Source organism: Varanus komodoensis, unplaced genomic scaffold, assembly GCF_004798865.1.
Source record: "Varanus komodoensis strain SLA01 unplaced genomic scaffold, ASM479886v1 scaffold28, whole genome shotgun sequence".
Lineage (NCBI taxonomy): Eukaryota > Metazoa > Chordata > Lepidosauria > Squamata > Varanidae > Varanus > Varanus komodoensis.
Window position 1 is genome coordinate 8,553,883 of NW_025335727.1, and position 72,089 is coordinate 8,625,971.

Genomic DNA, 72,089 nt, shown 5'->3' on the forward strand with positions numbered 1-72,089 from the left:
TACAAGAAATAGCCTGGAGTGCTCGAGTGTGGCCAGATCCTTTTTCAGCTTTCCACTGGTCACTCTCACGGGACAAATACTGCTGGTATCTGTGAGTAGGTCTGACCAGTACTCTAAATCCCAATGATCATGGGGAAAAGCCACTTTTGGGGGGGTGGGGGGGATGTCCCAAATGCTTTTTCCACCATTAACATGGTTTATATTGCGATTTATATTGCGATTGCGATTTATATCCTGCCTTTTTCCTACAAAGGGCTCAAGGCAGCTTACATCATTCTCCTCCTCCATCTTATCCCCACAACAACAACCCTGTGAGGTAGGTTGGGCTGAGAATCTGTGACTGGCCCAGAGTCCCCCAGTTGGCTCCATGGCTGAGCGGGGACTCGAACCCAGATCGCCTGAGTCCCAGTCCCAGGCTGTTAACCACTACGCCACACTGGCTCTCACTGGGTTTAGATAGCCCAAGATGTTGGCTGAAAAATCCATATAGTCCATATAGTGAAATCCATATCACTAAGTGACATGGGACACTATCCACTTTGAAGTGCTCCCAGGGAAGCCCTGTTGAAGCAAATGAGAGCACACTGGTGCAGACATCTCTGTTGGAAACAGCCATGTAGATTGGCGACTGCTCTGGGGGAAGGAAAAAGAAGCTTTCACATTGTGCTTGTATCAGATCTTGTAAAAAGTACAAGCAGGCTACCTGGGCAGGATTTCAATTGACAGAATGCCCCCCTGAGAGTCAACAGATCTCTGTTAGACAAATAAAAACAAAATTTTTAGTCTGTTTTTACATGAAGGTAGGTATTTCTTGCCTTAGACAAGGTTACACAGAAGCAGTTGGTTCCTGCTGGTCCATTAAAAATGATAAATAGCATTAGAAGAGAATAGATTTGTCGTTTGATCGCTACCGTGCACCGATGGATAAACTGAGCATCATTGCTCTTCTTCCCCTCCCACCTCCTGCTGTAGATCAGCATCCAGAACCAGAGTTGAGGCCTGCTAGCTTTGTTTCTCACAGTCCTAAAACTGCAGCTCTTAAACTCAGCTCATCCACAGGACATGCATGTGGAGAAATAGAACATCCTCCTACGAAGCATTTTTCCTGGATGAGCGAATTGCATTTTTAAGAGGGTAGAGTATCTCTAAGAAAGCTTTGGGATATATATGATGCAGTTTGTTGTTGAGATATCACTTGAGCACAAGCAGGAAATTAAAAATCAGTTTGAGCACATTGTCAAAAGAAAGGACCTGTGACTAGCATGGGATTTTTATGCACATGGCGCTGGCTGAGCATCAAAACCGAGTTCATGATACAACTTTAAGAATTATGCTCAGTGTTGTAGTGGAACCAGTGCTTGTGGGCCAGGATATCAGGCTGTTTTGATGAGCAAGGACAATGAAATAATGTGCCAGCAGCTTTCCTGTTCCCTGTGAGCTTAGCTGCAATTCTCATAATAGATGGGGAGAAAGGTATTTTCCCAGCATCAATATAGTATGGGGTGTGTTTGCATGACACAACAACCCACCCTGCACACAATGCGCGTTGTTCACAGGACAACCCACCTTGCACTTGGCAGAGTCACTGTGGGTTGTTCTCCCTTGCCTTCTCCCTCAGTCCTCCAGTTAGTATATCTGTGTCCTTCAGAGAAGAACCCATCTTGTCTTCTCTTTCCTCACTCTGACTGTAACAGCTTTTCATCCCCTTCAATTTCTCCTCTTTTTTCAGCACTTCAAAAAAGTACAGTTAGAGTCACGCTTTGATTTTGATTTTTTGGAATCGTGTTTTGATTTTTTCAGCCTCAACAGTGTGTTCAAATTTCAACTTCTTCTTGAGAGGTCTTTCACAGGTGAAAGGTGCAGCTTTTGAATATATGCAATCTTGCCTGAGTAATGCTTATGTTAGTTTCAGATGCTAATATATTGATGAGGCAAGACTCTCAGGCTAAATTTAAAACAGTTGACAGCTGTCCGTTGCCTAGCTATCAATTAGAAAGCACCAGAAAAGGGGTAAAAATGCAGAGCTGTTGCACCAAAAGGGGCCAGGGCCAAAAATCTTCCCTTTGGCATTGTAATCTTCTCAATTTCTAGTACTGAACATACACTTCTCGGGTCCTGTCCACCTTTCGCTCATTTTCCTGTGTCTTCAGCTAGTTCAGAAAGGGGAACTCTTAAGGCCACCTCCTTTGCACGGTCCCTTTTCAGAGCTATTACTGTTGTTTCTGGATAGCTCTCAAAAAAGCCTGAGAAGGCAGCTGAATAAAACAGTGAATGAGGCCACACTGAGGAAGCTGCCCAATTTGATCTGTCCCATTTATTTTTTAAATTCTCTGGGAAATTCGCACATTTTTATGGGAGGGGGCAGATAAATATATAGAGCTAGACTTCTAAAGCACTGTATTTGGTTGGCCTTGGTTTTCAATGGGAAATTAGACCCATTTGCTTTACCAAAGCCTATTTCTGATAGAGATGAAAACTGTTAGAACTGGTTTATTGCTAAGGATCTATATTTTTGGACTTCTCTCATGCACCTTGCTAGGAAGACTGTGAAGATGAGTACCTGCACTTCTCAATTTACCACTCAACCACAGGTTGGCAAGCATCTCCCATGGCTGTCTGTCAAATCTCTTTCTGTATTGCAGCTCTCAAGGCAAGGGTGCAGAACTGCAGGCCAAATTCGGTCACCCTGGGGCTACAGCCCAGTCCTCCAGCGGCCTCCAGATCCCCACGCACTTTGTCCACTCTCTTTCCCTTGGTTTCCAGTCATTTGCTGGCTTTCCAGCTTTTATGAATTTTTCGCCATTCTAAATAGCTGAAATTCCCCTCCTAAGGTGTAAAAGCTTTAAGGTAAGATGCTGGTATTCTTTGCATTTTGGCCACGCCCTCTTTGCTTTTGGCCCCACCCACTGCTGGCATATGCCCCTCCCCCGAGTTTCTCCAAAATTGAATTTGAGCCTTTGGCTGACAGAGGTTCAACACCCTTGTAATTAAAAGGACTGAAACACCTTCTGAGGCCAGGACCTCAGGTGCAACTGGTATTGCAGCTACATCTTGACGCATCTATGCTGCTTTTTCTGAAAGAAACCATGAAAGCGATCTATTGCTGAAAAATACCTCAACTAATTTTGATGACGTAGATAGAAGCAGACAAGTTCACACAGGCAAGATGATGATCAGTGGCTGCAGCCTCAAGGGGCAGCCGGCACGTGTGAATGCACCGTCACAGATCAAACACGGAGACGGCCCATCCCCGTTGCCATGCATCCTCCCAGAGAAAACACTCTGCGAGAGAATCAGGACACACGTGCTGAGGAATGTAGTGATGAGAATTCACGAGATGCATCCATGCATGTGTGGACTGGCCCTGGGGAACCTGTAGGGCCCCAGGAGTTTTTGGTGTTCTTGTTCTACCCCATCAAGAAATACAGCGTGTACCGGGTTCCACATCCTCCACCAAGTGAAGGATCCATTGATGCATGCAGCCTTTCGCACACTCCAAGCTGTCCCCTCTAGGAAGGTGAATGCATGACCCCTTCACGAAACACAGCAAGGTTTTGTGAAGTCCCTGGACATGCAATTGATCCCCGAAGTGAAGGAGGGAGGGCACAAGAATTATTTAACTGCAAGTCTCTGCACTCAAGCTTTGTCGCTGCAAAAATCTGTCTGTCACTGTGTGTCTAACAATAGTGTTTGTGTTTGACATTCAATTTGTAAATGATCTTCCCTGCTTTGATTTCATTTGGTCTCTCGATTGTTCAATGTGGAATTTGTTTGTTTGTTTGTTTAATTTTTTTGCAGATGGCATTTCCTGCTGTAACAGTTTTCTGCGGTTCTGGTATGAAATCGTTGTATTTGTTTAAAAGGAAAACAAGAAGTTTGTTCTCTCATTTATTTATTTTTGTGATTTCTGAACCCCATTGGTGCACTATGCAATGGGCTTTTGTGGTGTGTCATCATGAAAGTTTATGCTGATATCTTAATGGAGTGATCTTTATTTGAGAATGATTGTGTTGTTGACTATTATATAAAATATCTAAATATACCAATTTATCAAGACACTCAGAAAAGAAATCTAAATTTACCAGATGTGTATATTTTAATAGATGCATAAAGCTTCATTGTGTGCCTTTATATTTACAAATAAAAATAAAACGTGGGAGTTTATATAGAAAGCAAGAAAGATAAAACAACTCAACTGAACTGTCCACAGCTTTTAAATGAAATACTAAACCAAAAAAGAGGGGTCAGGGGAAATCCCACAGTCTCTATATTGATCTATACAAATATTTGTTAAACTCAGCAGTATCTGAAGGTCTGATATTTTTCAATGCTAAAGTGAATTAAATATAAAGAAAATTTGCCTTAAGAGCTTGGAAAAATTTTCTTTGCAGACAACAGCTGAATGGGCTGGTTTTGGTATTTATGTGCATTGTTTGTGGGGTAAAGTATTGCTAGGTTATGACACAATAAAACCTGGGGAAAATGGCAGTGGACTGAGTTGAAGTATCTGAAGGTTTATCATCCTCTGTCTTTTTTTCCTTCCTTCCTTCTATTTAACTGAAACTCAGTTCAGACAAGATGGAGACGCTGCCAATGGGTGATTCCTTTGACCAGATGGCATTTTCTAGGTGGGGTGACACTCCCCCTGAAGGAGCAGGTTCACAGCTTGGGGGTGCTCCTTGACCCATCTTTGTCGCTTGAGGCTCAGGCGGCCTCAGAGTGCCTCCTACTGGTTTCCGCTGGTGGCCCAGCTGTGCCCCTATGTGGCTTCAGAAATCTGTGCTCTGGTAATCTCTAAACTAGATTACTGCCAATGGGGCTGTCCTTGAAGAGGGTCCAAGCTGCAGCTGGTGAAGAATGCAGCAGCCAGAGTAACAACTGGGACCTGCAGGTCCAAACATGTAAGACCAGTTCTGGCCCACTTGCATTGGCTGCCTGTATGTTTCCAGTCCCAATTCAAGGTGCTGGTTTTAACCTGTAAAGCCCTACATGGCTTAGGATCAGAAGACCTGTTGGAGAACGAGCTTTTCTGAGGAAAATGTCAAGATCCTTCTTTTTAATAATACCCCTTAGAAAATTAAAGCAACTTTGCAGCATCTACTATGATGTTATCTTCCAGAAGCAGAAAAATAATTTTAGGTTCTCTCATCATCATATGCCTCTATATCTGAATTCTAAAACTTTCGGTTGTGGAAAAAAAGGAGGGGGAAGAAAACCTACAACTATTTTCCTCTGTCCTGCTCATCTGAAACAGAGACTCCAAGTCCAAGGGTTCGGGGAAATAGTCAGTTAAAAATCTATGGGATTTGATTTGATTAGTTATGCTTTCTCACCAATCTCTACCTAGAAAAAGCAAACTATGCTCCTTTGGACAAAATCCAGGCTCATGAGCCTTAAGGAACAAGATCGCTAGAAAACCTTTGTTGTATGTATAAGAGCAGTTCTCCAAGTCCTTTTGTCCTCTTCTGGGGAAATATATTTCCTCTTTATGGTCATGGCCACCCTAGCAGGGCAGGCTGCTGGGCCTATGGAGCTCAGTCCTTTTAACATTTCACCACAGCTCCCCTCCTGAGCATCTGCCATCTGAGGCAGCTGCCTCACTCTGTCTAATGGTAGGGCTAGCCCCACTGGCTAAGGACAACGTGATGTTTTAACTTTGAGTCATCTCCATTGAGCAATAGGCTGGACCAACTGGCACCATTGTCTCCTTCCAACTGTACCATTCAGTGATTCTCTGGTTCTGTGATTCCAATGCATTGGATAGCCTCTGACAAAATATCCCGGTTTAACCTGCTGAACTGAATTATTGTGCAATAATAGCAAAACTGCAATAGCAATTTCCATGAGCATGTATGTGAATGTGAGAGCAATGAGATTTCCCCAGATTTGTATCCACCACTTTGCCCCGTCAGCAGAGGTGACCGGAGATCCATGTGAACCAGAGAAAGGTTTGGTAGAAGACAAATGGATCTCTCTGTGGCATTTCTACTAGCTTTTGGTAAACTTGTATGTATTAGCCTGCTAGGAAGCTACTAGTTGGCACTTCTAGGTACTTACCTGCCAAGAGGGGTTTCATAAGAGAGTAAAAAAAAAAGGAAGTGCAGGGTAGTTACTTCTATGAACTGATAAAGCTGGATTTGTCCATCTCCTTCTCCTGACCTGCTGTAGCAGACCATGTGGAAGAGATGCTAAGAGGAAAGAGGTTCTAATAAAGTGTATTTAGGCAACATTTCCTCAGTTGGAGAGGCCCAACCCTCCAAGGAAAAGGGTCTCTCTATGCAGAATTAAGGATGGTTAGAAGGTTGGCAGCCAATAAATCAATCATTTCCATCTTTCTTTCTTTTCATTTCTTTACCAGTCAAAACATTCTAAACCCTTCCAGGGCAAGCTGGACAATTCTACGCATTTCAAAACTTCCTCCCTTTGATGGCCACCTTGTTGGTAAATAAGCAGGACTCCCAAAGGAAATATGAATCATTTAAACATTCTGCGAAGGAAATCATAGTTTTAATTGGTTCAGCTTTCATTAGTGTGCAACAACATGCAAGTTTTGAAGCCCCATCAGATTTTTACCCAATTTGATTGGCTCTGTCTGGATAAGCTTCCATTTTCACCAGTTCAGGCAGACCTCATCCCAAATCACCATGTCTGCTTCGTGTCTCATTGTCTCAGAGGCCAACCAACTCAATGGCATGTCTCCCTTCTCCTTTGCATTCACATCAGAAGACAAGCTGAAGCTACAGACAGTATGTAAGTGCCACTCCTGCCTAGCACCATTAGCTGTGTTCAGCAGCAGTAGGAGAGGGAACGTGAAGGTCCTGGAGCTGAAGAGAGCAACTGGCATTTGTCATTTTGCTCCTCCCTCATCGCCCCCTTGGAGAGCCAGGGAGCTTCTTGCCCAAGCACAATGCCCCTCAGTGATCCCAGCAGGCCGCGAAGCCTTGACACTGCTTTTGGGGAAGCCGCGTGACCCACTGCTAGCCACTATTTATAGCTTCTCACAGACAGTACCATCCTTGTCTTGCCAACTTTTGCTACAATGGAGAATTCTGTTGTCCTCACTCCCATGCCACCCCCTGTGCATACATCAGAGGCAGCTAATCCATGAACGATCATGAAATACAAGTGCCAGTAACTACTTCCAAGCAGTGCTGGCTCCAGTTTCTTCGGGGCCCTTGGACGAGAGAAGACACACTTAAGGATCCCTTCCCTTTGGGAATGTACCTTCTCTGCCCATTGCCATGGCTATCAGTGTGAAAATCGGTGTGGTGTCGTGGTTAAGAGAGCAGGACTGGGACCCAGGTGATCTGCGTTCGAGTCCCTGCTCGGCCATGGAGACAATTGGGTGACTCTGGGCCAGACACAGGCTCTCAGCCCAACTGCCTCACAGGGTTGTTGTTGTGGGGATAAGATTGAGAACAGGGGAAGGAAAATGGTCTAAGCTGCTTTGAGCGCTTTAAAATAGAAGTGGGATATAAATCTAAAAAAATTCAAGGTGCTGGTGATGACCTATAAAGCCCTAAATACCTTGGGTCCTGGATACCTGAAGGAGTGCCTTCTCCCCTATGTGTCCTCCCACCCCTTAAGATGCGAGGCAGAGGTCCTCCTCTGGGAGCCATCCTAGAAAGAGATCAGGTGGCTGATTACCTGGAGGAGGGCCTTCTCTGTGGTGGCGCCCCAGTTATGGAATACGCTCCCCAGAGAGCTTTGCCTGGCACCAACACTTCTTTCCTTTCTGCATCAGGCAAAACCCTTTTTATTCTCCAAATATTTTAATTGCTAATTTATTTTAATTGGTGGTTTTATACTTAATATTGGATGCTGTGCCACTCCTACTCTTGTTTCTATTTTATTCTATTTTATTAATGGTGTTGTAAAGCATCCCAAGATGATTGTTTCAAACTTTCAATACTGTCCCATTACAAACAAACAAACAAACAAATAAACAGCACATACTTGCTTCCTAGGCAGAGAAATGGTAAGCAAGAAGCAGTAGCACCTACTGTTCTACCCCCTCACCCCTAGGAGCAGTGCTGGGCCCCCAAAAGATCCGGGGATCAGGCCCCCAGGACCAGACCAAAAATGCCAAAATATTCATGTTTATTAGTCATGTGCTAGTCTATCCTCACTTCTGAGTATTTGCAAGAACCTGCATTCTTAGGGGAACAAACGGGGTGTACGGACAGGGGAGGGGAGGGCATCTGATTTTGAAAAGGAAACCTGAGGCAGAAAGATGCCAAGGTGGGGGAAGGAGGGGAAGCGGATGTGCACAGAAAGCCAGCTGATGCCGGCGGGTCAAATGCGACAGATACCCTGCGGGCAGTGGATTGGTGGGACTCACGGCCTCTCGGAGAGTCGGGGCTCCAGATGAAAGATGCGGGGCTTCAGCCGGAGTGCAGCATACCCTGTCACTGCCTCTGTCCACCACCACCATTGTCAGCCATTGCGTGCCACGGTGAGAAGCGAGGAAACAGGAGAGGCTCTTCCTAGTGGGCTGCCATGCAGTACGGCCCCTGACCAGGTGACCTTGGCAGTGGACCTGCTTCCAAGAACCAGGAGAAGCTTATCAAAATGCAGACGGGTCAAAGTCCCATATATGGAAAGGAGGGGCTATGGAGGGCCTCATTCTATAGAACAAGTGAATGCCCAGATGGATTTTTATCCAGGTGTACTAGAGTGTGCGTGCAACTTCTTGGGCAAGCCATCCGTCGGCCTCATCCTGCTAAATGGTTAGAAAAATGGTTGCTTCCACAGGTTTCTATTCAGGTATGGAAGATGATGAAGTGGCAGGATGCTACAGCCCCACGTGACAGCAGCAAGTGTGTTTCTCTAAGCAGGGTGCCTGCTCAGACACGCGTCCCGTTCAAAGAGCAAAGGGGGCACGTTCGCACTCAGTCCCCACCGAGAAGAGACCTCTGCTCATCCTCAAGAGGCATCTCTCTCAGGAGGGGCCAATACCAGAAGTGAACGGAGCCAGGGGAAAAATGGCTGACGGGAAGACCCATTCCTTTATTTTACTGATTTATTCAATTTCTCTACTGCCCAACAGCTGAAGACAAAGACCCATGAGAAAGTAAATGCAAGAAACCAAACAGAGTTTATAAAGACAACAATAAAAATAGGACAAACAAAAGTCACTTCATTGATCTGCTTTGGCAGAGAAATTGAGATGATTTTGTGTACTTCTCAATCTTGTTTTCATGTGATCATCTGGTAAATTGAACCCAGTTAGTATATGGTTTATTATTATTCATTGCTTTTTGAATTCACCCATCCCGCAAGGAGCCCTGAGTGGCCAGCAAAATCCTTCCCTCATTTTATCTTCACACCAACCTTGTGTGTTAGGACGGGCTGAGGGAGAGCAGTTAGCCAAAGATCAACCCTTCTGCTTCGGGGGTGAAAAGAGATTTGCATCTGGACCTCTGCAGTCTACCACTGGCATTCTGACTCTGGGATTTCCACCATTCTGAAAAGATACATTCTTGAAAGTAAAGACGGTTCTGGAGGGCAGCAGTTAACTTATTAATGTGCCCTGCTTCCCAATTAAATAGTTTAAATCACATTTTTAATTTGATTTTTAAAAGTGCGTCCAGGGGCATTTTTCTTGGCAACAGTCAGGCTCTGTGTCCCCACTGACTTTTGTCAAATTTAAATACAGATAGAAAAATAGATGATAGAGAATTACAAAGCAATTCAATGGGAGGTTGACATGCTATGAAATGAAGCAGTGTCTTTCTTTTCAAGAATGCATCTGTGTGGCTGCAGCCCACCACTCCGTTTGGAGGACTGCCCAGCCGCCTCTTTCTGCCCACCTAAAAGAAAATGTAAGCTGGCATGGAATGGAGTGTCTTGAAGAGGATTAGAGGGGGACTAAAAGGGACACTGGACAGGAGACCAGGAGGGGTGCTTGGCCGGTGCTACCAGTGCCTATATCTTGCCTTTGTGTTGACTGGTTGGTTTGTTTTGTGTGTAGTTTATCTCATGTGTTGTGCATGTGTGCTTGTGGTACGGGCACTGGGCCTAGTTTGTGTGCTGCCTTTGCTTGTGGCTTTCTTTCAGCATTATCCGCTTGCCTTCTGTGGTCCAAACCAAATGCTCTCATAATCACACAGAGTGAGCCTGCATGTGATTGATTTACTTTCTTTCCTGCAAGTGCCTGTGGCACCAATTCATATCAGGACTTTGGGGCATTGGGAAAGAAAGGGTTGAGTTTTCCCTCCCGTCTGTCTTTTTCCTCTGAGATTCCAACTGTTGGGAAAGCCTTGATGACAGCCATAACAAGGATAACCAGGGTTAGTCAGGAAAGACCCCTTTCGCCTTGAACCTTAGCAGTTTTATTGAAAGATCAGCCAGGACCCCTGCAGTTACTTAGGACAGCATGCTACTGGGCAGTGATTTTCACCACCAATTACAAGCTTTTAGAACATACACAGAGTGTTTTATAGATTCTGAGTCTCATGGGCCCACTGATGAGGAAATAAGGTAATCACAGTCAGAAGAAGGTGAGAGGTCTGCTGAGAGGGCTCAATACAATGGCATTTAATTTCAGGAGATTAACATAACCATCACTGAGACACAGGGATTACTGTGGGTCTTGACATGCAGATGAGGGTTGTTAACCCTGTTAACCTTAAGCATTATCACTTCTTACCGATCAGCAAAAACAATAGTCATGGCAGCTTCTTGGGGAAGACATCAGGTCCCAGTTATTAAATAACAGCAAATGCTAAGCAGCAACCTGGCCTGGAATTTTGGTGGTTCCTGAGAAAGCGGTGCAGGCATTTTATAACACAGAGGCACACAAGCAACAGGATCTACCTGAATTTTCCCAGCACAACCCTGCCACCTCTAAAGGAAGAGGTTAAAAAAAGAGAAAACTGTCCATTAATTCCAGAACTGAACCCAGCCAAGAAATTTGGGCAACTGAAAGCCCATGAAGAAATACATGTTGGATGTAAGAAACCTAACAGGAATTAGAAGGCTGAGTGCCTAAGAACTGAGGCCTTCGAATTGTGGTGCTGGAGAAGACTCCTGCGAGTCCCTTGGACTGCAAGGAGATCAAACCAGTCAGTCCTAGAGGAGATCAACCCTGACTGCCCTTTAGAAGGCCAGATACTGAAGATGAAACTCAAATACTTTGGCCACCTAATGAGAAGGAAGCCCTGGAGAAGAGCCTAATGCTGGGAACAATTGATGGCAAAAGAAGAAGAAGACGGCAGAGAATGAGGTGGCAAGATGGAGTCACTGAACCAGTTGGTGTGAGCATAAGTGGACTCCAGGGGATGATGGAGGACAGGAAGGCCAGGAGGAATGTTGTCCATGGGGTCGCAGTGGGTCGGACGCGACTTCGCAACTAACAACAACAAATTGAATTTTGGGGATAGAGGGGTTTTGCAGGGGAAGCAAAATGGGTGAGAGCTGAATCTTAAACCTTTCTCCCTCAAAGCACCACGGTGTTGATCCCAAATGGGCCATGCTTGCTTGCAGGAGAGTAAAGGACACAAGCATGTGCATAGCTCCATGGAAGAACATTTAGTTTGGCTGTGTAAAAAGGGTATTTTGTTGTGCTTTGGAGGGAAAATATGTGATCTGGAAAAGCTCAGACCCCACCTCTGTCTTGCAGTAAGTTTCTTGGCCAGGTTACTTGTCTCTGTGCCTCATCAGTCCAGCTTCTGTGCAAAGGATGAAGAAGAGGAAAACTGTGTGGTTTTGTACTTTGGAACTCAGGCCCCACCTCTGCTTGTTCTAGGGCAACTGAATTTGCTCCTTGTCTCATCAGTCTGGTTCATGAATTCCAGTATTCTAAACTTTCATTTCACTTGCCCTCTGAAATGACCACCAGAGGCAGAGTGACCATCCTTTCCCCAAACCTATGTGCAGAATGTGCGTCCCAGCAATGTTTGCTCTTAAGACAAGCTGATCGACTCCATTCCAGTTATCTGAATGGGGCCCTTTCAGCAGGAGGCAGCCTGCATAAAAACAACACAGTCCACAATCCTGGGCCAGTCTTCCCAAAGCTGCACATCTGTGTGTTACACATTCCTTGATGGCGCCCACTTCTCACAATGGCAGGGCTTATTGTTTTTCTTCGGGGTATACAACAAGTAACTATACCCAGAGCCTATGATGTAATGAGCACAAATGTTCTGCCAAGGATCTGTGGAATTACAGTTTTCATTGTGAACATTGTGTCAGTGAGAGAGGGAGAATGAAAAACAATATGAAATTAACACAAAAAATTACAGTCAGTGAGAAAACACACATTTTGTTCAAAATCTGGTTGACCCAACAACAATTCAGTAACAATATATTCAATGCCAATGTAGGAAATCTTTAACTCTGCACCCAGATATCTGGATGCTCTGGACTGGATGCACTGAAGCATATTAAAATCAGTGGGATTTTGTGCTCCTACTGTTTTGGGTCATTTCATCCCAGAATCCCCTTCAGGCATTCCATTTGAATTAGGGACTGGGGAGAAATTTGTTTCATTTGTGTTAATGTGAATATACCTACTTTCAAGCTTTTGCCAACCAAAACAGTTTTCCTTCAACATTCACATTTTTCCATATGAAGTTCTCTCATCAAAGACATGTACAAAGATGTGTGCATTAGAGAAAATGGCATTCAAAAATGTATTCTGTTAGGAAAATTGCTTGCAAAAATGTGCAGATTGAGTAAAAATGAATATCAAACATTTATTAGGAGGATATGCACAACAATTATTATGAATTTTCATGCAAATATTTGAAAATTATTGAGATTTGGAACAAACCAAACTTGAGACTGGAGAAATCAGAAACAGAGGAAAATTGAAATTAACACAATCCTCCACCCCTAGTTTGAACCAAGGGGCAAGACTACATGCAGTAGTCCCAGTTGTTGGCTAATGAAATCCATCTGAATGAACTAAACTACTGTGTGCATGAGGACTGCAGGTGGTGCAGTGGTTTAAACCGCTGTGCTGCTGGGCTGGTTGATCGAAAGTTCGCCGGTTCAAATCTGCACAATGGGGTGAGTTCCCATTGCTCCGTCCCAGCTCCTGCCAACCTTGCATTTCGAAAGCATGCAAATGCAAGTAGATAAAAAGGTACCACTTCGGTGGGCAGGTAACAGCGTTCCGTGCACTTCGGTGTTTAGCCATGCCAGCCACTTGACCATGGAGACTGTCTGCGGACAAATGCTGGCTCCCTCAGCCAGGAAATGGAGATGAGCACTGCCCCCTAGAGTCAGGCATGACTGGACTTCACGTCAAGGGGAAACCTTTACCTTTACCTTTAACCTTTACCTTTAACCTGGATAGAGGTTCCTCTGCAGGGCAGAAAGCCAGATTAACCAGAGTTCCTTTCCTGTCCTTCTGGTGGAGATCCATGCACAGAGAAAGCAGCCTATAGTTGCCCAAGAAGTGGGCTTCATCCTTATGCTCCTGAATTCTCTTCAGACTTTCAGTAGCCACAGGTATTGAACAACCTGTGCAATACCTGTGGAATACTAACTGCATAGGATTTCTGCTTCACTTTGTTTTCTAGTGACAAATTCCAGAGAAGTCCTGTTAGTTATTTGTTGCAAACCACTGACTGCGGTATACATTTTAATGGGCCAGAGAGCTAATTTTGTGACATGTTTGTGACAAGGTGAAAGCTGGAGATTCAAGATGTAGCTTCCATGTTGAAGCTAAGCAGGTGTGAGTCTGGGTGGGAGATCACCCAGGGACCCCACGAATGCTGCCTCAGGCTCCACGGATCAAAGGTTAGGTTAGACATGAAGTACCATTGTTGAGTACCAGAGTGCTTTCGTTAGGTCATCTAGGGTGGGGGAGACTAGCTATGTGTTTGTTGGATGGCCTTGGCCCTGCAAATCATTCTCAGCTCTCCCCATGAGTAAAATAGACATTGGAGCAACCTCTCCAAGGTTATTGTGAGAAGGCTCACAAGAATGTGAGGTTGTCCTGCATAAGAACATCAGAACCGTGCTGGGTCAGGCCAAGGGTCCATGCAGTCGGATATGCTGCCCACACGATCCCACAAGCACCCTCCTGCCCCAGTTCCCCAGCCACTGCTGCACATAGGCAAACTCTCTCTAACTCTCTCTCAAACTTCCAAATTACAATACACTTGAAGAACAATAACTATTACTAAACATATTCCTTGCCCAGTGGCAGATCACTGTATATTCTCCCTTATAAGGAACCAGTCCATTGGTCTATCTAACTGCCCAGTGTGTGTATGCAAGGCACAATCAGGAAGGAAGGAAGGAAGGAAGGAAGGAAGGAAGGAAGGAAGGAAGGAAGGAGCAAGCTCCAGTGACACCATTTCGTTTTTAGCTGCAGTGCAGAATAGATTCTCCACATGTGACAAAAAACAACCCACATCATGCAGAATCACTACAATGACTGAATGAAAACCAAAAGAGAAGATATCCATAGACAAAATGAGAAGAAAAGAAGCTAGTAATTTCAACATTTATTTCTGTATATTGTACAGTATTTCACTTAAAGATGAAAAGCATCATCAGTATTCACTGGATTTTACCCAATTTGCATCTGATTATAGTAAATTTTTAAAGATAAGTTTCACTTCAATAGTGCATGTCAGAATACAAATTAATTGGAACCAAGTAAAATATAAAACAAAATAAAGTACATTTATTTAGCAACAAACCTGTACAAAACAGGGGAGGGGAGGTTGTGGGGATCGGCCCCGTCACATAGATTTAAGGCTATGTACAAGGTTCTGTTATTTATCTTGTAATTAGAAAATGTTGGCTTTGTCTCCTTCATACTGATGCATTTAGACAAAAACAGTGTTACAGAAGTGATCAAATTCCTTACGGCTTTGTTTTTTAAAAAAACAGAGAAAACAAGGAGATACCTCCTGATCTTATGAAAAAGAAACATTTGTGCAGATGGAAAAGTACAGCGTCTTCTTCTCCCTATCCTCACAGTTCTGCCAACAAAGATGACCTTGAGGCAGCAGTGGAAGTAAATGGTAACTTGTTCTCAGAAAGGACTGATCATTTTCAAAAATTCGACTATGTATGTATTAAACTCTTCCTAAGGGAAGGGAAGGGAAGGGAAGGGAAGGGAAGGGAAGGGAAGGGAATAATGAAAAGAAAAGGAAAAAAAAAGGATTACAGTTTCAGTGGTACAAAAGCCTAGACTGTAGGACAAGTATAGAGTTTAACTTGATCTAGTTTTCTCTACAGGTTTCTATTAAGGCAAACCTGTGGTGTTTATGCTATCAAAATATGAAGCTGTTTCTTTTTATCTTCTGCAAGGGATGTGGTCAACTTGTGTGCAAAGATGCCAGCAAATGCAAGACTCAGAAGCACAAGGGAAACCAATCCACCCGTTTCAAAACCTTTGATGAGCTGGACTATTTATACATGAGCGCTCTTAGCGTGGGTGGGAGAGCTAGATCCTGAGGCGTAGTAGAAACGGTTCTCACCAAATGTTTGAGCATCGCCTGAGCAGCAAACGATGATGCACCCGCCAAAGAGGCAAAGGAAAGATCCGATCCAGCCTGTGTACAGGGAATATCCGAAGCTCATGATCATCGTTTCACGGTGAGCACTCACTGGGAACCAGATGGTAGCCACAACGCCACACAGAGCTGGGGAAAAATTGGTTTTGATTTTTTAAAAAAAATGTCAGCAGGTAGCATAGAATTCCCCAGGAAATTACAAATCCCAAATTCAACCCCGCCCCAGAAAAGCATAAGCTTGAAATGCGCATCTACAATGAAAGCCCAGGACATGATACAGTAGCACCCACGTGATTTATTAGCAACCAGGGCCGGCTCTGTCATTAGACTGAGTGGGGAAACTGCCCCAGGCAACCTCCTGGCTGTTTCCCTCTTTTGGAAGACAGAGCAGTGTATACCACAGAAACTGACCTGGGTGCTCCAACCCAGGGGTGGACCATGGATTAGTAGTAGAGGGGGTTGGGGAAAGCGCAGCTTGAAACGCTGGAGAGTGCCGAACATACAAAGCCAGATGGACCAATGGCCTAGCTCAGTCTAAAGAAACGTTCTATTTCCTAAACTAGCCTTTAGCTACAGGAGTGCTGGTGGGCACCCTTTCACTGCCAGTAATGGTGTGGCAGTGAGACCCCATGGATTCCCTCCCTCCAGCATTCACAGACTTCCTACCATGCTCAGCTTAGAAAGTGAGCTGAGCCAAGAGGAAGTCCATGGACACCCGCAGAATGATGGCTGCACCACCAACAAGTTTCTTCTGCATCATGTGCAGCGACAAGCAAAGACTGCAGCACATGACATGGACGAGGGGTGCTGCTTGTGCTGTGTTTGTGCGGGGCTGGATTCCTGGGAAGTGCTGTGTGGATGCTGGGAGCAACAGAGCAGACCAGAGTCAGAGGAGCCAAGGCCAGGGAATCTGGCAGATCCTAATACATTTCCTCACACATCCCTGCACAGGGGTAAAGTGAGATTCAACTGCCTGTCCAGCCATTTCTGCAAAGGGAGTGCCATCTTGTCCTTTGCTGCAGGTGGTGCCCTACCTTAGACTAGCAACATAATTGACAGTGAAACCAACTTATCAAATGCATCTGAATTGAACAGATTCTCCAATAGCAAGATATATAGAGTACTTCTCCAAAAGCAGGGAAACATAGGAACTTCCAGATGTTGCTAGTCTATAACTCTCATCAGCCCCAGCCAGCATGGCCAGTGCAGAGGGATAAAGGAGATGCAGTCCAGCCTCCATTCCTGAAGACTCAAAGCATTTGGATTTTGTCTCCTATGCACTGACCTATCATGCACAACCCCATAAGAGAGGTCATTCCCCTAATTAAAAAAACAATACAGCTGAGTGGTTTGTTTGAAGCTGTAGCTAAGTTGAAAGGGGAAGGAAGTCAGAAGAAGAAAACAAAGAACAAATGCAGGCTGGATCAATTCGATAAAGGAAGCTGCAGCCTTGGATTGACAGGACCTGAGCAGGGCTGCAAGGACAGAAGGCTTTCATTCATAGGGTCACCATAAGTCAGAAACACCTTGACAGCACAGGAGAGCAATATATTGTATGCATTAAATGCATGTATCAACAGAGCACTCCTATGGCCCCTGAAATGCAGTCTGGGAGGTCATAAGATGGGTCAGAGTTCCAGATCCAGGCTCAGGAAAGAGCTCCAACCTTTGAGCTTGGAACCAGTGCTGTGACCACCCTCTCCCCCCTCTCACGGGCAGCACAGGAAGAACCACATGGCTGCTTCTCTGAGGTCCTAAGACTGACATCAGAGCAGAGGGGAAGGGAACTTTCCAGGGGGCAGGTAGGAAAGAAGACTGGGGTCACCAGGAAACACCAGGATATAACGCACTCTATCAGCACTCCATCTTCCTTCCCTCTTGGTCAGAACTAGACAGCCAAAATCTAGATAAGCTGTCTAGTTGACTTGCACTGGGGAAGGAGCAGGAAGATGAAGGCCCCCTCTGCATGCCTGCCCTGCACAGAGTGCCCGCTATCTCCTGACTTGCAGGGCTTGCAGGCATCTTCATTTAGACTCGCATAAAATTAATTTCTCCAGACCTTTTTCAAAAATGATAAAATGTGAATAAAAGCAAAAAGCAGCAAAGCACAAAATCCAGTGCCACATTACAAGAACAAGGACCATAAAGTATATAAATTTAGACTAAATCAGTTAAGTACACAATATTACAATCTTTAAAAAGATAGTGTGTGATCCCATGCTGGCCTGAGATTCCTGTATCTCCTTCCATACCCCAGCCAGCTATGGGAAACTCTGGAGGACGTAAACATTTTTCCTCTCTCAACAGGCATAGGATTACACCCTAAAAGTCTTTTAAAAATTAAAAAGCTGGGAAGAACAGCAAATTCTGAGCAAGACATGAGAAAGATAGTCATGTGAGTGCCATGTTCTCACTGGGAGAGCATTCCAGGTGAGGAGGCATTATCCCAAAATGTCTTTCTTATTCCCACTTTTGGAGCCTCGGAAGGAAGCCCTTGACAAAGAGCTTCTGTAGACACCTCACCAAACTCCAGGGTTCTCCAGCAGAAGGAAATGCTGATTAAGCACATGTTGTATGAAGAAATGTTTCCCTTCTGACACAATTGAACCTGTTTGCCAATCATCTTGCACCAGTCGCTCCATGAGATAATAGTATGGGAGAGAGGTGTCCGCTCTATTTCCACTCTTCCTAAATCACTCATAGTTTCTTCTTCTGCTTCTGATCCTATTCTGAGTATAGGTAGCATCAGAGACCCAACAAATACTCTCTCCAAAGTATTTGTTTTCTCCGCACATGCATTTACTGGTTGCCTGTGGGCTACTTCAAGGAAAGGCACTTTCAGAGAAAGAGTAATAAACCGAACATTAAGATAAAGTTGAAACCCTAATTGTGCTTAGATGAAGGTCCAACAACATTGGTAGGACTCACAGTGGGGAAAATTGGTTTCGGATGGAAGAATTAATGAGAAACAGAGAATCAGAGTTGTCCTCTTAGGGGGTGGGAACAGGAGGTAGGCCTCTGCGTGATTTGCAGCAAACTAGCAAGGTTTATGCCTCCCAATCATTTAACAAGAGCAGTATCAAAATGACCCTAAATGACCCTCAGCTTTTGATGACTGCACATAAAAAATTGTTCAGAAGGGCTGCAAGTTCCATTCATATTATGGAACTCAGAATGGATTGCCAGGCTATGGTTAGTTTAATTCTAAGTACATGTCATTTGTACCAGGCAGGTCCATAGGATCTCAGGATTCTCATAAGCCCTGGATTTATGGCCATGTCTGAACTGACCCAACCCAGAAAATCCACCCTGCAGCATCCCTGGTCAATGGCCACCCAGACCTTATTTAAAGTGCACCACCATAGGAAAGCACCATTTGAGACAGCGTCTTTTTCTTAGCTCTATGGGACTTCTTCTGAGATGGGCTAATCAGAACAGAACACAGTATTCTAAATGCAACACCCTTCTCATGAATCCATTCAGAAAAAATCTTGCAGTGAAGGTGCCCCCCGCCCCCTCCCAAAACAATTCCCACCATCCCCTATTAAAGCAATGGGAATTGAAGGGCAAGAGACTCTCAGACAAAGAAGCTCTAAAACTCTACATTGTTTAAAGAGGAAAAGTGCTTCTCACATCTGAGAACCATCAAACTGGCCAATATTTTATTTCCTGCAGCCAGGGAGAAACATGGAGGATTCAGTCACTGAAGCTATTTGAAAATCAGTCAAACAATAACAAAAACTTTGGTAAAACCAACAGCATTCCAGAGACCACACTGAAAGATGTCTTGAGGCAGTTTGAAAGTGCTGAGGTTACAAGAGGAAGAAAAACACAGGAAAAAGAAAACAACAAGAAAATGTTTGGTTTAAAACCAATAAACACGCTACAGAGCCTCCAGCCAGTGAGGAACTGCCATACACAAGGACTGCAGCTATTATGCGATGAGGGAAACATAGTCTGCCCCGGAGCCTGCATTAAAACATAGGACACAATGTCTGATCCAACTTCATGGTGCATAGCGCATTTCTGTCCGTATTCAGTGGCACTTACTCTCAAGCAAGTGCAGCTGTGCAAGAAAGCATAGCAGTGTGCTGAATGGGCTCTTCTGATTTTTTCCCCCCTGTGTGGGTTTCTTTCTCTGGAGGAGGCAGCTGGCAAGATCTGAATTCCCCCTCCTTTCATTGGGATCATACCCAGCCTTACAGTGTTGGCACTGATGCACTCTCTCCCTCCAAAAGATAGTTGTAGCACCACTCTGGTTACCAGCTTGTGTTCAGGCTTCAACTGACTTGGAGTTTCTGATGTTCTGCCAGTTGAAGACCAATGATGCATACCATCATCTGCACTTATCATGCAAGAGGTTGTGTGTGTGTGTGTGTGTGTGTGTGTGTGTGTGTGTGTGTGTTTGCGGTGGGGAGGCAGTTGCCGAGCTATTCACAGCTTCCTAACAAGTGCTCACCTGATGAAACAGAGACATTTGTGATTTTTATCCATGATGGTATCCATGGTGTTTCTCCTCCAAGAAAATGCTCTGCAAGGTCACTCAGTGAGGACTTCTCATGGCATGCATGTCCCAAGATTACTCATGTGGAGGCCCATAGAGCTCCACATAGGATTGCAGCCTATGCATCTCTCCAGCAGAAATGATAGAACAAATTCATCATCTAGGAATCACAGAGTTCTAAGGGGTCTTGTGGGTCATCTACGCTATTCTTCTCAAGAGCTGTATTGAATAAGATCCTACTGCTAGCACCAAGGTTCCACCAGCTGTGGAAACCCTGTTTTCTTCTTTGTCTAAGTGTCAACAGCCAATAATTTGGCCAGGAGAAATGGTTACACAAGCCACTCCACAAGCATTTCTTCAAGGCACCCCAGCTTTGTTAGGCTACGGGTTGCTTGAGCATTGTGCTAGCAGAACACTGTTGTCTCTTGTACTTTTCCCACAAAATAGCACCTTCAATTCAGGATGCAACATCTGTGACAGATAGCCATTCAGCCTCTGCTTACATTCTTCCAACAAAGGACTCTCAAACAAATCTAACCATTAGGAAGTTTCTCCAAATACTAAGCTGAAACTCTTTCTCTCAATCTCCACCCAATGATTCTACTCCTGCCCTTTGGAGCAACACAGACGTCTTCTCAACCTTCTGTGAGCCTTTCTACAACCCTACTTTTGGTTTCACTGCAGCATTGAAGTCCACGTTCTGCATAGAGTGATTGCCCCTTGGTGCTATTGTACCCCACTAGATGGAGCTGAATAACTCAAATACACAAGGAGAAGCAGCACTGTTTTCCCTGTTCAAATATATTACCTCATTTACCCATTCTAAAATAAGCTGGGAGAGTGCTCTGAAAAAATAGACACTGGAGGATCACAATGTTGTCTAAATAGTCGACAACTGTGAGTCAGAAATCACGAGTGCACACTAAATGCCTTGCGCAGAAAAACTCTGGCTGGCTGGGAGTTGTAGGAGTTCCATCAATGCATGCAGAGAATCGCACCCTTGGCCACTCGTCCACAAGTCCCATTGATCACTGATGCCGAAACATTTTCATGAATGGAATTGACTTTCCCTCAGTTGTGATAACAGACTCCCAAATCTGAAGAACCTGTAAGAAGCCTTCTCTTAAAGCAGACAAACAGAGGGGAGAGTGGGAGGTGGTCGAGCGAGAGAGTAAGCACCCGCCAAAGAATGCACCCCCTCCGAGTGATGCTTGGTTTAAGTTGCTTGCACAAACTGGGGATTATTTTTAAAACCGAGACCTTCCTGTAACAATTTCAGGTTGAAAGCAAATAGCAACTGATGAGGCAAAATTGCTCTCAGCGTGCTGGCTGTACTACTCCTGGTGACTGGCTGATTATGGGGTATCAAAATACTGGATTCCTGCCCCCACTCTTGTGTCTAAGCAGAAACACACTTTGGATAAGTGAAATACAACCGTCCAAGTCAGATATACAGAAACACCTGTCATCTATTTGGCACAGTTTGCTACCAATTCTTTTACCCCCATGATTTGCTCATATTTCTGGAGCTGTGTCCAAACTAGAGATGGAGTTTTGCCTTACCTAAGCCAATAGTTTGACCTAGTTGATGTTTGCTTGCTCTGTTCCTAATTAAAATAGTTAGGAACTGGCTGGGGAATACTGGGAATTGCAGGACTTTTTTCCAGCTAACTGGGCATAGGACTGCACCCTGGGGCACAACCCTGCTTACTCCCCACCCTCCAGCCCTGGCTTGCTGTCTCAGCACCCACCTACTGCTGTTCTCCCCATGTTCTGCATCACAAACTCAGCTCACATTTCCAGGGTTGGTTCTCTTGTATTTCATCTCCTTTCTCCGCCGCAAAAAAGGAGAATTGTGCTTAAGAAGAAAATTGGCTGAACTCAAGGGGGATTTATGTGCCCACTTCAGAGTCTCTCTTAGGCTGGAAAAGGAAAACAGTTCTCAAGGGAATCGCTGGCAGCAGTTGAGAAGAGGCATCCCATGCTGCATAGCTATTCTATTGTAGTCTTTGCCTGAACAGATTTTGAAGGTGCGTTCCCCCCCCTACACGCACACACATTTCAGAGGCAAAAGTGGTACGGGTGTGTACATACCACAAATGCCAATCTCTGAAAAAGAGCTATCTTCACCGCTCTAAAACATGCTATTGTCTTCTCTCAGCCTTATCCTGCACATTAACATATATCCAATTTGCTGTTGGATGTGATGAGCAAACAAGGAGCTTGCCAAAAACATTCAAGCAGGATGGAAGGGTGGACACCTGCATTATGATTGTCAACATCTATTTTCAGCTGTCATTAAATCAGCTGGAAGATCTGAGCTCTCTATTTTCCTGGCAAGTTGTCAACAGCTATTTTGTATTCCATTTTACTTTCCACAGTGACCTGGACCAGATGTCATGCTTTCCAATCTCCTAACTGTAGTTAGGAGACTGATGTATATAAATATTGAAGATACTGCATGTCGTTACTGTTCACACACCTGATATGGCTAAAAAGGAAACTAAAAACATAAAAGCACAATAAAGCGATAATAACAGAGCCAGCATAGTTTACTGCTTAGCGTGTCAGAGTAGGATTGGGAAGACATTGGTTCAAATACCCACTCAGCCATTAAAGCGGAGGGTGGGCTAGGTCACTTGCTCTCTGAGCCTAGCCTAGCCTAGCTTGCAGGATTGCTGTGCAGATAAACTGAGAGGGGCTTGTATGACACTCTCAGCTCCTTTGAGAAAGGGTGGGATAGAAGAAAAGGAGGATGATCAACTATCCGCAAAATCTCAATCATTTAAAAGGAAACGATGTCACCCCTTTTGAAAGAGCCCAGTATTTGCCTGGGTATGAAAAATCAATAGAGAAGAAACCCTACACACCTTGCCCTGGTGGATGTCATTAAGGAGACAATGAGAGCTCTCGCTTGCAGATCAAAGGCATCACACATAAGAAGAGGTGGTCCTTAAGATATGCTGGATGCAGACAGGGCGAGGAACCTGTGCTTCTCCAGATGCTGTTCAACTCCAACCTTCATCAATCCCAGCCAGCAGGGCTAATGGGAAGGCAACTGGAGTTGTTCCCCAGCCCTGATCTAAGCATGAGAGCTTTGCTCAAGGGTTCAGAGAGAAACCTTATGGCCATCTATCAAGGATGCTGTAGCTACACCTTGCAACAGGGCACCTGCACAGAGCATCAGGTTGGATTAGAGGATCCACATGGTTTGCTCCAACTCTATGGTACTATGGAGCTTTGGTTACCATTGCTTCCCCTTCTCCCTTGAAACAAAATCCCTTCTGCCTTTCATTTTGGAGCTAACTGTGATGGGTGGGCACAATTATATCCAACCACTGTTTGCAAATCCAGTTGTCATAAATGCAAAGGGTGGCAGGAGTTAACCACCCTAGTTTGCAAGAAAGCCTGTATGAATGAAATGCCACTCTGTCATTACCCAGAAAGTGAGAAGGAAATCCATGCAAGTTGAGAGGGGAAAGAAGGTGGTGGTGGGCACAGGTTGCTCCCAGGCTTGTCCTAAGTACAGTGGGATGAGTGGGATGGTGTGACGTAGTGTCCTGCAACAGCAGGAGGTTGGACTCGATGGCCTTCATTGTCCCTTCCAACTCTACCATTCTATGATTCTATACGTATGCTAGGAAACAGAGCAGTATACAGTCTCCCCTGCACCAACCCTCCTTCCCTTTCTTCTTATGTCGCTAATTCACCACCAAACTCATATCTGTTTCCCCACAAATTAGGAAGATGTGAGTGCTACAGCAGGCTACTGATGAGATGTTTCAGGGAAGACCCATGGAGGATATTCTCAGGTGCATCATGGGGACCTGCAACAGTTTTGCTGGTTCTTGCAACTGTCCATGTGTCTTGGCCTTCCTTGTGAGAACTGTCTAGTTACTTGAATGCACTTTGCTCAGAAGATGGTGATTTTATTTATTTATTGTTATTTATTTATTTTATACTGATAATTTTAATTTTATATTTGTAAATCAATGTATTTTTTGTATTTTTGTATTTAATGGTAATTTATTATGTACTATTGTATTTCAACGTATTTTATCATGTTGTAAGCCGCCCCGAGGTTTCGGCAAGGGGTGGCATAGAAATGTTATAATAATAATAATAATAGTGTCAAAACCGATTCCCCGTTCTTAGGTTGGCTGAGATGTTTGACATTCCCCATATCGCCTGGCCAGCAGCTTAGAAATGCACAGCTCATGGCACTTTCTATTTCTCCTGGAGAAACAAGTCCTCACTTTTCATCCAACATCACCATCAGAAGGTACAACTCAGGGAGCTGTCCTGCACAGGTTTTAACAGAAAAAAGTCCCACAACTCCCATGATTCCCCAGCTGTTCATGGAAACCCTATTTTCATCCTTTGCCTAAGTGTCAATATCCTATCATTTGATCATGTTTGTGGAAGCGTTTACACAAGCCCTTCTACGAGCAGATCTTTGAGGCAACCCAGCTTTGTCAGGCTAGGGGTTGCTTGAGCATTGTGCTAGCAGAAATTGTGGTAGCATCGTCTTACCACTCATCTCTTGTGCTTTTTCCATAAGCCAGCATTTGCAATTCAGAATGCACCTATAATATTTGTGGCAGACATCCAGTTTCTGCTTACCTTCTTCCATCAGAGGAGAATGATTCTCAAACAAATCTCATCATGAGGAAGGTAATACTTAGCAAAAGCTTTCTTCCCTCATTTTCCACTGAATGATTCTAGTCCTGTCCTCTGGAGCAACAGAGATCAAGAGCGCTTCATATCGCTGGCCAGAGAATGCAGGGAGCTGCGGGATTTTTCATGCCTAAATCTAAACCTGCATAGATTGCTCCCGTAGTTGCCTAAAGGATGTGAACTCCAGACAACCTGAAGTCTCTGTTCCGGAGGACACATCTCTGCCCGCCCTCTGGCTTGGTAGCAACTGTGTTTAGCGTCCACTATAATAAGGCATGATGTCAGCCCTGGCTGCCGAAGGGAATGAGCCGGCCTCGGGGCAGGGCGACACAAAGAGGCTCCTCTCCTCTCAGCCAGGCCCCACCTCTCCCTCAGCTAAACAAACGGGTGAAAACAAGACACCAAGGCCTGTTGTTATGAGATGAGGAGGCCTCAAGAATATGCAGGTGCTGGTTAAGACTGTAACACTCATTGTTATCAGGGTGATACTGACTGGGTCTTGCACCCTGTTGCAAAGAAAAGAGATCGAACTGGGAGATGCTCCAGACCAGGATAAGTGCAGCACTTTTCAGAGGGAGAGGCCATGGAGAGCAAAGGGGGTCACGTCGCTCTCTTCATGCTTTTGCATCAACCAGGCTCTCACCGTGTGTCCCCTGTGAATGGGTAACGGCTGCTAAAATAAAACTGGTCGATCAGCCCATGAACCAACCAGCCCTTAGGGAAGCCTTCCCTAATTTGGTGCCTTCCAGATGTTTTAGACTACAAGCCCCACCTCCCATGACCACCAGCAAAACCATGAGGGGCTGGTGGGAGTTGTAGTCTGGAGGGCACTACTTTGGGAAAAGCTATTTGGTGTGTCCTGGTTTCCAGCTTTCAAAAACTTGACTGCTCTACGTAATACTACGGAGTGACCTTCAGCCATGCTTTCAGAGTGGAGTTGCCCAAGAAAGGCTCGCCTCCCTGCAGTCAGAGCTCTGCTGGATTGAACTGAAGGCCTATCTATGTGGGCGTTTTGTTACCAAAGCAGCCAACTTGATGCCTGGGAGAAGCTCACAAGCAGGGCGGGAGTGCCAAATCACCCACCCACTCATGTTTCACAACTATTTGCACATATAGACACACTGTCTGTGATACTGGAGGCAATCTATCACTTCATGTCCATGAATTGGTCTAATCCCATATTGTGGGCATCACTACATCTCGTGATAGTGAATTCAATAGTTGAACTATATGCTGTGTGAAGGATTAATTCCTTTTATCTGTGCTCTCACCATTCGTGGCCCCAGATTCTACCACTATAAGAAAGAGAAAGAGAGGAAAAAAGGAAAATGTCTTTCCGTTCACTTTCTCCACAACGCACAAAATTTTAGATAGCTCTTGTCATGCTCCTTCCCTACCCTTGACTTTTTTCTAAGCCATATAAAGTACCTCAAATACAGAGAGTGTTCCTCATAGTGGTTTATCCAGTCCCTTGATCATTTGGGTTGCCTTGGGTTGGGTTGTATGAAATCAAGGTTTACATTTGGGTAAGGATATATTATTGTGCTGCTAAAACTTAGGTCCTAAAAGGAAAACCTGCCACAGCAAATTAGAATCACAGGTGAGCAGGGAGGTGGATTGTGTTGTTCTTACCCAAAAGGATCAGCAAGATTCCTCCCAGCTGGGAGCGCCGGTACTTGGCCACCCCAGGTTCATGGCCCATCCGGATGCAAGGCAGAACAGTCACCAGAAGAAAAACAGCTGGAAGCCCCAAAACAGAGGCAGCAATCATCAGTGCCCGACAAGCCTGGACATAACCTGTGAGAAGGAAAAGGAAAGCAGTTTTGGGATACCACTTAGAAGGAATTTATATTAAAGTACTGCTGCTCTAATCAAACATGGAGATTCTGAAAAGATGGAGCAACTCGGATGCCTTCCCCTGCAGCAATCCGTTGGTATGGCGGAGAACAAGACATACATCCTCCTCTCAGCAACAGCCTTAAAGTTGTGTGTGATGCCAAGTTGTCCACATGGAACTCTTGTATGCTAGGTGGCCCACCTTCAAAAAGGGGGCTAGTTGGGAAAACTAGCTTGTTAAGTGTATGCATTCTGTATTTACCTTTGGTGTGTAGTGGAGACAAGTTGTGTATGCCCACATCTCTGAAATATGGATGGGCCCTTGCCAAGTGTGCGCCATCCAAAGGAGGCCAGGCAGCTTGTATGGAGCTTCCCAAAGAAGCACGTCTGCAAGTTCTCCCCAGGCACAACTGCGGCACAAGCAAGACCAGCTGCTTGCCTGCTGGCCTTTGATCTGAGGACATTTTCCAGATAGGCTGCTTGTACCACAGCAAAGAAAACACAAGCGCATTGCAATGCAATGGAAATTAATGTTTCGGTTGCCTGGGTGAGGGCTTGGGTACAGACTGGAGCAGATCTTGAGGGTGTGCGCAGAGGGACCCTGGCAGATGTTCAGAAAAGCCAGCTGGATGGGAACAAAGGCCTGCCTCAGCCTCCTCCAAACTGGCGCCATTCAGATGTGATGGACTGCAACCCTTATCATTCCCAGCCGGCATGGACCATGCTAGAATGATGGGGGTTGCAGTCCAACGCAACTACAGGGCAGCGGGTTGGGCAAGGCTGGCTTATTCAATCCGGGAACCTTTTGCCACGAGAAGCCCACAAGCAGCTATTTGAGGCTAAAGTCCTCTCCTGCCACAGCTGCCACTCAGCAATTGGAATTCAGTGGTATGCTGCCACTGGACATGGAGGTTCTCTATGTCCACCATGCCTAACAGCTACAGATAGAGGCATCCTCCTCTGGGTGAATCTGGGGCATTGCTCAGAAGGTTTGCGTGGGTTTCGGGATTAAGCCAGTCACAAAAGCTTTCTGTGCACCTTCTGGGTACCATTTGTCTGGCAACTGACTTGAAAACAAAACCCAATTGGGCATTGTTTACACGTGTGTTTATTTATCTATTTATTTAGAAAATTTCTATGCCGCCCCATTCGCCGAAGCCTCGGGGCAGCTCACAAATATATCAATTAAAATATTATACAATAAAAAAATAAAACAAGTTAACAATATAAAATAAGTCGCCCTGGCCGAAGAATAAAATAAATAAATAGTATTAACAGTTAAAATGACGTTTGAATAAAAAGGTCTTCGCCTGGCGCCGAAAAACAAATAACGACGGCGCCAGGCGGACCTCTCTGGGGAGCGCGTTCCATAGATTGGGCGCCACTGCAGAGAACAGAAAAACACACAGAAAAACAGAGAGACAGATATTTCAGGCAATGTGGAATTAATGTTCCACAGGAGCCCTTCCATCTCAGGTCAACAGCTCACAGGTTGGCCTGAAATGGAAGGTCTGTGACGGTTGTCAGAACAAGTAAATTAAATGCCCATGTGGGGTAGGCAACTCAGTGCCCTCCTGATGCTTTGGACTGCATTTCCCATCAGCTGCTATCACCAATGGCAAGGGATTATGGTAGGTGTAGTCCAAAGCACCTTGAATGCTGCCTTCTTCTGGGAGGTTCAGTGTAGTTTAGGGTTAGTCCTAATTTCTCATTGATTTCTCTTTAAAACTGGCACATGGAGAGTGTGTGCCTTGTTTAAAAAGTAACCTTTTTTGCTGCTGTTGCTGCTGCTGGTGGTAGGGCAGTGGGGGTGGCTGCATGCAGCCCCCAGGCCACAAGGAATGTGCCCCTGCATGAGAAGGTTAGATTAGGACCAGGCAGACCCGGATTAAAATTCCCATGTGGCTTTTTAATGGAATTTATAGAATGACCTTCAGATAATTATCAGCTCTCAGGCTTATCTCCTACACCAGAATGTTGTGAGGATAAATTAACTTGCAATTGTATGGTTAATTATAGAATATGTTTGAAATTTTGTCAACCACCCCAAGAACATGTTTGAAAGGTAAGCAAAAGCTACCTTAAATAAATAAACAAAATTGAGGGGTTTTTTGGGGTGGGGTGGGGTGGGGTGGGGGGGTGAGGGGGGAGAACAATTATGCCGTCCAGACTTCCTTAGACAAAAGATGAGATAATGAATAAATGAGACATTCTAAAATGAAACAGGCTTTGCTTTTTTTAAAAAAAAAAAGTCATTGCCCTGTAGAAGATGTATTACTATAGATACTGTGAGGTATATGAGGAGAGAAAAAAATTACCATGAAGGCACCTAAAAACAGACTGCCTTGGATCCAGGGTCCTTCCTCCACCTGGCCCCAGGAACAGAGAAGCTTTCTCCATCCACAGAAAGCTTCTGACCAGATGAGCATTCCCACTGGCAGAATGGAGGAAGAGACCATCTTCACCAGTGGCCCCTTCCCATTACAATCCCATGTGAATGCCTACTCCAAAAAGTTGGAGGAACCCTCCAGATCAATGGATGGCAAGTGGTGCTGGGGGCTGCAGGGGGAAGGAAGAGCTAGCAAAGAATTCCTGGCTCCCCACCGGCTTGAGAACAGTGAATTCTGCTCAGCAAGGGCTCCAGATGGTGGTGGGAAACCTTAGATCCAAATCTCTACCAGGCAAGAGTTTCTCAGCTAACAAGGCCACAACAAACATTACTTGCAACTGAATCTAGCAACTACAACTTTCATTTATTTTCCACTCTGGAACAGGCACAGGAGATCAAATCCTGATCTTAAAATCCTCCATCCACCAAGCTAGGGATCCAATCCAGATTGGGCCCTCTGACCCTCTTCTATTAGCAAAATGAAGTGCACAGGCGGGGGAAATGTAGCTGCTAGGTACAGACGTAAAGTCACGGTCATTTCAGCCCATTGATGGCATTTCCTCCACAGATGTTTGTACTGGATGTAAACACGATAATCGGCATGGATAGAGCAGCTGCCAGGTCACGCAGGCCTCACCAGCACAGAGCCCTCCAGACGTGCTGAACTGCAACTCAAAGCATCATTGACCATCGGCTATGTTAGCTGGGGGTGATGGGAGCTGAGGTCCAAAACATCTGGCAGGCTCCAAGCTGGGGAAGGCCAGAGGTGCCATACTTGAAGAGCTCCTAGCTCGTGTGTGTGTGTCAGCCAAGGAAACAAGAGGTCTGTGGCCAGGAGGAAAGCTGCGTAGGCATGTGAGCACCGTGCTTCCAGGACCCTGCTCGCCACTTAGTGGTGCCAGTGGTTTAGTTCCACCTCCAGTGGAGAGTCACATTGCCTCCAGTTACCAACTGATGGGGACAACTGGGGTGGAAGAGTATTCCTCCTGAACATTGCAGAGGCATCTGACCGACCTCACGCAGAAGAAGATGCTGAATGAATCAGTCTTTGGTCTGATCTTGCCCATCTCTTTCTGCATCCTTACTTCTTTTGTTTTCGGTGCTGTTCTAACAGGGGCACTTGGCTTGAACCAGTTGGGACTGAAGCATGGTCATTCACCTAAAGCCAGCCTGTTTGGGTTTATTTCTGGATGGGGAAGGCTGGGAGTTGCAGGATCTTTTCTGTCTAAACGTGCATATGATGGTGAACTCAGAGATTCCAAGTCTGAGTCTTCCATCACGCAATTAGCCTTAAGGACACAGCGATTAGCCTTAAGCATGCAAGTATGAAACCAGGGACCTACCTTATAGGGGAATTGAAAGGACTACTGAAATAATGTACATATAGTACTTGAGATTTATAGTATTTTATTAGCTTGAGTGAACTGTGGGGGATGGTGGAGGACAGGAAGGCCTGGAGGAATGTTGTCCATGGGGTCACGATGGGTTGGACACGACTTCGCGACTAACAACAACAAAATTAGTATAGTACTTATGCATCTAATGTTTCACTGGAGTATTTGAAACTGAGCCTAGTTTAAGGGGCTATATCCATAAAACAGTGTTATTCTATCTATTTCTGATGTTCAGATATGAGTGCCATTGCATATTTATCCAAAAAAAAAAAAAAAAAACCAATTCACACATAAGAGGGAGGCATCAGCAAGCTCAGGAAACCTGAAGCATAGCAGAAGTTCAATAAATACTGTAGGAGATAAAATCCAAACAAGGGGAGCCCAAATAACTACGTGCTCACTGGCTACAGAAGGCTGACTAACCATTAAGGGGAGGGCCACAGAAAAAAGGGTGGGAAAGGGGAATGGAAAAAAATATCCAGAAAAAGGATATTGCTGGCTGGAACCCACAGAACTTCTCCATGCTGCAACATTTTATTGCAGGTTCCACTTATTACTATTACTAATGTTAATTGTGAACCTTATTCTGGATTTAAAGTCAAAAAACATCTCTCTTGGAGAAAATGAGATACAATATAGTACAGCAAAAGCTAGCAGGATTTATCAAAGTTGATATAACTAGAACCCTGAGTATTTTGGGGGAGGTGATCCTGTTAGCCATTTTAACATACATTATATGAGAAATGTGTTATCCTCTCTGTTTCATTCTGATCTGGGAAAGGGTCATTGCTCAGTAGTAGAAAACAAAAAGTGTCCCAGCAGGACTGGGAAAGAATTCTGCCTGAAACATGACAGAGAGGCACTGTCGGTTTGTGTGTAAATAGGCCAGTGATCTAAATCAGCTTCCTATCTTGTAATGAGTCCCATTTTACAGATGCTGAACTGGGACTCAGAGAAGCTGAAATTTCAGAACCACAGAAGAAGTCTGGGGTCCTGTGGCAGGATTTGCTCACTCCTCCAAGATCTGAGAAAAACAGCATTGGATTCAGTAACCCTTTTTTGGTTCAAATTAAAATGAGAGAAGTATCTCAATGCAATGTCTTAGCCTTCATAACTTGATGTCCACCAGAAGTATTGGACTGCATACCTCATCATCATTCACAGCCTAAGTGGTCATCTAGAGGGCACCAGGTTGGGGAAGGCTGTGTGATCGGAACACTGGTACCACTGAAAGCAATGGAGTCAAGTCCCAAGTCTTCTGTGCTTAAGACTGAACTTTAAGAGATGGGGCTGGTGAGCTGTGATCAATACAAAGGGGATCCAGCCCTGATGCTTTGTCAGCAAAGTTTCACAGATTTCCTCTTGTGTCTCACAAGAAGACAGTGCCTGCCTGAACATGTGCAGAGTGGGATTTGCCTTAACTAAATTTGCTGGAACAGCCCTCTTGATACAGGGCTGAGCAATGCTTGCTGGTGTGAGAGGCAAACTTACAGGCAAAGCTTAGTCCCAGATTTTTAAAATTTGTAATAAAAAACTTTCAAAAAAGCACTTACACATTTACAAAGCTACTTTTCTCTCCTCCTTCAAGTGCATCCCCAGACCCAGGCTTTTCAGGAAGGGGCTGCCTGACCCAGTGTCCTTCCCTTCCAAATATGCATAACTGGATTTGCTTATATTTATTTTACTATCCTTTCTTCAGGACACGGATTTGTCCCTTTTGCTTACTGCTTTGCTAGGAGCTGCACGTATATAATGGAGCAGGAAAACAGCAGATGTCCAAGCACACAGCAGAGCTCCTGAGAGCTGCTAGAGCATAATCCATACCTGGCAGTATCAGGATGTCCACCAGCGGTTTGCAGTGGTAGAGCCCCGTAGCCATGACGCAGTCTGCCCACAGCCCCTTGGACCCCAGCTCGTCCATCTTCCGGCAGGTGGTGATGGTGTAGCCACAGGTTATGACCCAGTCGTTGGTGGAGGTGGCCACTATTAGGCCAATCCAGCCAACAAAGCTAGCCACAAATCCAGTTAGATGCAAGCAAGTGGCAACCATGTTTCTTCCTCACAGCTGAAAACTGGGAGAGCCAAAGGAGAGAGACCAAAAATAAAAAAATAAAAAAAAATTAAAAGCTATTTACAAATGGAAGAGAAGCAGTGATCACTGAGATGTGCTAACAGTCAAAAGAATTGTGAAGCTGAGAGGCAACGACTGCCACGGGTCTGTCAGCAGGCAGAGCTAGAGCCAGAGTGCGAGCTGGTACAGTAATGCCTCGCATCAGTTTGTTCAGCCTCTGGGAGGAGCCCAGTCCCACGCAGCTTAATGGGAGGTGTCCTAGAATGTGCCAAGTTTTGTTTAGTTTTTTTAAAACCCTCCCTACAGTAATGAGAGAAGTTGGCTTATTGGAGCAAACACAGCAAAAGTGGTGCGGGGTGGGGGGGGAAGAGGAAGCAAATGCAGCCTCAGCCTTTCTAGGACTTATTGGCAGTTGCAAGACTCATCAGGGTGAATCCAAATGTAAGCTGGATGGACTGTGCTGGCTGAAGTGGACTTCCCTGCCTCCTCCTTTTCATGGCAGTTCGTCTTGCCTGCTGAAAATGCTACACCAAGAGTCAGGAGACCCCACTGACCATTTGAGATTTTTTTAAGCACCTCTCACGCATTCACAGAATTAGAGGAAGTACTTCTAACATGCCTGTCCTCAATGGGTACCCTAAATGCTATGAGATCACCCTAAGAAGCTCCCTTCTCAACATCATGCAAGGTGAGGACACTGGTGTTTCTCGGTTCTGCTCCCAGATAGATATCCTGTAAAGGACTACCTGTAGAGCACTACCTGTAAAGGACTCCATATTTTCCTCCATAACCAGTTCTTTGATGGCCAGAATAATCAAGGTACGAAAACACAGTGAGATTACAGGTGGAAGGCAATGTTGCCTGAACCCTTGAGAAATTCTGTGAATGAGACCAGGTAAATTCACAATAAAAGAGTTCTCTGGGAGAAACCTCAGGCCAAAAGTGGTTCAACATGTATGGGCTAAGTTTATTCCATGGGCCCATTTCTTGGAAGACAGTGTAAAAGCAGAAGAAATCAGATGAAGTTCCTTTAGTGGGGATGAATGTAATGCGCACTTCCAAATGCAGACTTCTTTGTGCTGTCAGGTGCAACAGGCATAAATTCCTTGCCAGGTCTGAAGGCAGGCTGGGAAATAGTAGGATCAAGAGCAGGATCAGCCATGGCAACCAAGTTTGGAACTCTGCACGAGTCATTCCTACAACTACCTTAACAGGGAGGATTCACTTGTGCCCATTTTACAGAGGGGGAAGTGGAGCAAAGGTACGTGTGTTGGAGAAATCTGTAATGAAATCAAATATATATGGTTTTCTGTTAATCCAGCCTGCAGTTTCTACAAGAGATGTGCTTCTCCCAAGTTGCATGGATTCCACAGACTTCAGGACCAGGTGGTGGGTTTAAAAAAAAAAACAACAACCTGTAATTTTATGCAAATCTAGTAATAGAAAAAGAATAACAGAATGACCCAAATATGCATCCCCCCCCCACAGATCAAAGAGTGAAAATGTGCATTTTGGAGGGGATTTGTACCTATGATTGCATTTGCTGAAAATTCAATTTGGCCAGTGAGTGAATCACAGAAAGAAAGGAACCTGACAATCCACTAACACGGACAGGATGGGTTTAACAAAGTCTGTAGACAAATAGGCAGTTCTGTTGTGCAGAAATGATGCCACGGAGACGGACCCCAACCTGCGTAGAGGATCTTATGCCTGGGCTGTTGCAAGGACAGGAAAGGGGAAGAGCAGGTATTTGCATGAGTTTGGCAACTGAAAAACGTCCTGTTCTGATTGTGAGCTTTGTCTGTTGGTTTAATTTAATGGATGCCCTCAGGGGTTCACAATCAGTAAACTCAATTAAAAGAATAGTACTTGAAATTGAAACAACAGAAAAGCAATGAGCAACAGGGAGACATGGCAAAATCTTATGAAGCTGATGTTTTGAATAGCATGGGGAAAGGTTTAAACCTGCCCTCCTCTCCTGGAGAACTGCAATCCCAATCCAAATTGGACCCACATGCTTACAGGAGAATTTGGGAAGCAAGGGCACAGGGCTTTAGTGTGCATGCGTTACTGAACTTTTTGTATGACTCAGAACGCAGCTGCTAATTTGGACCATTCCTCAAGAACAAATGACAATTAGCACATCTCTCCAGGTATCCATAGGAATACATTTGCACAAAATTCAGTTTGGTCAGTGAACAGATCATGGAAGGAAAGATGGCAGACAACCCACAAAACACAGATGGAAGCATAATTCTCCAAGCACAGTTCAAAGTCCTGGTACTTACCTTTAACAGCCCTTTATAGCTTGGCACTTAGGTATCCAACAGACTCTCTTTTCCCACATGTACCTGGCTTACTTGGAGAGTGTCGTCAGAGGCCTTTCTTCCTTTGCTCCAACCTTGAATTAAGGTAGCCGGCAACCAATGATGAGGCCTCTTCAACTTTTACACATTGTCTGTGGAAAACTTTCTCAAGGATGGCACACCTGGTGCCTACTTGGATTTTCTTCTGATTTATTTCCCTGCAATGCCCATTTCCACCCACAAAATTCTACATGTAGCTATGTGGGATGGCATTTAATGAAAAAATGTGTAGAGAAAGTTGTGGGGGCAGCGGGTTAAAAAGAAGTTAGCCCAAAGCAGAGAACCCACTCGGTTTGCTTTATGTTTGCTTGGCCCTAACTGACATTTCGAAGAAGTCTTCAAAGAACCTTGCACATTAGAAAAGTCTAGTTTTGACCTTACCAAAGTGCAGATTTTTGTGGCCAGGAGAGGAGTTAGAGTTGGAATGTAGTATGAAGGTTGGTCCTTTGATGACACTTGATGGATCCTTGGCTGCAAACAGCAGGGAGGGAAGGATTGCCCAGAGGTTTCCATACCCATCTTGCCCACAAGCCTCGCTTTGTGGAAGGACCCATCAGAACGATGCCCTGAGGAGAGGAGGAGGAGGAGGAGGAGGTAGGGATAGGTAGGGATGAGGCCATGGCAGTGGGAGATACAGAGAAGGAGATGCAGCACAAGCAAAGGGCATCTTGCACTGGGTACCACACATCCTGGGTCCCACACATCCTGGGTCCCACCTTGATTGTCAGGGTCACAGCAGGATTGTCTAGAACAAGTTGGATGCTGAATCCACAGACAGATGAGCCACCTGCCAACAGAATCTCTGTGTTGTCAGGACTGGTTTATTGGCCTTTGTGCAGTCTGTTGCTGATTTCAGGCAAAAATTCAGCACTTCCACCCTCTTAGCTAAATGAGATGAAAAGGGGGCAGGGGATGCTGGGTGGCACCAATGATGACATGTCACTCTGAACCTCCAGAAGAATTTCAATAATCATTGGGATGTGGTGCCAGGATGTGTTGAATTATTATGCACATATTTATTTGAAAAATTGCACATACTTATTTGAAAAAGTTATAATCCACACTTTCAACCCAAAACAAGGGATTTCATGGTAGTGTTCACAAAACAACCTCAAAACAATACCATAGAGAGCAAGCGGAAGGGGGGGGGGGGGGGGCGACCCTCTAAACATCAGAAGAAGGAACAAAAATATATAAACATTTTCAACCCATTTAAAGGATACAGTTAAAGACTAAAACTGTTTTGAAAAACTGGAAGCTTGAGTTTAAATGGCAAATAAAGAGTGTTTCACCAGGCAATGGAACCTGTGCAGCCATGGCACCAGGCAGATCTTCCATGGGAGGACATTCCCAGGGAGCCCCCACCCCAGTGAGGGCTGACTCTTTTACAGATGTTTAAATATATAGTTCTTATGGAAGGCGTACAAAGAGAGGCCTTCTCTGAGGATCTCAGCACAGAGGAAGGCTGATGCAAGAGGAAGTGCTTCTTTAGATCTTTGGTCCCAAACTTCTTGAGGGTTGAAAGGTAAGCAGCTGCACCTCGAGCTGGGCTTAGTAGCAAATTGGCAATCTCTGCAGCTCCTTCAGAACTGATGTGATATTGCTCCCTTTAGGGAAACTAGGCACCAGAATTCCATACTAGTTGAAATTTCCAAGGCAGCCCCACCTCTTCTGTGTAGTTGCACCCTTGAGAATGGCCGCATTGCTCCAAATGGAGAAATGAATTTATGGCAGAACCAGCCCTGAAAGGTAGTAATTTGTGTAGAAATGTCCACAATGGTTTGATAACCAGGCTGGCTCTCACAGAGGAGTATATACAACTGGTGCACACTGGCTGTTATTCTTCCCCATCTTCCTGCACAGCTAAGGACCCTGAATTCTGAAGCTACATGAAACAGACAGACATATGTTTTTATCTTGGAACAATCTGGGTTTCACTCATTTAAGTGTTCACTCATTCCTGTTTTGATCCACTAGTCTACACATTTCCATTGCATGTCATGGGATTCTTCTCATGTTCCAGTTCTAGGCACAACTATACAGAAATAATAGAATTAGAATTGGGGGAATAATCCTAAATCTAGGATTCTTAATAGATTCTTTGAAATGCATATGAATTTTAATATGGGGGTACGGATGGCAAAAAGGCAGAAAGAAGACTGTGTTCCCAAATATGAAAGGCAGAAAGAATGTTTTGTGTCCCAGTATCTGAACTGCAAACAAAAGCATCTACATCTAAATCAGCCTTCTCTAATGTGTTTTCCTCCATGCCTGGGCATGATGGGAATTAGAATGCAGCACACATGTAGGGCAAGTTGGAGAAGGTTGACCCAGATTGAACATGCTTCAAATATGTGTTTCCCAAAGAAGGCATAAAACCTGGCATCTGAAAGCAAAGTCTCCCTTGGTGTATCTGATTAAAACATGCCTGTAGTGACCACTTGTGGAATTTTCGTAGCAGTGCACTCCAGGCTGGTTGTAGCACAGCTTCTGAAAGAGATTTCTAGATAAGAATGCTGTACATGGGGCCCAGCTGTGCGTATCGTCTCTTAGCAGCTGAATACTCCACAGCTGCAGACTGGTAGCTAAATGCAGGAACTGATTCCACTGAAGTTGATTGGGGAGTAACCTATATTGCCCCAGGCCTAGCACTATGATGCTGCACTACTATCATCAACCAGAGGGGTGTCCTTACCAGCACTTTTTAGGCAAAGGGAAAATACAGTGATTTGCCACCAGATTTCACTGCTGTGGTCTACCACTGAATTCCACTGGCAGACTGCCTCTTTCTTCCTTCGCCTAGCACGAGTTCTGTCTGAAGGTACATAAGGCATCCACCATGTTCAACCTAAGCAGGTCTGCGGCAGGTCTGAGCTGGGGGAGATGACCTGGGAACCTTGAGCTCCAGAATGGGAGAATTATATTTCTATACCGCCCACAGCCAAGCTCTCAGGGCGTTTCACGATATTAAGTCACCCCTCCAGATTTCAACCTGCTTATCTTCCAAGCTTAGTCAGGATCAGGCACTTCATGGCATACAGAAGCTATATTGGCAGCCTCTTTCAGCTGGCCTAAGGCTCACAGAGCTCCCAGCTGAATGTTCAATCCTAATGGCAAAACTGAAAGGCCCCCACGCACTGAAATGCAGTGATAGCATATTGTGCTTTTCAAACATGAGGCTTTTTGTTGCATATGATCTCAAATGAGAATGATACATTAAGGCTCAGTGAGGTGAACAATATTGTGATTATTTCTTGGAAATAAGCATCTGGAAGCTGCAAGCCTATCAACGTATGTTTTTAATAAGATTTAAAAAACAAACTTTTCAATTTCATTTTGCGAACTATCCCCCTTCCTATGTTGCATGCTGTGAAATTGGATCCAGCTGTACCATGTTTCTTGCATTCAGGATATGGTACCCCCTCCCCAACCCAAGACACATAATTGGTTCTGGCTATACATATGCCCAGAGCAGTGAAATAAATATATATAAAGTCTGATTTATGGTGTAGTGTTTCCAAGGCTAGATGTTCAATTAAAGGCCTGGAAATGGGCCCCTCAAAATTGCTTATGTACATCTTCTCCTTGATGGGAGATTCCTTGCTCTTGTCCCTGACTAGCCATATTTTTATGATTTTATGTGTTGTATCCAATGTTACTCCTTAGAGCAGACACATAAATTCTATTTATTTCAGTGGGATCTAATCTAACTAGGACTAACATTGCAGCAATCCTATGGATTTTATTATTTCACTTAAATTGCTGTGCACAAACTTCATGCTTTTTTAATAGCCCAAAAGATGGCACATAAATGCAAACAATCTATCTTTTATTCATATGATTTCTATGCTGCCCATAACTAAAGAGTTCTGGGAGCTGTCAATATGGAAATACTAAGCCATGCCCTCAATTTTTCCTGAAATGTAATAGTAATGGCAAATGATAAGCATGATGATAAAGGTCTGATGGTTCCACTTCTCTTTGGCATTCATAGGACACAGATTCTTTGAAGGCCAAGAGCATCAAGATTGCATGTCACATGGCAAAATTTACTTTTACACGACAAAACAGAATTGCACAATGGTGGACTGGATTTCTGCCAAAAGCAGCATTTGGGAGGCCCCCACAGTCCCATCCAGATTGCACCTCATCCCCTTACATGATGCAATAACATCAGGTGCTACTGATGCCTAAATTCCAAAGTACTTTGGAAAAGTATTGACTTTTAGTAGAAGTGCAAGGTACAGTGGGCAGAACTGCTGCTTTGTTATGCTGTACCTTCAGCTTTTTCCTGGAAGTTGTGTTCTGTTGTAGACATACTATTTCCCCCGCACTGAGCCTGTAATTTTTTTTATTTCAGCAATGCAATTCTTTCCAACACTTTGATACCTTGATTATTGCATAGGATTGGCTCATGTGTTATGAGCATTTTAAAAGGGTATTCCTTTTGATGTATGAGTCTCTCCATTTCCAGACCATTTTGTGAACCTCCTCTTTTATCTATGAAAATTCTAAAGCAATCATAATACTCCAATATTTGAGTATTGAATCCAAAGGCACTTCCACTCGATCTATTGGATAATTGGGACTGACTGCACATGCAAGAGAAAGCAGCACCAAAAATGCAAATTTCTGCATAGGGACAGGTCAGCAGAGCTTCCTACTGCAAGCTTCACTGACCTGTCCAATTCCAGAAATTGATTTTGCTTGTTTTGCTCTGCCTTTAGTGCCATTATATCTGCATTAAACAAGTGGTGGGTGTCACTGGTATACGGGCAGGCTGGTTTAAAAACCCACAGATAAACAGCAAGTAATCCCCCACCATTCTATTAAAGATGCAGCCCCCCCCCCCCAGAAAAACAAGTTAGATTGAACCTTTGAAGCAGTTTGCCATTTTTTTGCCACTGCGTTTGGTAGAAGGGCAGCAGGTGTAACCTGCATGGAGAGTCAAATTCCCATCCCCCTGCAAATCACTCATCTCTATTATTCACCCTGCCAACCCCATCTCTTAGATGCCGGAAGAACAAGGCCGACAAATAGCATTTAACTGGATTGGACAGAATTTCATCTTCATGCCCTCTTCCAGAAGAGATGGATGCAAAGCCAACAAATTCTGAGATTCTTTTGAATATCTGAATATTTTCACTTGAATACTTTGCAAAGTGACTCGAATCAGGAAAACTCATACCATGATACATACGTTTAAAAGAGAGAAGCAGAAACAAAACTGCCATGACAAGGAATCCTTGTGTTATATCATTATCTGAAATATCTGATGGTACAGAGGTAAACATGGGCCGAGAGAAATCTGTATAATGGGAAGCAATGCCTCTCCCAGCTTCCCATTCTCTTAAAGATTCTCAGTCCCCAGCCTTACAGGGCTTCTCCTCTATGTTAGTGCACAAAACCAGCATTGTGAAATATAGGTTTGAACAAACATTCAGTTAACTGACTGTCTATACAAAGCACAAAATGGTGAGGTACTCGATATTAGAACTGTTTATTTGATGTGGATCCACAATCTATACAGGATATTTACAATGCATGAAAAATGGAAAACTGCACAAAATACAATTGAGGTATAAGCTAAGAGCACAGTATGTCATGTCTCAATAAATAGAATTCAAAATTTGTAAACTAAGTGACCAGATAAATGTTACTTTTTTTTTACTAAAACCATACAAAATATTTTTGTATCACATGAGGTAGAGGACAGTTTTGTGTGTCATGTAATGCAACCACATCAATTCCAACTGTAGAACTGTACATCATTGGCAAAGCACTGAAAACTATTAGTTTGCACCAATCTTTTTGTCTTAGGTGTTTATTTTTATTTCAGTCATTCCACTTGTTGCCTTGCTTGTAGAACACATTCGATCTTTTTATAAATCATACTTTATAAATTTAGATTTTGGACACAACCCAGAAAAGTACTTGAAATTTGTTCAAAGACTTTTATATGGCCAGCAGGGCATGTATTCATGCATATATAATTATGAACAGCAAAGCAGATGCCACATTACAAACTGATTTTGCAACTTCAAAAATTATTTGCTATATGGAGAAATGCTATTCATGTAACATGTTGTAGTCCCTACTGAACACACACTGTTCCTCTGGATAGTGAAAATCTTGATAAAAAACAGTGTAAGTTCTACTTAAAGTAGATCAGTTGAAAGGTATGAAATTAGTTCATTATAACTTGTCCCATTCAACAGGTCAGTTTAACTAAGATTTATGTTGGATTTTATCCATTAAGATTTCAGCATCAAATATATTCAAAAGTGTCATGAACACACACAAAATAGAATTTGGCAGGCATGAACCTGGGTATTCTGGAAGGCAATATAGCTGCATCAGAACATTTAGACCAAAATTTTGTGTTTGCTAGAACTTTTAGATACATTACAACTGTGCTTCCCTTTTCTTGAAGTGAGGTATTTGAAAGAATACAATGGATTGCTATATTTCATTGGATATTCTATTTTGAAAATAAAAGGGTTGTTTCACAGTGCTTGAATATCAGAGCACTGTAAAATCCAAACTATCCTCTAAACACTTGTGCAACTATTAAATGTGTGATTTTGCTTTCATAATAGAGGCTGTCTACAAGAACATTAACCAAAAGCTTTCCTTATGGAAATTTTGGACTGCCTCATATTACCATGGATTAAATGAAGAACAAGATGTAGAAAGCATTTATAAGAAAGTAAGCTGCATCTTCCTGAACAGAGATTATTTGACAGCACGAATGGAAATATTTCAAGCATAAGATAATAAGTATGTATGCATTTTGTTGTATTACATTATCAAGGGGCTTTAAATGTGCATTAATGATTTATTTGCATTCTGTGTAAACAATGTATCAACATGTTTTCTAATGATCAGAAGAACTTTAGGGAGCAAACTTGGAAAGTGTTTTGAGGTCAGCTACATAATCCTATGAAAGTGCCTCAAAGTTATAGCAGTAAGTCATCCGCATCACTGTTATGACTTAAAATTCTGCAATTTCAAACTGAGGTTAAAGGAAATGTGGAAGTAGTCACTGGTAGCGCCAGGAATGTGGGATGAAGCAGCATTGTGCCAGTCCTCCCCATGGAATAGCCTACTGCAAAGAGTTGCATTACAATACCTTGAATATGTACAAATGATTTTACAACAATCAATATATTAAATATATAATTAAATAAATCCAAGAATGTAAAATATACGCTTTAACTATCAATGTTTATCTCACACAAGCTAAGTGATTTAAGCCCTACCAAAAAGAAAAGCACATGTCCGAAATACACTTTGAGGTTTTGCTAAAGCTTTAAATCTAATGTCGAAGTATTTTCAAGTCTGAACATTCTTAGGGCTGCCACAATGATAGGAGATTCACATCTACATTTCTTGAAGAGTCAATTGCACTCTGGGCAAAAGCAGGGATGAAATTTGGAGGGTTGGGATAACAGCTAATTATTTCAAAGGGACCCAGTATATTTAGTTATCATCATCTCAAGAACTCAGCATTTTATTCTTACCTTTTTTTTTAGTTTAACAGAATCCAACAGAACTATTTAGAAAACTTACAAGGTGTCCTGCGCCACTTTAAAGAACGTCGCATTTATTATGACATAAGCTTTTGCAGACTGGAATCAGCTCCGTTCAGATATATCTGATGAAACTGAGTCTAATCCATGACAGCTTGTAATGTAATACATTTGTTGTTTTTGCTGCAACAGATGAAGATAGCTACCCCTCTGAAAATAACAAAGTTAAATTTTATTAATGAACCTCACCTGCAAATTATTACATCATTACAAATGGGTAATTTTATTAAAAACACTGTCGGCTTTACAAATGCTTAATTCTTTGACAATATACTACACATATCCATGTTTTGCAACTTGCAGTGTAGTCTGTGGATGAGAACTTTTGCTTGAGTTTTTTGCTCTGCACATATTTTTTCTTTTGTGCTTGTGGCACACTGTAGTTGTCTGGATTATGTCAGATTGATAGGGATATCCTCATAGCATTTGAGTTCTACTAAGGCAGAACTGTAACCCTGGCAAAAACTCTCATCAATTAAAACCAAACAACCAACAGGGGTGCCAAGAAGCAGATTCTCTTTTCGTTTTTCCTTCCCTTCTTCCCTCCCTCCCTCCTTCCTGCATTTGTGGCAGCTTTGCTGCTAAGTATTCCTTAAGTGTAGGATTTTTTTGTTGATAATGCTTCTCAAAAACACCAAAGACAATTTGAGAAACATACTTCCTATCTAAAAAGCCAACATAGAGTTGACTTTAAAAAAATCACTAATATGTAACATACAGAATGAGCATGCTAAGGCTAAAAGAACAAATTCAAATGGACAAGATAATTTGTCAGAGATCTCTGTAAGTGGGCAAAGGTTTGTATGCAATTCAAGCTATATAGGCAGTCGACTAAATCACCCATGAAATACAGCATGGAAAGAGATCAACATAAGAAACTACTTGTTGTAAAACATAGAATATTTACAATCTACTACAAAACTATCTCTTGGTGACTATAGACACCTATGGCACAGTTCTGTGTATTAATTATATAACACCTATGGAAGTCATATGTAAAAGAAGCTTAAATGAATTGTTCAATGTAAGAATTACATAGAGATTTAATGAAACATGAGTATGTGGTTTGATCTTTAAAATTTTCTGAAATATTAAATAATCTGAAAGCAGCACTGTCTCATCATTACTAGTATAAACCAATTTTCTCTAAAATATAGTCAAAATTGTAGCCATTGGCTCAGCTCCAATACTTGTAGCTGTAGAAACATTTAAAACAAACACTGACCCTTGTAATGACATTTAATATAAATGCTGACCTTTGTCTTATTATGCCTAAATAGATACATGATACAATGGTTAAAAATTCTGATTGGATTGTAAAATATACTTTACAAAACCATTTCTCCATAAGCAACAGTGGAAACTGGGGCATATTATTGCACTTACATTCAGAAACAACTCTATATTTAAAACAGAAAGGATGCCTTCACTAGCTGTGGATCATACTTGGAATACCCTTGTATTGGGGGCAGGAAAGCAGGCACTGGTTGAATGTTAATATCAAATCATGAAGTTAACTACACAATATTTGCTGTTTGGACACACTATCTGAAGGGTCAGTTCAAGCATTTTGCTTTTGTTGCTCTTGAAAACAGCTCCGTCAACCAGTCAATTCAATTAATGGTTGATAGTTATTTCCATAATTACATGGGTTCTTTTTCAGCTACTGCAACTATAGTGATTAGTTCTGGCCTCCTGGGATATATATAACAATTTTATGAAATGCAAAATGAGCTTCACCTTGTGAGCCAAGTTTTAATTCCTCCTGCCTGGGTAAAATATCCAAACCCCAAACTTAATTACCACAACTCCTTGCAAACTCAATTCATGAGTTACTGTGAGTACTTAGATCAACATGCTACTAGGGTTCCTGCTCATCTGAAAGACTCTGCACATACAGATGCATGGGTAAAAGGGCCTTCCCTGTTGATGTACACACACCTAGAGGAAGGGCTAAATGACATTCATGATATCAGGAATGGAGCTATAGCAACTCCAGCCCATTTATTTTGAAGTACATACATACTTCACAAACTTGGTGGTTGTTACAGAGTACAATGAGTCTCTATTCAGTTTCCTCTGCTATTTAAGCTCTACATACAACTCACTGGAAGAGTTTTACAGGTTTCTGTAGTAAAGGGCAATCAACCACACTCAGCTTTCTTCCTTCACATCAACCCAGTTGTAATGGCTACCATCTATTGAGAGGCTGAACAAAGTTGAATGAAGTCTCTTATGTGGGGAGGCTGAGCAAACTGGGCAATTGTGGACTTAAGTCACTTGCCCTTGATTATATGAACTGTAAGTAGTAACCTGGTTATGTGCTCCTGGATTTTCATGTGGTAGCTCTGGACATAAGTGTCTCTCATTAGCTTCATTAGCTATTCTCTCTTCTCAATAAGGGCTTTGCTACCCTTCTGAACACACTGGTAATTTATTGAATGGATCATGATGATGTGCTTTGGAGAGAACTGCTTTTAAAGAGAGCCTGGGAACTTTAGATCAATCAGAATGGCACAGCTTAACTATCTGTGGCCATGCACAGGAAATATATTATAACAATTCCACAAGGGTTCCACTGCCCTCCAGTTAATTTCTAAGCTAAATGCATGGTTTTGTTTTTGACCTTTAAAGCCTTAAGTTACCTGGGCCTAGAATATATCTTCTATTAACTACTCACCTACCAATCAAGTAACTATTATGGGTTCTATTATGAATCAAGGTAATGCAGTAATCTACAAATGGTTGCTCCTGATTTGTGGAATTCCCTACTAGATCCTGCACTAATAGTTGTCTTAAGAAGTGCAGCTAATATTTTATTTTGCTAGTTTTAGTGAGCAATCCAGTCCAAGTGCCCTTGGCCCTGATTTGAAGAATTATGGGCATCTATGTAGGACAGGAGAAAAGCAGATGAAGTTGCTTTTGTGCTCCTTCAGCCCTGCAAAACATTTACACTGATTTCAACGAAGTGTTGCACCTCAGCGTGCAAGGGGAGTCTGAGGTGCTGTCATCTTGTATCAAAATGGTACCTAGCTCCTCCTCCTCTTTCACTTTTCAGCAGTCGAGTCCTTTTTTTCTACACCAGTTGGTGTGTCTGTTTGTGTGTGCGTGTGTGCGCGCGGGGGGGGGGGAGTGTTCTGACTTGAGAATTCCTGCTTTGAGCAAGTTTGCAATAATGAAGCCTCCAAAAAACCCAGTGGCCACCTAGAGACTGTCTGGTACCACAGGATCGTGCTGCCCATCCTTTCACTTTATTTTCTATATTGCCTCTTTACTTTTTAAAATGTTGCTTTAGTATATATTTTATTCTATGATTTATTTAATGTTTATATTTTTATTAAATTTGACTGATGTAAGGTGCTCTGGGGAACAAATAAATACCTGAAAACCAGGCTGTTTTAACCATGAATAATAAATAAAAACAAAAACAAATTTGGTTGTGTGGTCCGTATGCAACATCAACACTGTATATAAAAAAGAGTTAAACAAATACCCCAGAGTTACATTTGTAGCAAGTTTTCAGAGCATACAGGATATATGGACTTTTATGAGAATCAATATTTGTAGTGTTGTTTGCAGATACTAGCATTTCTGTCCATATTGCAGTATGCATCCCAATACATTCCTGTATTACCCATTACATGCAACACCAATAACGAGAGAAGTTTTAATTTTGTGAACTATATTGGCCACATTGTTCTTGAAGTTATCTGGATATGAAATCTGACTTGGGGACAAGGATTTCTGTCCTTTTCCTATGTTCCACTGCTGGAAAATATTTCATTCAGTTAAATAAAATTCTTCTGAAAAAGTTCTTTATAGGTGAGGTCTTTAGAAAATCAATTAATTCCTTTATGCACTTTTGTGAAAATACTTTACCAGCTTGGCTTCTGATCAAAAAAACCCATGTAGAACTGAACGATTTGTTAAATGACACTAAACTAAATGTTATTTGCCCCAATACAAACATTAGCATTTATTTACAAAAGAAACATTTAATGACTATGTTGTTTTAAAAAGCAATGTTTACCCTGCTTTAATGAAAAAAGTATCATTTTCACAATGTCAGACTCCCATTTGTTCCCCCTCAACTTTTTAAATAATAAAGTGTCAAGATCAACCACTTCCATGCACTCAAAGAAAAAACATGCATGAGAATCTTATTGCTAGTGAAGTAACCTACTTATCCAATGGTAAACTGACACTCTACAAAATCAGTCTGACATTTTCAAGCTTCCATTAGAGGCTGGGAATGCTCAAAGAAAAGTGTAGTCCCTATTCTGACAGGAAGAAACTTCCAGTCAGAATAGTTTCGCAAACTGAATAGATAGAGTTGAAAAATAAAATGTCTCCAACTCTGTTTAGGGAACTCATTTGCATAACAACATTCAACAAGGTACCTAAATAATCGGCACGTGGCATTTGACCATTTATACGAAAATTAATGTGAAAATCTGCAGTTAGAAAAATGCTCAACTATTCAATAATTTCCAATTAACAGTTCTTTCCTTGATGCAGCATTAATTATCAAATGGAGTATCAGGATAGAGCAACACAAGGAGTAAACATTTTTGTTTTAGACTTCAACTGTAAAATTTAATGTAAATGCAGTGCATGCAAAAGAATGTATGTGGATGCTGCATATTTTCAGTAAATGTAGTTGCAATCAATAAATGGTAGAGCCCTCAGGACAGCTTGAACAATAAACATATACAGAGAACTGTAAAATGTACAGTTTCCATGTTGCTTGTAACCATTAAAAATAAAATAAAAAGCAGCACAAATACAGATTGTGTCAGTCTGGAAGTTGTACAAATGTATATTATTACAGGTTTATATGCATACATTGGACACAATCTACTGGGAACTTCTCTTGTGCAAAACATGGTTGAAATAACTGGGAGTTGCAAACTCCCGCTCTACTGATTCTGCTTGCATAGGACAAATTCCCCATAATTGTCCCCAATATTTTTGTTTATCCATGGCTTGGCTACTCCTTGACAGGTAATTTATAGACCCTGCTGAAAAAACGCAGATACATTCTGGTTGGCACTTTATTTCCCCTTGCCGTTTTTTGAAGACTTCTGAATCTGAAGTTTTAATTCCTTGATCATCATCTCTAACTTTTGTCTTGCTTCTCGTTCCTGTCTCAGTTCATCTTGGAGCTCTTGCCTATCAGCCTCAGCATGATCCAGCCTTTGTCTCAGCTCTGCCAACTGCAAATTTTAAAAGTAAATTTAAAACTCCAGAAATCATACATAGATTCTGAAACAGCATCACTGAGGCATGTAGAATAATCATTCTGTTCCAAAATGTCACATTATTTGGTGTTCATATGAAAGGGGGAAAAAGACTGGCATGACTCTATACATTTCGTAGAAACTATGGTAAACTGTATGCAGATGTGTACAGAAAAATTACTAAATGTTTAAAATACTATTTACTATTATTATTTACAACCATCCATCTATGAGGGATTGTGCAATTTTTCCATTGTTCATCAACAAGAGAAATAGGAAGAAAAGTGAGAATAGTAGTGGTATCACAATTTCAGAATGCCTTCTTTCAGGAAATGGATACAGACCGCTTTTTGTTACCCTTTGGCGACGTTAAGAGCAATTTGTTCCATTATGCATTTTGGTTCATTTTAGTGTACTGTGCTTTTAAATGAGGTTTTATGGTTTGATTACTTTTTGTATTTTAAAGTATGTTATCCACATTGTGAGGGCTTTAACTTAAAAGTGAGCTATGAAGGAGATGGAGAAATTCCATTACAATAGTTTTTAGTCAAACAATGAATGAAACAACCTGCTATGTTACACAAGCTGATTTCCACTGAATACAGTTTTCATGATGATTAATTTTGATGTATAAAACTATAGATCAAATTTCCGTTGAAACTAGTGAGCTACAGAAGCCATCTAGTGGGGAGTTTTAGCATAAATGTAATAGGTTTTCAGTAGAGGTTTAACAGAATTTCTTTACTACTAATATACTAGAAAGCATTTATAACCTTTTTATTTCTCTTGCATTATACTAGAATTATGAAGCTGTTTTGTAGGAGATCAGCACATAGTAAAATGCATGGAATTCACTATCACAAGATATACCCATGTTCACCAATTTGGATAGTTTTCAAACGGGATTAAGAGAAAAATCACTGGAAATAAGGCTATCCATGGCTATGAACCTGATAGCTATATGGTGCCTGCAGTGTTAGGGATAGTATGCTTATGTATATCAATTGCTGGGGAACACAAGCAGCAGGGTGCTATTGAACTCATATCCTGCTTGTGTGAGAGACCACTGTGTGAAAAGCATGCTGAATGAGATAGACCCTTGGTTCATCATCAACAACTTGCAGTTATATCCCACATTTTCCTCTTCTGAGGAATCCAAGGGGATTCACATCTCTCCATTTTATCCTCACAACAACCCTGTGAGGTGGCTTAGACTAAGAATGGACGACGGGCACAAAGTCACCCAGGCACAAAGTCACCCAGTGAGCTTCATGGTCAAGTGGGGAATTTATTTGTTTATTTATTTAAAACTTTAGACCATCCCTTACCATAGTCTTGGGACGGTTTAACAATAAGACAAAACACAACACAACGGAGTATCCTAATCAAATTCTTAACAATCAACAATAAAACCCGTATTAAAACTCCCAGGTCCCCAATTGAAAACTCTCAACACCATAATATACTGTATTGTTCATAATGTGAGCATTATGGATACTTACTTGAAAGTAAATCATTACAATCAATAGAATAAGGAGGAACAGTTCACACATGGCCAAGATTGTGTATGTTATCTATGTGACTGGGTGCTTCTTAAGAGACCCTTTGGATCATGTAACCTTCTCTACAGCATACGTATAACCTTTAATGAGCATTAAGGTTGGCCAGCATAAACAAGTACACCATTAAGCCCCAATTGTACAATTTTCTTCTCTCAAGAGAACAGGCCAATGCAAATGTTGTATAGCACATAGGCATTTTTTGTATAACACTTCAGGATTTGTTTCAAAAGGGAAGCATGTATAAATATTGCTAAAAAATAAAGTATGAAGGTCCTAGTTCTCATTAAAGGATATTGGGAAGGGGATATTTAATTTGTATGACTAGGGGCATGTGTGAATAGCCCCTTAAATTCAACTAACCAGGATGAGCAGCCAGGCTAACAAGAAGACAATGATTAAAAAATATTACTAAGACACCCTTTAGAATAAATCCCTAAAAAAGAAAAATAAGAGATCTAATGAAGTAGTTCTGAGGATGGCTGTAAGACTAAATTAAGTAATAGCTAAAAAGTATCAAGTAAGACTGCTTTTTTTAAAGATAAGACTATATTTATAAAGATAGTTGGAAGGAAATAACGAAGTGAATGCACATACTGACAGTACCAGCCAGTAAGGATCCTGAAAGCACAGGACAGTACTATTCTCAGAAACTCAACAAAAGACTTAGTATTGATAAGCTGAGAGAAAAGAACAAGACTTTAAATAGCAGGTATTTAGCAGGACTCATTATTGATTATAACCAGTTTCCACCTGCACCCATTACTCTGATCTCCAAACAAACGTCCCAAGGATGTCTTAGAGAGATGGACAATTCATTGTAATCTGTGGTTGAGCACAGTAAGGAATATCATCTACAACACAACAGTGTAGCCCTCAAGCCTTAAAACACAAGTTACATTCCTTTCCTTAACCATCTCATAGAAATGTTCTGATGATGATGATGATGATGATGATGATGATGATGATAATCTCAAAGCTATTTTTCTTTCAGTCAACTTCAACTGTACTAGGTCTTACAGTCAACTCACATCCAAATACTAATAACAACTGATGCTTTTGATCAATCAGTTAAAATTTAAAAAAAAATACCAAGTGTAGTTTATTTGATCAGTGGGTAAGATGGGATTTGAAAGCATATTCTAATGCTGGATATGTGTAATTTTTCAGAGACTAGTAAATGAAAAAATTATTTAGGCTGGATGATTTAGAATGAAGAACAAAGATTTAGGATGTATTCCTATGGCTACTAGAAAGAGTCTTGATGGCCATAGAAGTATTCAGAATATCAGCTCTGCCCTCTGAAACTCACTCCAAGATGTCTTCCTTCCAGCCTAATACACAACACGGAAAGAACTATACTAGCTGAGACACTGAAGTCACAAGAATGAGTCTAGAGATGGACTTTTATGGGCACTGAAGACACAGGCACTGCCAGCATAAGTAGTACCCTGGTGGTGCCTCAGTTTCCTCTCCTTGCTTCTTCATGGCAAATTCAGCCAACTAAGTGTTTTGCACAATGGGAGAAGCATGGAGGCAGCTTTCCGTGCTACTTCTGCCCTTCACAGAATACCCATAATCTTCTAAGTTTGAAAAGTTTTAGGCAGCCTCATTGGTTTACTCTTCTTGTTAAACTTCCAAAAATCAAAGTTTCTAAGACTGCAATTCTGCACATCCATGTCTGAAAGTCAGTTCTATTAAACACCATATATTTTGTTTCAAGCTTTATATTTAATTTACAATTGTCAAATATTGTGTGCCTTTTGCTATATTTGTTATATCTGAGGGAGCCAGTGTGGTGCAGTGGTTGAGTGCGAGACTGGGACTCAGGCAACTGGGACTCAGGTTCTAGTCTCTGCTCAGTCATGGAGCCAACTCGGTGACTTTGGGATGGTCACAGTCTCTCAGTCTAACCTACCTCACAGAGCTGTTGTTGTGGGGATAAGACTGAAAGCAGGAGAAGAATGACGTAAGTCACTTTCAGTTTGTAAGAAAAAAATTAGGATATCAAATAAATATCAATCTAATCTAAAAATCAATCTAAAAATCTAATCAATCAATCAACAAAATAAATAAATAAATAAAATTTAGCAGTGATTCATAAGTAATGAGGAAGAACATTTACTACTGGCCTAAGATTAATATGTTCTGCTTACCTGAGCAGCATACTCTGCTTCTTTGTCCTTCTCCAAGTTAGAATCACAGGTACATTTTTGCTTTATTACCTGCTCTAACTTCTTCTCTAAATCCCTTTGCTCAACATAGAACTCTTGCATTCTTTGAGCATGCTCAGTCTGCAAAGATTCAAGTTCTTTTTGAAGGTTCTGCTGTTCTTCTGTTAACTCCTTCATGGCTTTTGAACTATTTAACATTTCTACTTCCTGTGAAGATAATAGTTTATTGTTATTTGCAAATTTCAATAGTCACTGGCATTTTTGTTATGCAGAATATACACTCCAATTCTATGACACTTATTTGAAACCAGGCAAAGATAAAATCCATATACCTAACCCACAGTGGGAAGCATATTTACTCTTATCATTTCTCACAGTCAAAGGACAGGACACAAATCTAGAAATACTTAACATTTTTCTAGAAAGCAGTTCAGCCTTGAAAAAACTCTCAAGCAGTGAAAGAGCCCTTGTGTATAAGGTTTCATACTAAAAGTAAATATAAATGCTGACAAAGAGCATGTACAAAGATAAGAGCACTAATTAAGCCCCTGATCCTTTGGAGAAGTTGTTTTCATCCTCATTTAACATGCTAATGTATAAAACTTAAGTCTGTGCAAACACCTAAGCAACTGTATCACAGGAATTCCCACTTCTCCTCCAAACTTGCTTTTCTGAAGTCTTTCCTAGGCTACCACAGTCTTACCTACATTCTTCTGCTCTCCACCTGTTTATCCATCCCAACTATATCTTTATTACTTTTCACTCATCTGCAAATATTTCTCCCCCTCCATCCCATTTCTTATGTGAAAACCCATAAGGGACATGGTCTGTGTTACTTCTGAGTTCTACACAATGCTAAAGCCAAGTGTCAAATAATATTGGAGTACTATATGAAATGCTGAGATTCCCACATATTATTTTGTAAATTAAAGTTTTTCCTGCGTGTTCAGCTTAAAATGCTAATTGCTGTAATTAAAGAATTTGCTTTGTAAGTGAATCCACAACATTAGTCATCTAGTACTGCTCTTGCAGACTTGTAATCTTTTTTATATTTTGGGAAGAATCTTAAACAGTCAGCGTCATGAACATGTGGACAGAAACATTTTCACAGAGCATTCTCTTCCTGTTTCCATTCCAATTCAGATCTATCAAATACCACTACATTTAAGAATGTGTAATTATATAGTCATAGCATTTAGGGTTCAGTCCTATGAACGTTTAGACAAAAAAGGCCTACAATTCCTAGCTGTCCCTATAATCCCCACCTGATTGGAGAATGCTGAAAGCAGCATCTTTTTCTGTGTAAACATGCATATGATTGTGTCCACAATCAGGGAACAACAACAAAAAGCTTCACCTCTAAATGGTGATTTCCAGCACTGAAAATCACTTCAGTAGCATTTGAAGTTTCATTACCAAATCTGCAACACCAGAGTATCAATTTATAACATAAATGAGTGAAACTTTAATACAGACTGAAGTCCCTGCTTTTAATGCTCCTATCTCGGTATTATTTGCAGTAACAGCTAACATTCAAATCAAGATCAAAATATCAAATCAAGAGATCAAAAGCTACTACAAAAAGTTACGTGACAGTTTTCAAATGACAGAACAAAGTTCAATCAGGTTCATGCCATACCATTTGAAGATGCTGTTTCTTTTGCAAAATTGTATGCAGCTTTTCTTGCTGTTTTATATAGGTTTTCATTACTTCTTCCATCATTTTCCCTTTATCATCATCACAACCAAAACCACTGCTAAGAGTATGAGATGAGGTTTGTGCACAGTTGTTTGCTTCTGCATCATCTTCTGTAGTTACTTTGGAAGAGACCTGTTCGGTTTTCCTTCTGTTTGCAGGCTTAAGTGATCCAGGCTGCTCTATAAGACAGAAAAGCAACATTTACTGAAATCCTGCACAGAAAGCAGCAACAAGTACACAAGTACACAAAATTATCGAGTAGTTTCATTTTCTCACTTACCTACACTAGCACACATTTCTGTGTTAAGTTTCAAGTCACCTTTCTCTTGTACTTCAAGTGAGAAATCCTGATAGAAAATATTCTTTTTGCGTTTGCCACCAACGTGTTGTTTCATTGACTGTCCAGGTAGAGATTTAATTACCTCTGAAATCTTCTCTGCTGTTTTTGTGGCTTCTTTACATTGTTGTACAGAAGAGGTAAGGGATACATTGGGAGCAACCATTTTATCACACATGTAAAAGTAGTAGCTGCAAACAACAAAATTGCAAAAGAAAAGTATTTAAATTACTGACCCAGAACTAAGGAAATCTTGGGCTTTAAAGCCTGGGGAAATGAATTTATTTGGACCTGATGGCACAAGAATAGTCTTAAAAAAGGAGAATTAGTTGCCTAATATCAGGATTGTTTTAAAGAAGTTGCACATATTCATTATTCAGTGCAATTTAAGAAACACCAAATCAACTAGGGAAGGAAATCTAGATCCTATCATAACATGCAAATGTCTTATTAGCAAGGCTGAAGAGATAAAACGTAGTTTCCAAGTGTTAATACAAATCCACCGCATTACTGAAGCCTGTATACTTGACAAATTGCATGCCTACTGCTTTGCTTTTGCTGTGCTAGGATTTGTAAGATTACTTTTAGGTTAGTGTTTTATTACACAGACTTAACTATAAAATAGATTTAACAGCTCAAGGTGCAACTCAAAATTTATCTACAATCTGTATTACAGTAGTTACAGAAAAGTAAGTAGATTTCTCCACAATCTAAGTATCAACAAGAGGATGCAATTGCAATAATTATTCTGAAGATGAAGTAGGACAGAACACACAAACTAACAGCAAAGCCAGTTCCTTGCATGGTTAGGAAAGGCATTCTCAGCACTGAACTGTTTTTATGGGGACTGCTTATTTTGTAACATGGCAATAGCTGCAGCAGTGTTTTCTTGTCCAATACTTGCATCTGTAAGCAAATTTCTGATCTTTCAGTACATTCAATGGTTTAATTAAAGGAGAAGCTATTAAATACGGGTGTCCTCAGATCCAAGTGGGGCTTGCATATGAATTTATTAAGTGTGAAGAAGCTCTACAGAGTTATTTCTTCTAGAATGGGTTACTGCAAAATAAAAGAGAATGAGCTGTGAATAAAGATGATTCCAGTTCAAGTGTACCATGGTGACTTTACTGAAGTCATTTATTTCATAAATCTAAAATGCAGATTTTACACTTCCATGGTAACACACTATTCAAAGCAACGAAATAATTAAAAGAAGTAATAAACATAATATAAGCAGTCATAAAATACAGTATCTCAATAAAGCCAGCAGACCATTAAACTAAAACCTAAAGTCAAGGGCATCAGCAAGGGGTATCTGGAGTTTCCTAGGAAAGCTGTTCCATTTATGAGTTGCCAAAATTGAAAAGGCATTCTTCAAGCAACCTTGGGCAAGAGTGGGGACCCCAGATTAAAGTCCTCTCTTGAGCCCTCAGTGTTAGACTTCTGGTGCTCACTGAAAGATTTAGGAAAGCTCAAATAATAGCAGTAACCGTGTCCAAGGCTATTTAGATCTTAGTATTTCATCTCCCTATTTTTCTCAGCTTCTACACCCTCCAAATTTGAAATATAGAAAATAAGATATCTTGCAAGGGTATTGTATATGAGTATCATGATAATGTACATGAAGTTCTTTACATACTCAAAGCAGTATTTAATGCTACGATCAAGCTTTCAGTGAAGAGCTACAATCTCAATCACTGTGCATCCTTTGCAGTTCACTATCAATTCTATAACAATTCATAATGATATGTAGTAATGGGAAAAGACAAAGGGAGCATTCATCATTGCCTGTTCGTTCACCAATAGCAGAATGGGAAGTTAGTGCTTCCTGAAGCAAGTGGAAACAAGCTGAAACACTCATTTCCAGAACAGGGCAGGTCAACAGAATTCACAGAAGGGAGTTGCACTCACCTATCCCATTCCAGAAATAAGCATTTTGACTTCTTCTCAGGGCTGTTTGAGGAAGTGCTAATGGTTGTCAGATGGATGTAACAAAATAAGTGGAAGAGAAGGAGCACAACACAGCCCAAGGTTCTAACTGTGTTACTATTCCAGAAGTGATGGGCACAAATCCACAAATACTACAATTCACCAAGCATTTTCAGTCTTGTTTCATGGCTTTATGGAGGCATGCATAATTGGGCTGGCTAGGGAAAGGGAATCTGGTTGGTAGGTAGATATAATATGACTGCTTCCATACGGAAGCAATGTGCTCATTTTGTGAAATTAGTTGAGGAACAGCAGCAGTGATAATTCAGCTGCTACATCAGCAAGCATGTCATCAGCACAGCAAAGCATCACATGGTTTTAAAGAGCTGTGAAATGTGTCAACTTTTCACACTGCTGAAAGAAAGTGGTATTTCAGTTGTGACACTGATAAACAACCATGCTATACAGCACAACTACAGCCTCCCATGCAACGATTTCATTTTTGTTCTTAAAGCAAGTTTTGAACATAGATCAAAGCAGCTATTTTTTCCACTGCATGTCTACACACAGAGATCAGCAACTACTTGATACACAGACACAAACTTGCACTTGAAGAAGTTTCCTTCTCTGAAGAACCTGTTTCCTACCCATTTAGCTATTTCTGTTGTAAAATACATCTAGCTTCACACTAGTATAAGTTGTATTATAGACAGGAAGAGGCAACTGAAAAATCCATGTCATGTGAACCACTGTGGCATGGTCTATTTATTTATTTCATATGGCACAGTGGAATACAGCATCATTGCACAAAAATTCACCAGTCAATAGATTATGTATGTAAAATGCAAAACAGTAAGACAACATAGTAACTTAAAAACATGCAATATGAATAATGGGTAAGATTGTAGATAAAATTAGATTATGTATGAGCAATTACTTGAGTGGCTAAACCTATGGCCAGATAGCAATGAACAGCAGTACTTTTGAGATGCTGTAATTCTTGGAGGGTACCAGGAAACCTTCTAAGGTGATTTGTCATGGCTAAATAGTCTACATATCCGGCTGGTGGATCTTACAAGGATCTCCAAGCAAGAGGAAGCAGCATGAATACTGAATGTGGTATGTTGATAAATGCTGGACTGGGAATGTGAGAAATCAAGGTTCTAGTCCACACTAGCTTATGAAGCTCATTGAATGACTTCAGGCCAGTCCTCCTCTCTCAGTCCAATCTACCTTACAGAATTGTTGTGAGGCTAAAATGGAGCTATGTCAGGTTCCTTGGGTTCCTCACAGGAGAGAAAAGGGTGGGATATAGTAATGTCCACTGGGTTATCAATGGTGAGAAAGCAATAAGGATTCAGGCTAGCCAAGAATCCCAAAAACATAGAACTACATTGGTTGCAGAACAGCCAGGGTTATGTTCATGGGCTAGTAAAGACTTTCAAGAGACAAGCTGCACACCAAGGTAATTAAAGAGCTGAAGAACTTTACAAGAAACACAACAGCCAAAAGTCCAACAAGTGCATTTCTATGCCAAATTAACCTAGTGTCAGGAACTGGGCTGCTCTGGAGGCCAGAACCAAATCAACTACCATTGTACGTGTAGGATCAGTCCCTAGATCTGCGGGCGCTCTTATTCAACTAATGAGCACCAGCTGGGAGTCCTGGGGAAAAGCTAATCAAGAACAAGCTCTTCCCTCCAGAACTGGCCTCAGCAGCACAGGCCTTCCTATAGTGTTTGCTCTGTCTCTTCGCTATGGCTCCATTTCTGGCCTTGCCATGTTGTCTCAGCAACACAGGTTCACCTGCTTTCTGCTGTGCCTGACTCTTGCCTGATTGTTCCTGTTCCTGCTATGTTTCTTGCCTTTCCATGTTGCCTTGCTGTTGTGTCTGCCTTTCACCTAACCTATAGGCTGCCTCACCTGTGCATCCTGTCTTGCCATGTTGCTTCAATAACATTGGGCTGTCTGTGAGCTGTGGTTCAGTTCCTGCATCTTGCCTTGCTGCATCTGGTCCCTATTGTTTCATGTATCCCACCATGTTATGTCTCCTGCTCTGTTAAAGGTACCTGCTCCTCTGTCTGACCTCTTGGTTCTTGACCCTTGCCTTGTTTCTGACCATGTATTTGTTCTGCCCCTCATGCATTCTTCTGGTCCCTGACCTTGGTCTGTACCAAGACTGATCTGGACTTTCCATTATGCCCTGCTTTCAGACTCTATCTTGCCTGAAGTTCTGTTGTTCTAGTGCCTCTGTTGTGCTTGTCTCTGGCTACCTACGGCTTGGTCCTGGACCCTGACACTAGCTTCAAAAGTGATGGAAGTGGAAAGGAACCAGGAAGGTGCTACCTGAGCCCTGCCCCCTTTCATTCAATTGGTAGTATGTGTACCCCTTGTACAAGGGGCTCTAGCCCAAACATCCCATTAGTGCTATAGCAAATGTGCAATCCATTCTCTCCAAGTCTGCCACATCTTGCACAAGGTGACTCAAGCAGGAAAGCAGAACTGTGAGGCTGCCTGGATGCCTCTCAAAGACAGAGTGCAGCAACTTCCAGGAAATACACCACATTTTATATCTTGAGTCTTAGAATGATCTAGGCTTCTGGCAAAGGCAAAGTCGGTGTTAGAGGCATCTATCTTGAATCACATGGGCACTGGGCAGCACCAGGGGCTAGGAAACCCTAGGAATTTCCATGTTACCTTCAAGACTACCCAAGGAGGTTCGGAGGAAACTTAGGGGTTGGGTAGTTACTGGGTTTTATCAATCAAAGGTTGTAGTAGCAGCAAATCCAGTGAATGCAAAGAAACATGAAATGTAATGGGGAAGAAGTAGCCCAGCATACCAATACTACATTGTCCCAGAAGTCTTCATACCGTTTCTCAAGAGGTACATTTCATACTTTATGAAGTTTCGTGTTTACTTGTCCTTATGCAAAATGAGGACTATATCTTGAACCTTCAGATAGCCTGGAAATGTAAAGTTTAATTCTTGCTGAAACATACATGCTGATCATATTTATTTACCTGGGATGCATGAATGAATGTGGCTGATTAATAGAATCTGATTCTTGTTTTATAACTGGATACCATTCCTGGAATTCTAGGTTATACTGAGAATCTGCCTAAAAGAAAGAAGAAAAATCAGCGTTTATGTTTTCTTATACACCATTCCACTGTTAGAGACATATTCTGAAGGCATTGTATTATTTTTTCTCTTTTTTACTAAATTCCATAGAGAAATAGAAAGCAACAAAACAGCAGAAAAGCAACATTATCTCAGTTACCCTTATGCCAGCTGCAGATGAAACAACAAACAATCATAACAATTTATTTACTGTGATAAATTACAGAAGTGCTAATACATGTAGTTTGTATCAGTTAGTCCAACCAGTAGGGCAAGACAGCACCATACCAGCATCTTCTCTGATAGTGTGGCAGTCTGTTCAGTTGCAATATATTTTAAGTATACTTTAAATAGCCACTAATCTTTATGGAGTGGAAAGAAGACAAATATCCCATCTTTACAATTTGCCAGTTCTGAACACCTTGTGCTAGTAGAGAAACAGAAAAGTAGCACTTGTTAGCACAACCTTTGAAACCACATGAAAGTAACACCTCTCCAATGGGACACATAATTGGAACTCCCTTCTACAACTGTACTAGTTTCCTTTTGTGCTAGCAGTTGTTTTCAATAGTGTAAGTATATAAGTCCGGGGTTGGTATTGCCCAGCAAATGGGTGCGTACTTGCATATTTGTGCATCAAAGCTTGAAGAGAAGGAAATGAAAGGGCAAGAACTCAAGTAAACAAATATGATGCCCATGTCAAAGGAAGAGGGGCATAACATCTTCCAAGCATTACAGAACAGGTCCAGTGGCTTTTAAATAAGCTGCAAGGCCTCTCTTTTTAGTCAGGCTTTTCACAACAGTAATTTTCTTGCAGTCTCCTAAAATTACTAACATGCTTTTTATTTTTACTAGTCTGCTAAGAGGCTAGTAGTCTGTATTTCTATGCTGCCTGAGCAGAGGAAGCTAGTAAGGAAACCAAGTGAACTGACACATTGCCCACACATTGTATTTCTGTACCAAACTTTCATAATGAAGGTATAGACAAGGAGCTAGGGAATTCCATGTGGTAAGATTACAAAGCATGGAATGTGGATGTTACATATGACAGCTTAACAGAACCTTGAGAATCTCAGCTGCTTTAAAATAGTTTCTGTTCTGACTACTGCAGAGAATGAACAAACAAGTTGAAGAGTTTTGCTAAAAGAAAACACCAACAATGTTTTGTTCCTCTGTAAAGGAACTCATTCTTTACCATGGGAAAAGCTATCATATATTTCTGCTTATCTGAGCAAATCCAAATAGAACAAAACAAATAAACAAAACCCTAAGACCAATTCTTTATGTGAAACAGTGTACCTTCATGTGTGATAACAGTAAATGTGTTTTCCACTGCCTATACCAAGGGCCAGGGTGGGGATTTCAGCAATAATCAATTCGTTCAGCACTACCATTAGCCCATGAACTTGCCTTCTCATGTATATGTCCTAATAAAATCTCATTTTTTGGGGAAAAATTGCTGTTGAGGATACCTGTTAGTTGCCACATGCCTTGGCTACACTCAGTAGCATTTATATGATGATATGAAGCACCCACTTCACTCACTATAAAATTAAGAAGCAATTTAGTTCCAAGAGCCAACTTTACAAAGAGCTTTCATGATGAAACTGAGAAGAAAGTCAGTAATAGAAAGAGTTGTAGAGATGCACATGTGTGCATCTAGTTCTGAAACTTTGGTAAAGAAATCCCCCTCCCCCCACAAAAAAAGCAAAATTGTTTCAGTCTGTCAAATTGCACCTAAGGATATATCCTTTTGACTTTTTAGGATTGCACAATCCATACATGTGCTGAAACATCAAAATACATTTGGTATATTACACATGACATCCCATGAAGTGAAAGACACATACATGCTCCAAAGAAATATGAACAACCTGGGTTCCACATAGATGCATGTCTTGATGTACATTTAATTATTCCCAGTACTGTGACATTGCTTTCCGAGACCAATGAATACAAGACATATGGCATGAGGTTATAAAAAATGGTATCTTCTCACATTTCCAGATAAAATAATTATGACCCTTCACTGTATTTTGCATGTTATATACCATTTCCTTTTCTACTCTCACAAAAACAAAAGAAGCTAAGATATGTAGGCAGCATGTCAGAGCTTAATAAAAATTCACCACACAAGCAGGCTTTTAGAATGATTGTTACACATTTCAACTGTGCCGATTCATGACTATATTTAAAGAAATAGTGTTCTAGTCCTCAATATCCCTCCCACCTGACCCATTTTTATACGTCACTGCTATCCCTATTCTTGCTTCTGCAGCAATTACATTATATTCATTGTCTTCTGTGTATGTGCTTGTGTATGTTTTTTCTGGTCAAAGCCAGAGTTGGGAGTGGTTCATACTAGCAAAAGGGCATTCCTTCACTACCTCCATTCCTGATTATATAGCCTAGTCAGGTTCTCTTCAAAATGTGAAGATCCCAAGAATATCTGTGCATGTTAACTATTTTTGATACTTTGTTTTTCACATCTCAGAAGTGTTAGAAGTACTGCTGAAGCAGCAGAGTGTTGCTGCAGTTTCCGTTAATGTGTGCATAATGGGGATGCTCCTATTCAAGTTCACAATTTTCCTATTCCTTTACAAACATTCTACTTCTTTCTATTTCTAGTTTCTCTTTGTTGTTGGGGAGGGGATGAAATTCTGTAGACAGAATAAAGGAGAGCATATGCAATTTTGGTATTCAAAATTCTAGGAAAGTTTGTGCTGGAGAATTAGCAGGCTGGCTACATCTTGATATCACTGTGTTTCATCATTCTTACCCAAACATACAGTCAGTCCTGAAAGAATGCTATTCTCTTGTATTTTAAAGACAGAAGGCAGCTTGTTCAAGTCTAGTGGTGGTCTTTGCAAAAAGAAGGTGGAATCATCCTCCATTCTGTCCTAGAGCCAATTGATTCTCTACAGAGACATCTTTCTTTCTCTTCTGTTTTTCATGGAAAAGCATAGTTGCCCAACCACAAACATGCTCACTAACAGCCCTCCACCTATCTTAACCAGGAAGGAAGAGAGGTAGGTCAATCAACCTGATCTTTTTGAGGAATCTGTGGTGAGTATACAATACATAAAGATAAGTCCCTTAGTTCTACAATTCTTGCATATTTTAACTCATCACCAATTACTATTCCATCCAAAAGATGAAGTTGAATGTAATCTTCTGAAATTGTAGTTTAACTCAGTATCCATGAGACTCATTAGGCATGAGGGAGTCAAGCCAAAACTTTTAAAATACCCAGTATACTGTACTAGCACATCAACAAAACCAGTCTTGTAATAGCGTCTGTCCTTATCTAAATTCTTATCTTTCAAATATTTATTTAAAACTTTTATATGCCGCCCTTTACAACAACGTCTCAAGGTAGCTTACAACATTAAAACCAATGATCAATAAAAGCAATCAATAAAACAATACAATAAAATAGTATACAGTATATCACAGAAGTGAGTACACCCCTCACATTTTGTAAATATTTTATTACATCTTTTCATGTGACAACCCTGAAGAAATGACATTTTGCTGCAATGTAAAGTAGTGAGTATATAGCTTGTATAACAGTGTAAATTTGCTGTCCCCTCAAAATAACTCAACCCACAGCCATTAATGTCTAAACCGCTGGCAACAAAAGTGAGTACACCCCTAAGTGAAACTATCCAAATTGGGCCCAAACTGTCAATATTTTGTGTGGCCACCACTGTTTTCCAGCACTGCCTTAACCCTTTTGGGCATGGAGTTCACCAGAGCTTCACAGGTTGCCACTGGAGTCCTCTTCCACTCCTCCATGACGACACCACGGAGCTGGTGGATGTTAAGAGACCTTGCGCTCCTCCACCTTCCGTTTCGGGATGCCCCACAGATGCTCGATAGGGTTTAGGTCTGGAGACATGCTTGGCCAGTCCATCACCTTTACCCTCAGCTTCTTTAGCAAGGCAGTGGTCGTCTTGGAGGTGTGTTTGGGGTTGTTATCGTGTTGGAATACTGCCCTGCAGCCCAGTCTCCGAAGGGAGGGGATCATGCTCTGCTTCAGTATATCACAGTACATGTTGGCATTCATGGTTCCCTCAATGAACTGTATCTCCCCAGTGCCGGCAGCACTCATGCAACCCCAGACCATGACACTCCCACCACCATGCTTGACTGTAGGCAAAACGCACTTGTCTTTGTACTCCTCACCTGGTTGTTGCCACACACGCTTGACACCATCTGAACCAAATAAGTTTATCTTGGTCTCATCAGACCACAGGACATGGTTCCACTAATCCATGTCCTTAGTCTGCTTGTCTTCAGCAAACTGTTTGTGGGCTTTCTTGTGCATCATCTTTAGAAGAGGCTTCCTTTTGGGACGACAGCCCTGCAGACCAATTTGATGCAGTGTATGGTATATGGTCTGAGCACCGACAGGCTGACCCACCACCCCTTCAACCTCTGCAGCAATGCTGGCAGCACTCATTTGTCTATTTCCCAAAGCCAACCTCTGGATATGATGCTGAGCATGTGCACTCAACTTCTTTGGTCGACCATGGCGAGGCCTGTTCTGAGTGGAACCTGTCCTGTTAAACCTCTGTATGGTCTTGGCCACCGTGCTACAGCTCTGTTTCAGGGTCTTGGCAATCTTCTTATAGCCTAGGTCATCTTTATGTACAGCAACAATTCTTTTTTTCAGATCCTCAGAGAGTTCTTTTGCCATGAGGTGCCATGTTGAACTTCCAGTGACCAGTATGAGAGAGTGAGAGCAATAACACCAAATTTCACACACCTGCTCCCCATTCACACCTGAGACCTTGTAACACTAATGAGTCACATGACACCGGGGAGGGAAAATGGCTAATAATGCCCAATTTGGACAGTTTCACTTAGGCGTGTACTCACTTTTGTTGCCAGCGGTTTAAACATTAATGGCTGTGGGTTGAGTTATTTTCAGGGGTCAGCAAATGTACACTATTATACAAGCTGTATATTCACTACTTTACATTGTAGCAAAGTGTCATTTCTTCAGGGTTGTCACATGAAAAGATATAATAAAATATTTACAAAATGTGAGGGGTGTACTCACTTCTGTGATATACTGTATAACCAATAAAATAAATCAAGGCAACTGTTAAACTACTAAAATACTAAGTTTTAAAATGACATTTAAATAAAAAGGTTATAACCTGGCGCTGAAAAGAATACAGACCCATCACCAGGCGAACCTGTCTGGGGAATGCATTCCACAATCTGGGCACGACTGCAGAGAAGGCCCTACTCCAAGTAGATGCCCTTTTTACCTCCTTCAAGGAGGGTATCTTATTAAAACTCACATTTTGAAGGTTATCATTATTTATACAGCAATATGTAAATGCATAACAATATTTTGATATGTAGTTCTTCATAAGCCATGATAATGAGGTCATTTATAAGGCTTAAGACACAGTATATCTATCATTTTCATTAAGGTAAGTCAAAATATTTTTTATGAGAACTTTACCTTAAGTGAACACAGTTACAGACCAGGGTACCTGAAAGTTTGCCTTCTCCCATATAAGACTGTGCAGTTCTTAAGAGATTCTGTGGAAACCCTTCTTTCAGAACTGCCACCACCAGAAGCACAGTTGGTAGTGACCCGAGAGTTCAATTTAATGGCCTCTCCCAGTCAATAGAAGTCCCTCCCAAGGAAGGCTTAGTTTGCTCAGTCTCTGCTGCCTTTCTACCCACTGACAAAGACCATTTTATTCAAAAGGCCTGTGGCCTGTAAATGGATCTGTCCATATGGGTGCTTTATTTATTGATTCTGCAATCGTTTTGACTGCCCTTTAGTGTATTGTTTTATTTATTTAAGCTTTTATAGCTCATTCATTATCACAGAGCTCTCAGAATTCAAAGCAGCTTACATCATTCTCATCCTACCCTCACTTATCCCCACAACAACAACCCTATGAGGTAGGTCAGAGTGCGAGTGACAGGCCCAAAGTCACCCAGTATTTTTATCACAGTTCATTGTGTCTGTAAATTGCTTTAAGTTACTTTTTTTGGTAGAAAAGCATGATAAAGTCAATCCATCAAATTTTTTTATTTATTGTATTTGTAAACTGCATCGTAGTCCATAGGGATTTCAGGGCAGTGTACAACATAAAAATAAATACAGTGATACCTCGGCTCACGAATGCCTTGGTTCATGAACAAATCGGGTCACGAACAAAAATTTCATTAAAATTTTGACTTGGGTCGCGAACTCCGCATTGGGTGGTGACTAAGATCGCAGCCATCTCTGCCCGCCCCCCCATCCCGAGTGGGGAGATGGCCATGGTTGCAGTTGCTTTCGTGCAGGGAAGGCATGCATGATCACAGGCGTGCTCCTGCAGGAAAGACAGGTGCAATCTCAGCCATTCCTCCCCCACAACCAGCATGATTGCGGCCATCTACCCACCCCTCTGAGTGGGGAGATGGCCGCGATCATGCTAGGGGCGGGCGGGGGGGGGAGATGTCCGAGATCACGCCCATCTCTCCCTCCCTCAGTGCACCTTGTTCGCGCCGTCTCTTCCTTCCCCAGTGCACCCGCTATTGTGCCCATCTCTCCCCCCCAACCCCAGCGTGCTGGGATGATGGGCATCTGCAGGGATGACAGGCGCATGCACGGATGACAGGCACGATCTCGGTTGTGCAGGGATGTCAGGCACAATCTCGGTTGTGCTGGGGGGGCAGGGAGATGGCCACATTTGTGCTCGGGGTGGTGGGGGGAGATGGCTGCGATCTTTGTTGCTGTCACTTTGCTTCACATTTTTCTGGTTTAAAAAGTGGTTACAGAACGGATTAACTTTATTTACACTGAACCTTATGGGGAAATTTAACTTGGCTCACAACCAATTTGGGTCACGACCAGAGTCCTGGAATGGATTATGTTCGTAAGCCAACTGGCTACAATCTTGGGTATATAGACTTAGTTAAGCTTTAAATGTATAGTTATAACAGCTATAACAAGTGCTGCTTCTTCCTGGACTGTTTAACTAGTGCTAAACAAGTAAGCTCCTAATCACTGATTTATGGTCTAGGACAAATTAAAATCTGTGTTACGACCAGGCAGCTGACAATCTATAATTCAGACAGTTTCTCTAGGCATGAACCCTCATAATGATAATGCTGAAATGGCATCACATATGCTCAAACTGCATTTTGGAATCTCTGTATCACACTTCTGGATGAGGTTTCCTGCCTTCAAGTGGGGTCACATTAACTACATGAACACATCAAAGTGCCTTATCCCAAATTAGACCGTTGAAACTTCTATCCAAGTACTTTCTACTCTGTCTGGCATCCACTTTCCAGGATTTTTCCAAGATTTCTGCTACCCAGAAATCTTTTAATGGAAGATACCACATATTGATCCTGCAATCTTCTTCATGCAAAACATGTGCTCTATCACTCCTCAAAATAGTCAGCTTTTGAAGTTACTGATATAACCACCAAGTCTAAGAAACTCGAAAACGTTGCTCCCCTTTGTCCATCCTCCCATATGTATTTGTTTCATTTTTCTTATCCTGTTGTTGCGTCTTGCTTACACTCAGTTTCTGAGAAGCTCCACATGGCAAGTAGCACTTACAATCTTGGCTATTACTGGAAAAAGGTATGGCTCTAAGTAAATATCTATACACTATCTATATATTCAATGCTATAGGCTGGCATTATGGAAATCCTCTTTAAGGTACACATTACAATTCTGTGTTCCTAAATTTCTCTGCAGTTGTAAAAGCTACAGATTGAAAAATGAAATCTGAAATTCTTAAGATTTTACGCATCCTTGGTTGCAGAATAAAACCATCAGTTGGTCCAGCCAATAGTTAACTTAAAAGAAACAAATAAAGCAAGCTTCTAAACACTTAAATGCCCCAGAACTGTACTAATATTTTCATAACAGCCTTTCCCCTGTTGAAGGATAACTAAGATGTCATTCATTGCAGAAATATCTAAAGTTATAGTAATAAAAACAAAAAACCTGAATGAAACCTGGTTATGTACGGGCATCTGGATCAGATCTAACCAAGTCTTCAGTAAATTCAAGAATCAGCATACTATGGATTAGATAGTATCCTAACTTCTACATATAGAGTCCTGCCCAAAAGCAAGGCTTTCTTTCCTACACTAGCTCCCTATGACCTCCAGAAAGTCACACCTGAGGACACATTCCAGAAAAGCAAATAAAACAGGATAGGGAACTGCAACAGAAAGGGGCAATGGGCAAAATTAAGCATGCATGAGCTTATGTGAACTTATTTTTTGGCCATGTAAGGGCACACTTAGATCCAAGCCAGACACCTTCTTACTCAAGTTTTAAAGAAAGCAAAGAGCAAAATATTTTAAAGTTGCAGATAAAAAAATCCTAGTATACATCCTAGTTTACAGTCACAGGACTCACAGTAAAAACACCCAATACAAAGCAGAAATAAATGATCAAAGATAGCAGGGTGGCATTAGCCTCAATTAAGTGTATACTGGCTTCCAATTATGCCGTAGAGAAATTTTTTGATGTAGCCATTTGTAAATTTGTAGTTTTTTGAGAAAGCGGAAAATAGTATGGAAAGAGAAAAAAACCCAAAGGTTGATTTAGAGAGAGTGTGTGTGTGGGGGGGGGGGGGGGGCGGCATTGAAGCCCCTTCCTCAAAAGCTATCTATCAGTGTTTCTAGAATTAGAAAAGTCAAGAACAAGAAGAGCTTCTGTGCTTTTAAAATTAATTGTGATACTAATCCAGGGTGGGAAAGACAACAATTACAGGTATTTAACTAAGACTTTGTCTCAGCAGAATCAGGATGTGTCAAAGGCATCCTGTTAAATCTTTCAGTGGGTCTCCTGGTTTTTTTTAGGTTATTTTCATACTTATTTCAAAACAAAGTGCAATGACATCTCTCTCTTGTTTCAACACATTTTTTTTTTTTAGCCATAACTGACTTGTGGAAGTGCCTCAAGACTTTTCAGTCAAGTATTCTATGTCAGAACCCTCTCCTCCTTCACTTTCACTCTTCTACAATTTCTGTTCCATGTTCTCTACAAAGCATACAGGGATGCATTATTGCCTCCACATGTGTCATGATTATATGTCAGTCAGAAGCAAGAAATAAGAATTCCAAGCCTGCTAGTTTATAACCTTGAGTTTTCAGCACCAAGGTGTCATTGGCTGTAATATGGTAACACTTCCTGCTAACATTTCAAATTTTTGAAAAAGGTATACATCTCCTTTTATGAAGAATACATCTAGAATAATTTAAATATAATCTTTAGCACTACTCGGATCCAAATATTTTACAAGCATACTTACTTTTGACTGTGTTATTTTCTGATTTTTCATGCTAAATTTTTCTTTCATGTCTTCCAAGAGATGCTTCAAATCTCTCTCTTCTGGTGTTCCTAGATATTTTTGGTTAATATGAAGGTAGCAGTGCCATTTAGCGGAATCAAAGCCCCAGTGACAGGTCCTCTTATCAGGAGATCGATGAGAATGCATCACAAATGTTTGGGGTGAAAACATCCCATAGCACTCTGCACACTGGATGCATGGAGAGTCTGGCTGAAGATAAAACTGTGGAACAAATAAACCTTGGCACTTGCCCAAACATTCATGCTCTACTTCAAAGATACTGCCAGTCTCTTTTAGTTGAGCCAGTGAACTTTTAGCATGAAGCAGGCTGCCATTTTGAGGAAAAGTGCGAGGACGCAACAAAGCATTGCATAGTCTCTGAGCATCTGTCAATGTGATCAGCCCACAAGACGGAGCAGTAAATGGTAGGATTCCCAAAACTTTTAAGATGTGAAGTTGATCAGAAGTGCACCTAGAGCAATAGATATAAAGCTCATCACATACTGTGTTAATTTGCTGTAGAGAAAAGTCACGGAGCACAGAATTCAAAACTTGAGGCAGGCAAAGTCTCTTTTCCCCACCAACTTTAAAACAAGATATGGATTCCCCTTCCAGTAAAGTCTGAGTCAGTTCTGTAGAGCTGTCTGAAGGAACAAGCAGTGGACCAGGAAGAATCTGGGGTGATGGGAGAGGTACAAAGACAGAAGATGTGCTTTCTTGAGAATGGCGAGCAGAAAATGCTGCTGGTCCACCCAGTGAACTCTGGCTGCTTAAGTGGAACTGTGCCAGTGTGTGTTTCAACCCAGGATTTAAGTTCAAAGACTCGGATGCTGCAGCAATATTTGGTTTGGCATCTTCCTCTCTGTCCTCCGTAAAGTTTTCTTCATATTCGTCCAAGTGCTCCTTCTTTATTGTTGACAACTTACTTACTACACTCTGTACTTCATCCTTTACGTGTATTTCTGTCATTGCCTTTTTTGCTGGAGGGCTGCCATCTCTTTGTGCTACTGTACCCTTTTGCTTGGACTGATGGCCTAGGGGAAAATTTGTCTGTGAAGCTTCCATAGCTAAATTTTAAATAGTTGAATCTGAAATTCGATCAAAATTAGCACTTTCAAATCACAATTTCTAGTTATTTCAGCTGCATAACCAGTATGGCTGCTTTCATTACAGTAAACATTTAACAAGATATCAAAATTGTTATTTTCAGCACTTCACATTTAGCATCATAGCTGCTGAAGATAAGGAATTACCTTGGGAATTCTGTTATTTAAAAACACTTCTTTCAAATTGATTAATATAAAATGAACAACTTAATGCACATACAAAAAAGGTTTTGTTCAATCCCTTAGATTTATGGACCTGAAAATGATCCAATAATTCATCCAACAGGAAACTGTAATTGAGAACAAAGTCTAGCTTTGCAGAATATTTCTGTTTTTAGAAACACGCAGATTCTTCATATTTTCTTTCAACTGAACATTAAAACATTGAAGTGCTGATGCTTCCATAGCCTGAGACATGTTAGTTTCAAAGTTACACTTCTAGAAGTTGAGGGATCAGAGCCTTATGCAATGGATTCCTGTTATGCCCAGTATCATAGACAAATTTCTTGATTTATTGTGCAATAATGTTTTCCAGCTCCAATGCTAGTTTACCAATAAAGCCCCAACTGGAAGATGGTCCCATTGTGCAGGCTGCAGCTATCTATATATGGGTGATCATTGTGAATACTAATGTTCCAATCACAAAATTTAATAATAAAAACAAGTTTCCAGCCATCAGCAAGATTAACTTCTTGGGTTACTAATTCATACATCTGTCCATCCTTTCACAGCATCTGAATGAAGGAGAAAAACAGACAAGTATATTACATTCAGAAGTATATAGAAATCAAACAGCTTTAAGTTAACTTCATGCAACCTTAATGAGGGATGCTGCCATGTCAAACCTAGTGATTAAAATATACAAGACACCTAACTGACAATTGCTTTGTTAGGACTAAAGTCTTTTAACCACTATCTTCATCACATGTTATCGCTCTGTCCCCCATGAAATCTACTTCATGTATTCATCTGTGCACATTCAGAAATGCAGACATATACACACTTGATCGTCTGATATTCTCTTGTCTTGTGTCAGTTGTTGGGGTAATAAGAAAAGACAGCCTTATTCAAAGAGAATATATTTCCTGGGTTTAGCTGAGCAGATTGCAAGCAAAGTAGGTTTTCTGCTCAGCTTCTCTTCCCTCCACCCCCAATATGCTGAATGGAATTATCATCACTTACCACCAGAAAACTATTCTGAAGGTGAGTGGAATGTGCATGAAAAGAGTGTTACTCCCTCCCCCACCAGGTGTTCTCTTCTTCCTTTGCATGTAAAGCCCCTGACTGCCACTATTTGATTTGAGTTTTTCTGATGTATATAAATGGCTTCACACTTCTTGTTTGCTTTTTTTCCCTAAAGCAATGCATTTATTGCATATCTCTGTAGTCTCTCCACCACAAGAAGTCCACTCCTGCCTTCTCCCTACTAGTTTTTTTGGCTACTAGCGAATCTGTACACAGAGAAGCCCATTGGAGAACAGGGTGAGAGGTGAGAAAAATGCCCAATTGTCCACAAACAAATTCTTGCATGAATGTCCTCTTGAAATTTACAGAGCAAAGAAAACATCAAATTTTCCTCTTGTATTTCACAAATTCAGGAGCTAGAACAGAGGAGAGATCCACAGAAATCAAAAGTTCACATTACCCTTTCAAAAGCAACATATTAAAGGACTTAGATTCCAGCTATATTGATTTTAAAATTGGAATAACTTCAGACTCTTATAATCAGTGCAAAACTCAACTTAAATGAACCTTCAATTATGGAAGGCTTTCCATACAAGCCATTGGGCAAGATTAAACACATACACACACACTGCTATTGCTTTATACAAAGCAAACCTAACATTATGTATATTGAAGTGCACTTTCATGTATAATATATTCACTCTGTTCTAGTTTTGTGCATGCATTCAGCATGTTAAAAAATCATCCCCAGCACTAGAACTTATTATTTTCAAAAACCAGCATACTTTTTTTTAAAGTTCCCATTTCCCAAAATCTAGGGAAATCTAGGTGCAAAAACAAGCACAAATATTAACGAAGTATTTGCATACGGCATATTCTCTTTCTTTTGCTATCTTCTAAAACACACATCACAATCATATTCCACATTTTTTCTCCAAACTAAGACCACATCTAAGTGGCTCACTTTCTGGAGTCCTGTTCTTTAAAATCACCACTCTCCATCAACCCTAGACATATGAAAAATAGTAAAAAGCACTATTTCCCTGAAAAATTGAGGTACCCACACAGCATCGTCTTTACTAATACCAGCTCTAATTCTTTTATGCAGTACTCTCAATGCCATGCAAAATATCTTACACAATTCTGTCTCAAGCATAACTTTACAATAATTACCTTTTCCATGTTCTAAAATCTCAAAGATATGCATTCCTCTAGAAAAAAACTACTTGTCTAAGGTTTCTCATGGTAGTAGGTATCTCTCACTTTCAGCCTGTTCTCTTTCAGCGGAGATTCTAAAACTGCTTTAGGGAAACCAGGAGTTCTGCAAAAACCTATAAAGGAATTGGATTAGACGATAGCAGACAAGCCTCCCTGAAAGCATACCTGCCACCACTACCATCTTCCTGATGCAGAGCAATGCCAAACATGATTTTTCTGGCATATTCCATGGTAAGTTCTTTTTAGTTTACCACAAACCAACATTAAGGTCCAACACACTGCATGACCCCTATGTGTACACCGCAGAATGTTTCTTCTGTACCATGCATTCCAGGCACAGATGAGTATGACTTATTCAACAGACAAGCTAATGGCTTCCTGAAAGCCACCTATGAAAGCCACTGTCTCATAGGCTTGCTTAAGCTAAGACGCACACACATCATCTTGCCCACAAACTCTAGTTTCCCTAAACCTCCCTCACTAGTACCTAACATTACCATAGTCAGTGTTTATGACCACGTACTGAGCTGTTCTCCCCACCAAAAGCTAGTCGATGCTGGTGGTTCCCTTGACCTCCTACTGCTGGGGAATCTCCTACTTCACCTTCTGGCTAACCCAGCGCTAGAACCCGATTCGTCCCGGAACCTTCCTCGTCTCGTGCGGAATTTCCCTTCTTTGCGCTGAATGAAACTCCTTTTCCTTCTCGTATCAGATGAACCTGCTGCTACAGTCACTCTTCCCCTCACAGGGCTGAGAAAGGTTAAATCAGGCTGAGAGGCAGGCAGGCAGGCAGACAGGCAGGCAGACAGGCGGGGGAGGTTAAGCCGGGTGGGGCGGAGAGTCTCTTCCGAAAGAGTCCCTCTACAGACA

At 41.7% G+C, this 72,089-nt stretch overlaps 2 protein-coding genes across 7 annotated transcripts in view; both read right to left on the bottom strand.

Annotated features, from left to right (window-relative positions):
- Nucleotides 1-15,378: 15,378 nt before the first annotated feature.
- Nucleotides 15,379-32,332, bottom strand: CLDN11 (claudin 11). Its single transcript, XM_044434606.1, has 3 exons — nucleotides 32,107-32,332; nucleotides 26,296-26,460; nucleotides 15,379-15,611 (listed from the first exon to the last, which is right to left on the bottom strand). Exons 1-3 carry the CDS (start codon nucleotides 32,330-32,332, stop codon nucleotides 15,379-15,381), a joined length of 624 nt encoding a protein of 207 aa, XP_044290541.1.
- A 7,871-nt stretch (nucleotides 32,333-40,203) lies between these two features.
- Nucleotides 40,204-72,089, bottom strand: part of SKIL (SKI like proto-oncogene) — a 33,195-nt gene continuing 1,309 nt past the window's right edge. For 2 of the 6 annotated variants that reach the window (XM_044434512.1, XM_044434508.1), the window contains exons 2-7: nucleotides 67,672-69,550; nucleotides 58,270-58,367; nucleotides 53,264-53,511; nucleotides 52,924-53,162; nucleotides 51,267-51,491; nucleotides 40,204-47,527 (exon numbers count right to left, since the gene is read on the bottom strand). In XM_044434512.1, the coding sequence (XP_044290447.1) occupies nucleotides 47,366-47,527; nucleotides 51,267-51,491; nucleotides 52,924-53,162; nucleotides 53,264-53,511; nucleotides 58,270-58,367; nucleotides 67,672-68,775 (2,076 nt within the window). In that variant the 5' untranslated portion in view covers nucleotides 68,776-69,550 and the 3' untranslated portion in view covers nucleotides 40,204-47,365. Of the gene's footprint in view, nucleotides 47,528-51,266; nucleotides 51,492-52,923; nucleotides 53,163-53,263; nucleotides 53,512-58,269; nucleotides 58,368-67,671 lie in introns of all 6 variants that reach the window. The other 4 variants (XM_044434513.1, XM_044434510.1, XM_044434511.1 and 1 more) reach the window with 4 other exon arrangements.

Coding starts and splice junctions, on each gene's coding strand:
- CLDN11 (XM_044434606.1), bottom strand. CDS start 32,332: ATGGTTGCCACTTGCTTGCATCTAACTGGATTTGTGGCTAGCTTTGTT. Junction 26,461..32,106: donor GGACATCCTGATACTGCCAG/GTATGGATTATG, acceptor TCCTTCTCACAG/GTTATGTCCAGGCTTGTCGG. Junction 15,612..26,295: donor AATCTTGCTGATCCTTTTGG/GTAAGAACAACA, acceptor ATTTTTCCCCAG/CTCTGTGTGGCGTTGTGGCT.